Source organism: Triticum aestivum, chromosome 5B, assembly GCF_018294505.1.
Source record: "Triticum aestivum cultivar Chinese Spring chromosome 5B, IWGSC CS RefSeq v2.1, whole genome shotgun sequence".
NCBI lineage: Eukaryota > Viridiplantae > Streptophyta > Magnoliopsida > Poales > Poaceae > Triticum > Triticum aestivum.
The window spans coordinates 76,548,412-76,620,500 of NC_057807.1; the positions used below are offsets into that span (position 1 = coordinate 76,548,412).

General features: G+C 45.3%; 3 protein-coding genes and 1 long non-coding RNA gene across 5 annotated transcripts; 2 read left to right on the forward strand and 2 right to left on the reverse strand.

Annotated features, from left to right (window-relative positions):
* The first annotated feature begins 33,811 nt into the window (after positions 1–33,811).
* LOC123115721 (classical arabinogalactan protein 9) lies at positions 33,812–34,709 on the forward strand. Its single transcript, XM_044536823.1, has 2 exons — positions 33,812–34,258; positions 34,342–34,709. The coding sequence occupies exons 1-2, from the start codon at positions 33,835–33,837 to the stop codon at positions 34,350–34,352; spliced, it is 435 nt and encodes a 144-aa protein (XP_044392758.1). The 5' UTR covers positions 33,812–33,834; the 3' UTR covers positions 34,353–34,709.
* A 3,509-nt stretch (positions 34,710–38,218) lies between these two features.
* On the forward strand, positions 38,219–41,352 carry LOC123110505 (uncharacterized). 2 transcript variants are annotated; one of them, XR_006453441.1, is made up of 3 exons: positions 38,219–38,896; positions 38,994–39,166; positions 39,249–41,352. It is a non-coding gene; the product is annotated as an uncharacterized lncRNA (long non-coding RNA). The 2 variants fall into 2 exon arrangements; XR_006453440.1 differs by having other exon boundaries at positions 39,069–39,166.
* A 1,099-nt stretch (positions 41,353–42,451) lies between these two features.
* Positions 42,452–44,205, reverse strand: LOC123110503 (splicing factor U2af large subunit A). The gene is made up of 2 exons (XM_044531040.1): positions 44,113–44,205; positions 42,452–43,975 (listed from the first exon to the last, which is right to left on the reverse strand). The coding sequence occupies exons 1-2, from the start codon at positions 44,152–44,154 to the stop codon at positions 43,454–43,456; spliced, it is 564 nt and encodes a 187-aa protein (XP_044386975.1). The 5' UTR covers positions 44,155–44,205; the 3' UTR covers positions 42,452–43,453.
* A 4,715-nt stretch (positions 44,206–48,920) lies between these two features.
* On the reverse strand, positions 48,921–50,466 carry LOC123115722 (uncharacterized). Its single transcript, XM_044536824.1, has 5 exons — positions 50,115–50,466; positions 49,960–50,026; positions 49,505–49,730; positions 49,369–49,410; positions 48,921–49,255 (listed from the first exon to the last, which is right to left on the reverse strand). The coding sequence occupies exons 1-5, from the start codon at positions 50,165–50,167 to the stop codon at positions 49,095–49,097; spliced, it is 549 nt and encodes a 182-aa protein (XP_044392759.1). The 5' UTR covers positions 50,168–50,466; the 3' UTR covers positions 48,921–49,094.
* Between the last annotated feature and the right edge of the window lie 21,623 nt (positions 50,467–72,089).

Consider the following 72,089-nt stretch of genomic DNA (forward strand, 5'->3'; position numbering starts at 1 on the left):
ATAAAATTTTCCTATGGCCATTCACAAGGCCTCACAGGAGCGTCTCTTGGTGGTTCCTCGTCAGCATCACGTATTCCAAGCCTGGGACCTTGCTTCCTTGAAGGACCACCTTGGAACATCCTCCTAAGCATAATGTTTCCTCTGAAAAATTTCTGAAATTTTTAGTAACTTCAAATAAAAGTGAACCAACTTCAATAAAATTGATAGCAACAACTCCCATAAGTGCCTAGAGCCTATATAAAGCATTGGAACTACTTGGAACCATATAAATTTGACATGCAAGCTTAAGAACATGGTCACCTATGCAGCACAAATTTGCAATGAATAAAGCACTAGAACAAAAACTAATTGGACCAATGGAGGAGTCACATACCAAGGAACAATCTCCCCAAGCAGTTTTGCGAGAGGTGCTTTGAGCAAGGAGATCGAAAATCACAGCAACGATGGCTGGAACTCGTGCTTGAGTTGGTTTTTCGTGTTTGTGTGAGGCAGAGGAAGAAGATGGGTGCAGCGATAAGTGGAGGAGGGCCACCGTGGGCCCACGAGCCAGGGGGCGCGCCCAGGGGGTAGGGCGCACCCTCCACCCTCGTGGCCAGGTGGCAGCTCCCCCCGTGGTAATTTTTGCACAGTAAATTCTCAAATATTCCCGAAAAAATCGTATTAAATTGGCATGTCATTCTGAGGACTTTTATTTTCGGGATATTTTTATATTGCACGGATAAGTCAGGAGACAGACTGAAAAATATTATTTTACTTTATTTCTACTAAATAACAGAAAATATAAAAAGGGTACAGAAGATTGTGCTTCTAGTTTCATCCATCTCGTGATCCTCAAAATGAACCCACTAACAAGGTTGATCAAGTCTTGTTAACAAACTCATTCTGAATAATCACGGAACCGGAGAAATTTCGAATAACACTAAGTTACCTCAACGGGGATATGAAAATCCCCAACAATAGAATATCATACTTTTTCTTGACAGTAGGGAGAGGAAATTCAAAACCTCCAAATATAATCGATGGAATTTCTCCAATAGAGTTGATACTATAAACTTGAGGTGGTTTCCTCGGAAAATGTACCGTGTGCTCATTGCCATTAACATGAAAAGTGACATTGCCTTTGGTGCAATCAATAACAGCCCCTGCAGTATTAAGGAAAGGTCTACCAAGAATAATAGACATACTATCATCCTCGGGAATATCAAGAATAACAAAGTCCGTTAAAATAGTAACGTTTGCAACCACAACAGGCACATCTTCACAAATACCGACAGGTATAGCAGTTGATTTATCAACCATTTGCTAAGATATTTCAGTAGGTGTCAACTTATTCAAGTCAAGTCTATGATATAAAGAGAGAGGCATAACACTGACACCGGCTCCAAGATCACACAAAGCAGTTTTAACATAATTTCTTTTAATGGAGCATGGTATAGTAGGTACTCCTAGATCTCCAAGTTTCTTCGGTATTCCACCCTTAAAAGTATAATTAGCAAGCATGGTGGAAATTTCAGCTTCAGGTATCTTTCTTTTATTAGTAATGATATCCTTCATATACTTAGCATAAGGATTTGTTTTGAGCACATCAGTTAATCACATACGCAAAAAGATGGGTCTAATTATTTCAGCAAAGCGCTCAAAATACTCATCATCCTTTTTCTTGGATGGTTTCAGAGGAAAAGGCATAGGTTTCTGAACCCATGGTTCCCTTTCTTTACCATGTTTCCTAGCAACGAAGTCTCTTTTATCATAACGTTGATTCTTTGATTGTGGGTTATCAAGATGAACAACAGGTTCAACTTCTACATCATTATCATTACTAGGTTGAGCATAAACATGAACATTATCATTAACATTATCACTAGGTTCATGTTCATCACCTGATTGTGTTTCAGCATCAGAAATAGAGATATCATTTGGATTCTCAGGTGGTTCAGCAATAGGTCCACTAGAAGTTTGCGAAGTCCTATCATTTTTCTTTTTCTTCCTCTTAGAAGAACTAGGTACATTTATATTATTTCTCTGAGAATCTTGCTCGATTCTCTTAGGGTGGCCTTCAGGATACAAAGGTTCCTGAGTCATTCTACCAGTTCTAGTAGCCACTCTAACAGCATAATCATTTTTCTTACTATTCATTTCATCAAGCACTTCTTTCTGAGCTTTAAGTACTTGTTCTACTTGAGTGGTAACCATAGAAGCATGTTTGCTAACAAGTTTAAGTTCACCTCTAATATCTGCCATATAACCACCCAAGCATTTAATCATAAATGTATTCTGTTTTAATTGTCTACCAAAATAAGCATTACAGTCATCTTGCTTAAACATAAAGTCATCAAACTCATCCAAGCACTGACTAGCAATTTTAGTAGGAGGGACTTCAGCTTTATCATATCTATAGAGAGAATTTACCTTTACTACCTGTCATGGAATAGTCACGTCAGATGTCCTCGTGAAAGGACTTAGTTGTGGATCCATCGCAACTAGGAAGCTTGAAGGGGTTAAATCGGGACAAAGGACACGAGAGAGTTTATACTAGTTCGGCCCCTTATGGTGAAGGTAAGGCCTACGTCTAGTTGGGTTGGTATTGATGTTTCAATGACCAGGGAGCGAGATACGCTATGCCCGGCTCTGGATGGAGTTGTTTCTTGCCCTAAGCCGCCAGCAGGTCATCCCCTTATATACACGGGTTGACGCCATGTGGCGTACAGACTCCCGGCCGGCTTATAAACAGTGTCCGGCTCGGTGACTAGTCAAATCTACCTTATGTTACAAGTTATGCCATCATGGCGGTTTACTACAACGGGCCTTAAGCCGCCTGTGGGCCTTAAGCCTTTACCGAACCGCCATCTTCATGCTTGGTCTTGGTTCCTCTGATGAGTCCTCTTTGCGTAACCCGGCCCCTCCTGAGCGGCTTACACAAATAGTCATATCCCCGACATTAGGCCCCAGATTGATTTGAACCTGTTCATGTTAATCTTAAAATATACTTCTAAAGAATAAATCTTCAGTCTTCTGACTATACATAGGGCTTTCTTTTAACCCGCCGTGACGTCATCCTCTGGATCCACCTTAACTCGGCATGACATCATCCTTTCTTTAATTCATTTTCTATTCTGTCATATCCTTCAACGGATCTCTACCTTATTAAGTGTTCCGAAAATCAAGGCATCGGGGCCGCTGGATAGTAATTCTTATCTCCTCGTTTCCCGCACCGTCTCAGTTATCCTCTCCGTATAAATAGGTGTGACCCTAGGTCGTTCATTCTTCTCCTTCCAGTCGTCTACTTCCTCTCCTCTCTGCCACTCGAGCTCCGCCGCCGCCGCCATCGATCCCCTCGTCTGCATTGACTCAGGCCGCTGCATCGACTTGACTCTGACCAGAAAACGTCGGTGAATCTCTGCAGCTCGTCTTCATCCATGAGTTCCTCTTCTCCCCTTTCTCAGATCTGCATTGGAACTCCGCTGAGTTCGTCGGTGTTCATCACTGCCTGACACAAACCCTCACTAGTTCTCACCTTCAACACCCTGTTTAGGTCGTAAAACTATACAGAACTGCCGCGGTAGTTGTTTGTATTGATCTTGCATAAAAATAGATCTCCGTTTCCTTGCTTAGAAACCCTCTTCAACTGTATGAACTTCTCTGTTCTGTTTCTAGGTCGTAGAAAAATTTCCTTTCAGAGCAACAATTTGATGTATGATAATAGCTGTCGTTTGTGAAACTTGTTTATATCACCCGGAAAGTTTCTTCTGTAAAACTTGCTTCTATCACTACTGTCTAAGCGTCCGGTTTAAATAAGTGATACTGAACTGTGAACCTTGCCTTCTTCTCATGATCTTAAATTTTTTTGAATTGCTCTTGATACTGATAGCGGCTTAAACATTATTGTACAAGCACCCTTATATCATTAGGCCCCTTTCTTAAGCCGCCACTGTGAACAATTTAGATATGTCTCCGGATTAAAGTTGAACCGGAGCCTTCTTATTTTGTCATAGGTCAACTATTGTCATGGCTCCTAAGGCGGCCAAGGCCCCTGTGACTTGCAATTGGGTTCCATCCATAGTAACCAAAAGCAAACTCGCCAAGTTGTTAAAATCTAGCCATTTGCCAAAGAAGGAAGACATGTCTTATCGTGCCCCTCACCCGTCTGAGGAGATACCTCAACCCAAGGATGGGGAGGTAGTAGTTTTCGCAGATCATATGAGCCGGGGATCTGCTCCTCCTGGCTCAAAATTCTTCAGGGAAGTTTTGGATTTCTTTGACCTGAAGCCTCAAGACATTGGACCCAATTCCGTGTCAAATCTGTGTAATTTCCAAGTCTTCTGCGAGGTATACCTAGGAGAAGAGCCAAGTCTGCTGTTGTTCAGAGAACTTTTTTACTTGAACCGGCAGAATGAACATGCCAACGGGCCTAGTCTTGAGCTTGGCAGCATCTCAATCCAGCGGCGGAGAGATTGCCTTTTTCCTTACGCTGAGCTACCGAGTCACCCAAAAGACTGGAACCAGACATGGTTCTACTGTCAAGATACCTCTCCAGCTAATGAGAAGCCTCTGCCCAGCTTTCGTGCCCTGTGTCTTGAGTCCAACCATCATTTGGCAGACAAGTTGACTGCTATTGAGCGCCTGCCTCTTAATCCCACCATCAAGAAGATCAAAGCCCTTTTAGGCAACGGGTTAAGTGGCATTGATCTGGTCCGGGTCTGGGTCACCTGGCGGATACTACCATTAAGCTGCCGCTCCTGCTTAATGTGTACTTACACAGGCGAGAAAGAATACCCAATGCATCATAGCCCTGAGGACTTACCAGATGATGTGGTAGATGGTACAGTCCAGTCGCTATTGAAGGAGGGCACTGTAACCAGCAATACCTTCGGTTTACTTCCCTTCTGCAAGAAGAACCTGCCTCCTGCGGTAAGTTACTAATCTTCATCAATACTCTTTCATATGTTACCTTTTGTACTTATGATTCTTAATCTGTTTCCACAGGCCGGTGATAATTTCTGGAAGGTCAAGTATGACCATGAGGCTGCCAAACAAGCCAGGGCGGCCAAAAAAAACTGAAAGGAAAGCCGCCAAGACGGGCACCTCTAGGAAGAAGAAACCCAGCGCTTCCGATATGTTTAAACTGGATGACTCTTCTTTGGATGAAGAAGAGGTAATCTTTTTTGATTTTCTTTGAATCCTTTGTCATTACTTTACTGACATTTGATCCTTTCAGGAAGATACTGGGAACAGTCAAGCAGTTGGCGAAGAGGTAACTATAATTTCTTCCGACTCAGAGCCTTTGCCAACACAAAAAATCCGAAGGGTGACCCGGAAAGTAAGGTTTTCACACCCTCTAGCTTACCAAGATCCTCAATTTCTTTTGAAGCAACAACAACTTGAAAATCGGCGGCAGACTCGAGCCAACCAGGACGCAGAGCTCTCCTCCGGCTTACCCGACGTAACCAGGAAGCGTCGGACCGAGGTTATCTCCGATTTACGTTTTGTTTTAGATTTGGCGGGTTTGATTCGCCAACCTCTCAATTCATCTGATTCCAACTATCAGGATACCTCCCCTTCTTCTGATGAGTCGATGCAATCAAACATGCCGGCTTTCAAAACGGCTCCCGGGTAATATAACCTTTCTTACTTTAAGTTTTTCCATGCTTATACTTTGATGCTTATCCTTCCACTTTGATTGACAGCTTGCAAGTAAAGCCCAGCAAGAGGGCAAAGAAGGATAAGCCATCCCGAGACCCGGTGGTTACTGAACCGGTGCTTGACTCATCCGTTCCTGATAGCTCCACTCATCAGCCACCACCTGAACCGGTTTTTGACATTTCGGTGCCAACCTCTGACCCGCCTGCAGAAGACGTTATCCACAATCCGGATGACCCAGAAACTCCTAGCCCGGTCAAGACAACTGACCCGGAGGTTGAAATCATGAAGAGCCAATATGTTGAACCGGGCCGGCCTACAGCTCTTGCCCAATGCACTGCCAAGGAGGAGTTTGCCCAGCGTCGGAAAGCCAAACAGGACATCACTGATTATTCTCACCTCAGTATTGGTGATATAGTCTCGGGCTATCTGAACCAAGTGCACAATAGTCGTGACCTGGAAATTGACATGGTGAAGCAAATACAACATAAATCTGAGGTATAATTTATGCTTTTATTCTGAATCTTACTTACTATACTAGCCCCCAAGTCTATTGCTTATGAATGAATATGCTGTAGACTTAATAATGGACTTACTGTTAGTTTTGTCCGGTTTAAATTGAATATGTTTAACCCGGTGATAGCATGAAACTATGAATTTTGGGTTACACATTAGCCCCCAAGTGTCAAGTACCTTTACTTGTAGAGTGCTTGAGACTTAATATGTATGACTCGGTAAAATAGGTTAAAAAATTATTTAAGCATACATTAGCCCCCAAGTGCCAAGTATCTTTACTTGTAAAGTATTTGGGACTTGAATGTTATCTTACCATGATTCTTACCATAGCCTGATGTTGATGCAGGCCACCAAAAGTCAATTTGAGGCGGAGATTGCCGATCTGAAGAGTCAGTTGAAAACCCAAGAGCTCGGAGCTCAGAAAGCCAACTCCAAGTTTGAATTTAGTGTCTCCGAACAAGAGAATCTGAAGAAAATTTTTGAATCGGAGAAGAAAACTTGGGTTGATGAGAGGGCTTCACTGGTGACTCGGGCTGAAACAGCAGAGGCATCTCTTGCCGAGGCAACAAACGAGCTGTCCGACTTAAAACGGCAGATATCCCAAATGGTCTCAGCCATCTTTGGTAAGTCGCTCGTAAATATTGTAATCTTTTAAGAGTTATCGTAATAGTTACCTCCGGCTTACTGTTACACCTGTGAACATACAGGCCCCAGGAGTACCAATCTGAAGGTAAATATGCTGATCAAGCTTAAGGCGGTGTATACCTTAGTAGAGCAGCTGTACTCCGGGTCACAGCGTGCGTTGGCCGTTGTGGCCTTATCAAATACCACTCCTCGGCTCCTACAAGATGTGTTGAGGCATCTTTTAGTGCTACCTCAATGAATTCAGGACTTAAGGCGGGCATCTGCGAGAGCCAGAGCCGTGGCTGCATTAAGTCGGGCAAGAGCATGGGTGCCGGAACTTGACCTTGCTGATCTCTCTCTCTCGGATATCCAAGCCTTAAAGAGGACGGCACTACTTTTGACGACCAAGACTTCACTGCCTGTGTTAAAGCCGTACGTCCCCTGGCGACTCTCATTGGGAATGATACTAATCTTACTAAGTATTCGCCGGGTTACGATAGTGAGAACCGGAGAATCCCAAACGCCCCATATGACCAAGTCAGCCTGATCCCTCCAACGCGTAAGCATACCTTTGCCCCTGAAGTGGACCCGGCCAGTTTAATAGATAATGAGGCTGAATTTGAAGCCTTGAGCGGCATTGGCTGGGCCTCGTCCACCTTCCAGGACAAAACAGCCGAAGGAGAGGCGGGGAAGGATAACCCGGAGTCGTCAAGCCAGCCGGAAGAATGAGCCGCCAGCTGTGTTATAACTTTTGCAAAAACAATGCTTCACTTATTTTAGACTCAGGGAGTCTTGTATTAGGATAGGGAAAACTCCTTAATGCTTGTCATGCTTTATGGTACTGATTGCTTTTGTAAACCGCCTTCGCTGAATTCCTCTGGCTTATGTTAACCGTGTATTTCCTTGATGTTTGAACTTGCTCTGCTTTATCCTGCACATAAAAACAGGCAAGGTTTCCTGGGCGGTTCACTGCGCCAGGGGGTTATAGATTATTGATAACCCGGAACATGATCAAAAGACAACATGTATAAGCCGGTTCATGATTAGTTAGAATATAATCACAACAACATACCTGTGACCCTTTTAATATTCTCCCCGGCTCATATAAGGCTTTACCCGGCACTTTTAGAACCTAAAGGTAATCAATATAAAACCGGAAGGATCAAGAACCATCTCCTCAAGAAGGTTTCAATGAAAGTTAAAGTAATCATACTTATAAATAATGTTCACAGGCTCCTGATTCGAATACGATCAGAGAACCGTTCCAAAGGGGTTAAGCTAAGATTCGGATACGGTCATATAGCCCCCAGTGGCTTTTGCGATGCCGATCAAGTGGGTATCGACAGCTATGTTCTCTTTGGTTCAAATACGACCTATGTTTGAACAGGAAGCCCCCAAGTGAACATAAGAGTTGTTTAATGACGCTGATTCGAATACGACCCACGTCAGACCCAAAGGGGTTAAGCTATGATTCAAATATGATCAAGAAGCCCCAAGTGGGTTTGGAAGTATGCCGATCAAGTGGGTATCGACATCTATGTTCTCTTTGGTTCGAATACGACCTATGTTTGAACAGGAAGCTCCCAAGTGACCATGGCTAGATTTAGATATGATCATAAGCCGGACCAAAGGGAAAGCCAGATTCAGATATGATCCGTCCCCTATTGGCAGTGTCCATCACCTGATAAAGAAGACAAAACATTCTTTATGGGAAAAAAGGACAAAGGTCCTGCTTTATTGCTTTATATAATATGTACATGTAAAAGGTATCTTAAGAACTGGTAACTTAAGTATAGTAAGGCCAGAGATGAGCTATATTCCACGGCCGGCGGGTCTCCTCCTCCGATTTAAGTGAGTCCTTGTGCTCTCGAATATCGATGAGATAATATGACCCGTTGTGTAGATTCTTGCTGACCACAAAGGGCCCTTCCCAAGGCGGGGATAGCTTGTGCATGTTAGACTGATCCTGGATGAGCCGGAGCACCAAGTCGCCTTCCTGAAAGGTTCTGCTCCTAACCCGGCGGCTGTGATAGCAGCGTAGGTCTTGCTGGTAAATCGTCGAGCGGGCTATTGCCAAGTCTTGCTCCTCGTCCAACAAGTCAAGTGCATCCCGACGAGCCTTTTCGTTATCCGCCTCAACGTAAGCCGCCACACGGGGTGAGTCGTGCCGGATGTCACTTGGCAGGACCGCCTCTGCTCCATAAACCATGAAGAAAGGTGTGTATCTCGTAGATCTGTTAGGCGTAGTGTTGATGCTCCATAACACGGAGGGTAACTCCTGCACCCAACAACCCGGAGTCCGCTGTAAGGGGACTAAGAGCCGGGGTTTGATACCTTTCAGGATCTCTTGATTAGCTCTCTTTGCTTGACCATTGGATTGAGGATGAGCAATGGCCGAAACATCAAGCCGGATATGTTGTCTTTGACAGAACCCTTCCATGGCACCCTGAGAGAGATTAGTGCCATTATCAGTTATGATGCTATGCGGAAAACCAAAACGAAAAATCACCTTTTCATGAACTGAACTGCCGTGGCTGCATCACACTTACTGACCGGCTCTGCCTCAACCCACTTGATAAACTTGTCCACTGCCACCAGTAGATGTGTCTTTTTATATTTAGACCTTTTGAAAGGTCCAACCATGTCAAGCCCCCAGACTGCAAACTGCCAAGTTATTGGGATCATCCTCAATTCTTGAGCCGGCACATGAGCTCGTTGTGAGAACTTTTGACAACCATCACATTTACTGACCAGATCCTCCGCATCAGCATGAGCCGTCAGCCAATAGAAACCATGACGAAAAGCCTTGGCTACGAGAGATTTTGACCCAGCATGATGGCCACAATCTCCTTCATGGATCTCACGAAGTATTTCTTGGCCTTCTGTAGGTGACACACAGTGTTGAAACGCCCCCGTGACGCTTAGGTGATGTAATTCGCCGTTAACAATCGTCATGGATTTGGAGCGCCTGATAATTTGTCTCGCCAATGTCTCATCCTCCGGCAATTCACCCCGGGCCATATAAGCCAAATAAGGCACCGTCCAATCCGGGATAACGTGAAGAGCCGCCACCAGCTGTGCCTCCAGGTCTGGCACTGCTAGCTCTTCCTCGGTAGGCACCTTGACAGAAGGGTTATGTAACACATCGAGAAAGGTATTGGGCGGCATCGGTTTACGTTGGGATCCCAACCGGCTTAAAGCATCAGCCACCTCATTCTTCCTTCGATCGACGTGCTCCACTTGATAACCCGTGAAGTGACCAGCCACAGCATCTACCTCACGACGATAAGCCACCATAAGGGGGTCCTTGGAATCCCACTTGCCTGACACTTGTTGAGCCACAAGATCTGAGTCGCCCAAGCATCGTACCCGGCTTAAGTTCATCTCCTTAGCCATCCGGAGGCCATGGAGTAAGGCCTCATATTCAGCTGCATTGTTAGTACATGGAAACATAAGCCGGAGTACATAACAAAACTTGTCACCTCGAGGGGAAGTTAACACCACTCCAGCCCCCGAGCCTTCTAGCTGCCTGGATCCATCAAAGTGAATCGTCCAATATGTGTTATCCGGCTTCTCCTCAGGGGCCTGTAACTCTGTCCAATCATTGATAAAGTCCACCAAGGCCTGAGACTTAATAGCAGTATGTGGCATGTACTTCAAATCGTGAGGCCCAAGCTCAATGGCCCACTTGGCGACTCGTCCTGTGGCCTCCCTGTTCTGAATGATGTCTCTCAAAGGGGCAGAACTTACCACAGTTATAGGGTGGCTTTGAAAGTACTGCTTCAACTTCCGGTTGGCCATGAACACTCCATAAACAAGCTTCTGCCAATGCGGGTACCTTTGCTTGGATTCAATGAGCACCTCACTGATGTAGTAAACCGGCCTTTGAACTGGATGCTCCTTACCAGCTTCCTTACGCTCCACCATGATGGCAACGCTGACGGCTCGTGAATTGGCAGCCACATATAATAGCAAAGGCTCTTTATCAATCGGAGCCGCAAGAACCGGCGGCTCAGACAATTGTCTCTTTAAGTCTTCAAAAGCAGCATCAGCGGCCTCGCTCCATACAAAAGTGTCAGTTTTCTTCATCATCTGATACAATGGGAGGGCCTTCTCACCGAGCCGACTTATGAACCGACTTAAGGTGGCAACACGACCCGCCAGTCACTGAACATCATTGATGCACGCCGGTTTAGCCAGGGAGGTAATCGCCTTAATCTTCTCCGGGTTAGCTTCGATGGCTCTGTTGGACACCAGAAAGCCCAAGAGCTTGCCCGCAGGAACGCCAAACACACAATTGGCCGGGTTAAGCATCATCTTGTAAACCCGGAGATTATCAAAGGTCTCCTTTAAGTCAGATATCAAGGTCTCCTTTTCTCTGGACTCACTACAATGTCATCCACATAAGCATGAACATTACGCCCAATTTGATCGTGCAAACAGTTCTGCACACACCGCTGATAGGTCGCATGGGCACTCTTGAGCCCAAATGGCATAGATACATAGTAGAAGGCTCCAAACGGAGTGATGAAAGCCGTCTTCTCCTGGTCCTTAACTGCCATCTTAATCTGATGATAACCGGAGTAAGCATCCAAAAAACTCAAACACTCACAACTCGCCGTAGCATCAATGATTTTATCAATACGGGGAAGAGCAAAGGGATCAGCCAGACAAGCCTTGTTTAAGTCTGTGTAGTCCACACACATCCGCCAGGTGCCGTTCTTTTTGAGGACAAGCACCGGGTTAGCCAACCACTCCGGGTGAAAAACTTCAATGATAAACCCGGCCGCTAAGAGCCGGGCGACTTCTTCCCCAATAGCTTTCCGTCGCTCTTCGTTAAAACGCCGAAGAAACTGCCTGACCGGCTTATACTTTGGATCAATGTTGAGAGTGTGCTCAGCGAGTTCCCTCGGTACACCCGGCATGTCAGAAGGTTTCCATGCAAAGATGTCCCGGTTCTCACGGATGAACTCGATGAGCGTGCTTTCCTATTTGGGATCCAAGTTGCTGTTGATGCTGAACTGTTTAGAAGAGTCACCCGGGGTAAAATCAACAAGCTTTGTCTCAGCTGCCGACTTAAACTTCAACGCCGGGTCGTGCTCTGTAGTTGGCTTCTTCAGGGATGTCATATCCGTCGGGTCAACATTATCTTGATAAAATTTGAGTTCTTCTGCTGCACAGGCCGACTCAGCATAAGCCGCGTCACCTTCTTCACACTCCAATGCTACCTTCCGACTGCCATGTACAGTGATGGTGCCCTTGTGACCCGGCATCTTGAGCTGCAAATAAATATAACATGGCCAGGCCATAAACTTAGCATAAGCCGGCCGCCCAAACAGAGCGTGGTATGGGCTCCTGATTTTGACCACCTCAAACATCAACTTCTCAGCTCTGGAGTCATATTCGTCTCCATGGCCACCTCCAGCTCAATCCTACCAACTGGGTAAGCCGACTTACCAGCGACAACTCCATGGAAAACAGTGTTGGATGTTCTCAGATTTTTATCAGTTAATCCCATGCGTCGAAAGGTCTCATAGTAGAGGATATTGATGCTACTACCTCCGTCCATGAGCACTTTAGTGAACTTATACCCACCAACCTGAGGTGCCGCTACCAAGGCCAACTGACCCGGGTTATCGACCCGTGGAGGATGATCTTCCCTGCTCCATATGATGGGCTGCTCTGGCCACCTCAAATAACGAGGGATTGCCGGCTCAATAGAATTGACGGCCCTCTTATGCACCTTCTGGTCACGTTTGCATAAGCTAGTGGTAAATACGTGATACTGCCCACTATTCAATTGCTTCGGGTTGCTCTGATAACCCGACTGCTGCTGCTGCTGCTCTCCTTGACCAGACTGCTGTTGGTTATAGCCCCCTCATTGGCGTCCCTGAAAGCCGGATCCTGAGCCACCACCTGGGCCATGGAAGCCGCCAGCTCCTGAACCACCACCAGACCCATTATGGCCATCATAAGTGTTCGAATTCTTAAACGCCTTCATGATTGCACAATCCTTCCACAGGTGCGTGGCAGGCTGCTCCCCGGTGCCATGTCTCGGGTAGGGCTCATTAAGTAACTGTTCAAGAGATGGGCCTGACCCGCCGGATCGAGGCGGTTTACCCTTACATCTCGGATTGTTACCCTGCGCGTTGGCATTGGCTATGAACTCCGGGTTACCGTCCGCCTTACGCTTACTGCCGTTTTGATTCCCCGGGTTATGCTGTTGACCCTTTCCATTGCCGTTTCTTCTTCCCTTCCCTGTCTTCTCATCGTCAGACGCGGGATCCTTGGTACTATCAGAATCGGCATATTTGACTAAAGCCGCCATCAGCGTACCCATATCCTTGCAGTCACGTTTAAGGCGTCCCAGCTTCTGCCTCAGCGGCTCAAAGCTACAATTCTTCTCCAACATAAGGACTGCAGAGCCGACATCCATATTGTCAGATGAATTAATTATCTCCTTAACCCGGCGCACCCAATGGGTGGTGGATTTGCCCTCCCCCTGCTTACAATTGGTTAATTCCACAATTGACATAGATTGCTTGCAGGTGTCTTTGAAGTTCTGAATGAACCGGACCTTTAACTCTTCCCATGAGCTAATGGAATTGGGTGGCAACCCCTTCAGCCAAGACCAGACTATTCCATCTAACATCATGGTGAAATATTGAGCCATCGTTGTGTCACTGACCTCTAGCAGCTCCATGGCCATCTCATAACTCTCGATCCACGCCTCGGGCTGTAAGTTGGCTGTGTAATTCGGTATCTTTCGAGGTCCCTTGAAGTCCTTGGGCAGACGTACATTGCGCAGAGCCGGTACCAGGCAAGGAACACCGCCAGTTCTAGTGGCTACCCCCGCCTCAACAGACGTCGTCGGATACTCCGGGTGATCCTGATAAACCGCTGCCTGAGCCACTCGTTCGTTCTCCTGACGTATTCGGTCTTGTACTGGGTGATAGCCACCGGGATGGTTATGGCGTTGGGCGTTGCTTGACAAAGCTTCCGACTCCATGTGCCTGCTGTAACTCGGGCTCCGGTTCTGGCGGGGCGGTGCTAACCAAGGCGGGGGAGTTGAATTGATTCTGTCCCAGCTATAAGAATAGGTCTCCTGCTGAGCCAAGGCTGTCTGAAGAAGTTCTCTGACTCTCCGGGTCTCCACTGCCGCCGGGTCATCACCGTCCATGGGAAGAGCCGCCAAACGTGTTGAAGCTGCAATCAAGTTCTCCATAGGGTTGGAAAAGTGACCCGGGGGGATTGGCACATAATGTGGCGGCGGCATGCTCACGTGAGGCGGCACCGTCTCCCGGGGCTGAGTCGGCCCTCCTGTTCCGGCCGTCATAAGCTGATTGGTCTCTGGCGGGTTACTTGGGCCGGCCCCGGGTGTCGCGAAAAGAACCCGAGGATCGTAATTCGGAGGCAAACGGGACTGAGTTTTCTGATGTCTCCTCCTCATTACCTCATTAGACACATTTAGGCTTATTGTGAGCTGATAAGCTTCTGACTGCAAGCGCTGCGCCCGGGCGTCGAGAGCCGCCCGTTCTGTAGCTAGTGTAGTGTCCTCAGCTGCCAAGGCCTCCTTGACCTGAGCTATCTCCTCACGCACCTGTGCTACCGCTGCGTCATGCTCATCTTTATCTGCAGGAATAACTGTGGCGGTTAACAGGGCCGTAAGCTTGTCCATGAGGTCTATCAGCACCTGAGCCGGTGGGTGCACGGGGCCGCCTGCCCCGGCTGCTCCTAAACCGCACGTTGCCGCTGCCGTAGATGTAGAGTTTGAGCCGGGCTGAGTCCCAGCCATGAAGATTTTGGCCCATCTTGGCGGCTCAAAGGGGTCCGAAATACTAATGCCGTCGGAACAGCCCCCGAGCATGCCGTCTTGCACTTGGTACAACGAATCTGTTGAACCAGCGGACGAATCTCCGTCCGAGAGGACGGCCATCTCACCCCTATCTTCCGATCCTTCATAAAATTCTTCTCCGTGGATGCAGCCCACGAAGGCACGCCTCATGACTGACTGAGTCCGGGTCTTCCTCGCACGCTGAGCCGTCTCAATGAGGTCGGTGCAGTTGTCTGGCTCAGGGCCCGGCTCTCCGATCCGGCCGATGAAGACGTGGATTCCGCCGAAGGGGACCCGGTATCCGTACTCAAATGAGCCGGCGTCGGGACCCCAGCCTTCGTCGTCGATGTAGATCTTGCCGCGATGACTCTTGGTCATCCGGCCCACTACGTATCCCTTGAGCCCTTCGAAGTTGCCCTTCAAGAACTCAAATCCACCGTGCGCTGGCCCCACGGTGGGCGCCGACTATCGTGGAATAGTCACGTCAGATGTCCTTGTGAAAGGACTTAGTTGTGGAGCCATCGCGACTAGGAAGCTTGAAGGGGTTAAATCGGGACAAAGGACACGAGAGAGTTTATACTAGTTCGGCCCCTTACGGTGAAGGTAAGGCCTACGTCTAGTTGGGTTGGTATTGGTGTTTCGATGACCAGGGAGCGAGATACGCTATGCCCGGCTCTCGATGAGTTGTTTATTGCCCTAAGCTGCCAGCAGGTCGTCCCCTTATATACACGGGTTGACGCCCTGTGGCGTACAGAGTCCCGGCTGGCTTATAAACAGTGTCCGACTCGGTGACTAGTCAAATCTACCTTATGTTACAAGTTATGCCATCATGGCGGTTTACTACAACGGGCCTTAAGACGCCTGTGGGCCTTAAGCCTTTATCGAACCGCCGTCTTCATGCTTGGTCTTGGGCTTCCTCTGATGAGTCCTCTTTGCGTAACCCGGCCCCTCCTGGGCGGCTTACACAAATAGTCATATCCCCAACACTACCTGTGTCGGGATATCGGGAGGTTCTTCATTAAATAAGTAATTGAGATCATATACTTCTTCAACAGGCGGTAAATTAAGACCGTGTATTTCTTCAATAGGAGGTAAATTCTTAACATCTTCAGCTTTAATACCTTTTTCTTTCATAGATTTCTTTGCCTCTTGCATATCTTCGGGACTGAGAAATAGAACACCTCTCTTCTTCGGAGTTGGTTTAGGAGTAGGCTCAGTAATTGGCTCAGGAACTGGCTCAGGAACTGGCTCAGGAGGTGGCTCAGGAGGTGCCCAATTATTTTCATTTGCCAACATATTATTCAATAGAATTTCAGCGTCATCCGGTGTTCTTTCCCTGAAAAGAGAACCAGCACAACTATCCAGGTAATCTCTGGAAGCATCAATTAGTCCATTGTAGAAGATATCAAATATTTCAGGTTTCTTAAGAGGATGATCAGGCAAAGCATTAAGTAACTTGAGAAGCCTCCCCGGAGCTTGTGGGAGACTCTCTTCTTCAATTTGCACAAAGTTGTATATTTCCCTCAAAGCAGCTTGTTTCTTATGAGCAGGGAAATATTTAGCAGAGAAGTAATATATCATATCCTGGGGACTTTGCACACAACCAGGATCAAGAGAATTAAACCATATCTTAGCATCACCCTTTAATGAGAACGGAAATATTTTGAGTAAATAAAGGTAGCGCGATCTCTCATTATTAGTAAACAGGGCAGTTATATCATTTAACTTAGTAAGATGTGCCACAACAGGTCCAGATTCATAGCCATAAAAAGGATCAGATTCAACCAAAGTAATTATATCTGGATCAACAGAAAAATCATAATAATCCTGATCAGGAACACAGATAGGTGAAGTAGCAAAAGCAGGGTCGGGTTTCATTCTATCTCTAAAAGATTCTTTACTCCATTTAACTAGCAACCTCTTAAGTTCACGTCTATCCTGGCAAGCAAGAATAGCTGCAGAAGATCCAGCATCAAAAAGATAACCCTCAGGAATAGAAGGCATAGTTTCATCATCACTAACATCATCGTGTTCAGGTTCAATAATTTCTCTTTCTCTAGACCTAGCAATTTGCTCATCAAGAAATTCACCAAGGGGCACAGTAGTATCAAGCATAGAAGTAGTTTCATCATAAGTATCATGCATAGCAGAAGTGGCATCATCAATAACATGCGACATATCAGAGTTCATAGCAGTAGTAGGTTTAGGCGTCGCAAACTTACTCATAACAGAAGGAGAATCTAGTGCAAGGCTAGATGGCAGTCCCTTACCTCCCCTCGTAGTTGAGGGCAAAATAGTAGTTCGATCGTCTTTCAAGTTCTTCATAGTGTCCAGCAGATATAAATCCCAAGTGACTCAAAGAATAGAGCTATGCTCCCCAGCAACGGCGCCAGAAAAAGGTCTTGATAACCCACAAGTATAGGGGATCGCAACAGTTTTCGAGGGTAAAGTATTCAACCCAAATTTTTTGATTCGACACAAGGGGAGCCAAAGAATATTCTCAAGTATTAGCAGCTGAGTTGTCAATTCAACCACACCTGGGAACTTAGTATATGCAGCAAAGTGTTTAGTAGCAAAGTAATATGATAGTGATGGTAACGGTAACAAAAGTAAAGACAGCAAAAGTAATGTTTTTGGTATTTTGTAGTGATTGTAACAATAGCAACAGTAAAGTAAATAAGCGAGAACCAGTATATGGAAAACTCGTAGGCACCGGATTAGCGATGGATAATTATGCCGGATGCGGTTCGTCATGTAACAGTCATAACATAGGGTGACACAAAACTAGCTCCAGTTCATCAATGTAATGTAGGCATGTATTCCGTATATAGTCATACGTGCTTATGGAAAAGAACTTGCATGGCATCTTTTGTCCTACCCTCCCGTGGAAGCGGGGTCCTATTGGAAACTAAGGGATATTAAGGCTTCCTTTTAATAGAGAACCGGAACAAAGCATTAGCACATAGTGAATACATGAACTCCTCAAACTATGGTCATCACCGGGAGTGGTCCTGATTATTGTCACTTCGGGTTTGCTGGATCATAACACATAGTAGGTGACTATAGACTTGCAAGATAGGATCAAGAACACACATATATTCATGAAAACATAAGAGGTTCAGATCTGAAATCATGGCACTTGGGCCCTAGTGACAAGCATTAAGCATAGCAAAGTCATAGCAACATCAATCTCAGAACATAATGGATACTAGGGATCAAACCCTAACAAAACTAACTCGATTACATGATAAATCTCATCCAACCCATCACCGTCCAGCAAGCCTATGATGCAATTACTCACGCACGGCGGTGATCATCATGAAATTGGTGATGGAGGATGGTTGATGATGACAACGGCGACGAATCCCCCTCTCCGGAGCCCCAAACGGACTCCAGATCAGCCCTCCCGAGAGAGATTAGGGCTTGGCAGTGGCTCCGTATCGTAAAACGCGATGATTTCTTCTCTCTGATTTTTTTCTCCCCGAAAGCCAATATATGGAGTTGGAGTTGGCGTCGGAGGGCCACCAGGGGGCCCACGAGGTAGGGGGGCGCGCCCAGGGGGGCGCCCCGCACCCTCGTGGACAGGGTGTGGCCCCCTGGCCTTCATCTTTGGCGACGATTTTTCTTTATTTTTTTCTAAGGTGTTCCGTGGAGTTTCAGGTCATTCCGAGAATTTTTATTTTCTGCACAAAAAACAACACCATGGCAATTCTGCTAAAAACAGCGTCAGTCCGGGTTAGTTCCATTCAAATCATACAAGTTAGAGTCCAAAACAAGGGCAAAAGTGTTTGGAAAAGTAGATACAACGAAGACGTATCAGCCAGCCCCCGCGCCATGTCGCGAGAATGCTCCATCGAAGTGCATAACCCAGTCGTCCGGTGCCTCGCTTCTGGGGAAAGCGACCGATCTTCGCGTGCCTCGAGCCCTGGCGCCTCTGTCCACTCTGCCACAAAATCTGCAAGCGCGGCCCCTTTGACAACTCTTGTCGTGCTGAATTCCAACTGAAACGCTTGTAGCTCGATGTTCCATTCAGCGACCCTTCCAGCTGAGCTGGGACTCCTGAGCACCCTCTCCAATGGGTAGGCTGAGACGACCTTGATGGGGTGACCTTGGAAGTAGTGCCACAGCTTGCGCGAGGCCACCAACAGCGCGAGTAAGAGCTTCTGGGGCATGGGGTACCGCGCCCTTGCATCCTGCAGCACCGTGTTGATGAAATAGACAGGATGCTCGATGAGGGTGGGCGCGCCAATGGGGCCCACACCCTCCGGAGAGTTGAGCGCCTCCTGAGACGCTGGAGCCCCCGGCTCCTGGCTGCTTGATGAGGTCCCCTCAGCCCTGGGGGCGTCTTCCTGCCGGGGCTGGTCTCCATCTGCCGAGGCCGTGGCCTTCGCGAGGCCTTCCTGGTCTTGTGCTGCCGCGGTCAGGGCCGCGGCCAGTCACGACGCAGCCTTGACCTGGCGCTCCTCCCGAACCGCCACCAAAGCAGCGCTAGCGGAGTAGGGTGTGGCGGTGAGGTAGAGCACTAGGGGCTCCTGGGGGCGTGGTGCCACCATCGTCGGAGGGCTGGTCAGGTACTTCTTGAGATCTTGAAATGCTTCGTCGGCCTCTGGTGTCCACTCGAACGAGCCCTTCTTCTTCATTAGCTTGAAGAAGGGTAGGGCTCACTCTCCCAGCTTGGAGATGAAGCGCCCTAACGCAGTTACGCGTCCGGCGAGCTTCTGCATTTCCTTGAGGGTTTGTGGTGGACTCATGTCTTCAATTGTCTTGATCTTCTCTGGGTTGGCCTTGATCCCCCTGTGTGACACGAGGAAGCCCAGAAGCTTGCCAGAGGGAACACCAAATACGCACTTCTCCGGGTTGAGCCGCAGGTCCACTTCATGAAGGATCGCAGAGGTTTCTTCCAGGTCCTGTATCAGGGTCTTCGCCTCGCGGGACTTCACCACAATGTCGTTGACGTAGGCCTCAGCGTTTCTCCCGAGCTGCCGGCCCAAGGCGATACGCATTAGTCGCTGAAAGGTTGCGCCTGCGTTACGCAACCCGAATGGCATGCAAGTGTAGCAGTACACTCCGCACGGGGTCAGGAAGGCCGTCTTCTCCACGTCTTCTACCACCATCTTGATTTGGTGGTAGCCCAAGAAGGCATCCAGGAAGCACAACAGACTGCACTCAGCGGTGGAGTCGACAATTTGGTCGATATGGGGGAGCGGGAACGGATCCTGAGGGCACGCCTTGTTGAGGTTGGTGAAGTTGACGCACATGCGCTCCTTTCCTCCCTTCTTCGGCACAACAACAGGGTTTGCCAGCCATTCAGGATAGCAGCTTCCAGCTTGCGGGTCTCTTGGACGATGAAGGCCTGCTTCTCGGCGGACTGCTGCCTTGCTTTCTGCTTCACGGGGCGCACATTGGGGCACATGTTCAGGTGGTGCTCGATCACTTGCCTTGGGACCCCTGCTAGCTGGTTGGGTTCCCACACGAACACCTCCTTGTTCGCGCGCAGGAATTTAACCAGAGCCTCCTCCTGGTCAGGGTCGAGATTGGCGCCTATGGTAAAGGTGGTGCCGAAGGATCCGTCCTCATCAACTGGTACCTGCTTAGTCTACGCCTTGTCCTGAGTGAACATCTGCTTCTTCTTGGTTGGCGCAGCCCCCTTGGCGTTGGGGGTGTCGGCGCTGGTGGGCTGCACCGCTGCGACTGTCTTGAAGGCGAGTTTGAGTGCCTGCAGAGCATCTTTCGTATCTCCAGCTACAGTGAGGACGCCGCTGCTCCCGGGCATCTTCATGAGGTTGTAGGTCGGGTGAGTCGCTCCTGAACTGGGCCAGAGCAGGGTAGCCGAGGATGGCGTTGTACGGGAGGCCGATGCGGGCGATGTCAAAGTCGACCAACTCCGTGCGGAAGTTGTCGTGGGTGCCGAAGGTCACCGGAAGGCGGATCTGCCCCAGGGAGTCGGTTGAACTGGCTCCGACGCCCGAGAAGGGCTTGCTAGGCCAGAGTCGTTCCAGCGGCACGTGAAGGAGGCTGAAGGCCTCCACCGAGAGCACGTTGAGGCCAGCACCATCGTCGATGAGGGTCCTGGTGACGGCCACCTGGCAGATGGTCGTCCGAGCTGAAGGTCAGGTCGGCTTGGGTGCCGCCCAACCCAGAGGAGCCCCAGGTCGCGTAAGGGTGGCGCCGATCTAGCGGACGAATGGCTTGACGTGGCGGCCCGAGGGTGCCTGCGAGCTGCCTAGGAGAGCTGCGACGACCGGGGGCACTGGCGCAGCGTGATGGGCGAGCAAGAGGTCGCGCAGCTCCTCCCAGGAGGCCACATAAGCTGTTGGCAGGTGGAGCAGCCACATGCGCGGAACGCCGGTAAGGGCCATGGGAAACCAGTTTGCCATGACCCTGTCGTCGCCCCCGGCCTTGAGGACGGCCTCCTCATACGCCAGCAGGAAAGCTAGTGGATCCGCCGCGTCGTCGTAACGTGACGACATCTCTGGCTTGAACTTGCGCGACCACTGCACCTGTCGCAAGGCGGGGGCCAAGGCTCAGAGCCCCCTGGCCCCAGTGCTGGCGTCGGTCGCTGGAGCGAGCGGTGCGCCGTCGGCCATGAGAGCGAAGCGTAGTGTTGATGGAGAGCGGGTCGACGGAAGGGAGAGCTCCGGCACACCCCTACCTGGCGCGCCAAATGTCGGATATCGGGTTCCGGCCAAACCCTTAAGGTTCGAACTCTGGGGTGCGCGCGAAGATCTTTCCCCTACCGATCCACGTCCCAACGCCTCGCTGTGAATCTAAGCTACACGATGAACAGCACAAGGGACACAAGGTTTATACTTGTTCGGGCCACCGTTGTGGTGTAATACCCTACTCTAGTTTGTGGTGTGGTGGATTGCCTCAGGGGCTGATGATGAACAGTACAAAGGAAAAACAGCCTCGCGAGAGGTGTTCTTGGGCTGGTGTTCTACTTGGGTGAGAACTCGATGCCCTCGACTGTGGTGGCTATCTCTATATATAGAGGCCCTGGTCCTCTCCCCAAATATTGAGCGGGAAGGGAGCCAACAACGGCCATTTTGAAGGCGAACATCTAGTACAAGTTATCCTGACTAAAGTTGGTCTTCGGCTGCCAAAGGCACTGGCGATGACACCGTCTTGGGTTCCACGGTGACCTCCATCCTGCTGCTCAGCTGGTCTTGGTCTCGTTGCACTGAAATGGTAGCTTTTGCTTGATCCCTCGGTACTCCGCGCCTGCGCTTGCCCCCTTTGCACCAAAGAGGAAATGAGGACATTGCGCAGGCTGGCGCCCGCCTAGCGCCTGCCTGGTCTTGATCATCATGGCTTGCGTCACGAGCACCTCGTGAGGTACCCCTGCCTTGATCTCTCCGCCTCCTCGTGAGCCTGCCTAGTGAGGCCGCCCCCGAGGAAGCCTTGCGTCGTCCGCCCCGCGAGGCTTGGCCCCTCGTGAGGGTCTTGAGCTTGTGTTGATGAAGACGGGCCGTACTAGGCCACTACTTGAGCCACGCTGCAGGCCGCAGGCAGGCAAGTCTATGGACCCCCATTCCCAGAACGCTGACACGAACAACTCGATCTGAACAGATGTAGGTGGTTTTAAGGTCAGCGTTGGAGACGCCCTAAGACACAAGCGAGACAAAAGAAATCACAAACAAACATAACACACACACACACACACAAACACACACACACACACACACACACATGTATGTATGTAGACCATTCACAGAGGGTTGTCTTCATCCTTATTTGCCAACAGATGAATCTAGTGACCATGTGTGCAATATGTGCCAATCGAAGAAAGAATGCACGAGTATATGCCTACCTGCTTCATTATAACTTGGCAGCGCTCATATTCATAGGTTAGTAAAAAAATCATAGTCTATTTGGCACTCGACACAAAAGTAATTGGGCTTCAACCAAATTTTGTTAAAAATAGAGAGATGGCATGTGTTTTTCCTTTTTTTCCTAGGGATGAAATTAGTTGGACCATTCAAAGAAAAGAGAACTACAACTTGGCCCTAGCCTTTTTATGGAGGACCCCAACAGAGGAACTAAATTACAATCGGGTCTAAAAACTACCTGAACGCAAAACCAGCGCATTGACACCGGAGGCAAACCACTTGGTTCAATGTAATCATCATTGCCTTCTAAGGAGTAGCTCATCCGAGAAGGACGCCATGGACTCTAGATCAAAGGATAACTACCTCCCTTTTGGCAATTATGGCTGCGGTGAAGACCCGAGCGATAGCTTCAACGCAAAACCGGCGGTGACAAAGGGCTGCCTAAACACTACACTTCAGTAATCCATGCCTCCCCCTCTATCCTTCCACCACCACGATGAAGAGAAGAGAGGAGGAGGACAGGCTGAAGCTCCTCCAGATCAGGGGCGAATAGGGCCTCTGGCTTGACCATCTCCCCAAGTCGATCAACTTTTCCTCTGACCAACATGGTTGCGATAAAGACCGGAGTGGTAGCTTCAACGCAAACACCAGCGGTGATGAACTGCTGCCCAAACAATACACTCTGGTAATCCACCCCCTATCTTCCCACCACGACGACAAGAAGAGAGGAGGAGGAGAGGCTAAAGCTCCTCCAGATTAGGGATGACTCCCTGATGTGAACTGGGGCCCGATCTTTCGATGAGAGGGAGATAACTATGATTTTGGGTGGGACTTGACCCTCACAATCCGGCTACCAACCGTACAGGGAGAACCGTACACGACTGATATCCACGGCAATCGCTGAACCACCTCCACGGCGTTATCAACCGAGCCAACGGCACGATCGACCTATCCACGAAGGATTTTCCTGCAAGCAAATCGAAGAACATGCAAGAAAATAATAGCCAAGCAATCTCAAAATTGCGAATATGCTAGATGGGATTAATCTCACAAGATGGGGTTCCGATAGATGTCTTGACGGTCGCACTAGCCGCTACGAGCGAAGACAAAATAAAAGTAGCAATATAGCTAAACTTCTCTAAACAAAAACCCCAGTCTAAACCCTAATTTAACTAGCTATTTATTAAGAGGAGCGGACGCCTTGTGTCCTGGTTTACGGAACGCAGGACGTACGGAGTCCAACTTCAGCATGCCTCAGCCGGAATCGATGTTTCCTTCGGTTGACAAGATGTGTGGCCCCAACGTGATGTACATGGGCATCGTAGCATGCCAGGCTGGCTCCTCCTTGCACCTTTCTCACGCATGCATGTACAGGAGCAGTCCCTTGGCTGCATGTGCATGGGTGCACTTGTATGGCCCGTGTAAACATCAAGTGCAGAATCTCTCATCTTGATATTTATTTTACAAATGCCTTCAATAATCCTACGAAAGAAATAATTTGGTGTAGTATTTTTGTCCCTGGTAATAAAATACAATATCATATAATGATCAATAGAAATTACCTGAAAAATGTGTCGTGTAATATTTGTAGACGTATCTATGCCCACATCATCCTCCCTTTCTTGAAAACAAAGCCGTCCTCGGCTTTCATTTATCTGAAACACATCATGGAGCAACGCAAAAATAGATGCAGCGTATATTGGCCGTTCCGAAGGCATTAGCTCATGAGGATGAAATAAATTTGTTATAGCACCATTAGGAATATCATGAAAAGTTTGATCCCACACAAAGTCTATGTATGAATTATGGGGATGCAAACTAACTATATGGGTACAATGTATATCCGGATCACAAGTTGGAACACTAAACGGAAACATTTCAGAATTGATAGCAAGCATAGTGTGCATAGTACGATCCGTTGATTTAGCTTTCCCATCATTTACTATTTCATCAGGAGTCATAGGAAGCAAGTTGATGGTTTTTCCTTCGAACACAAGAGTATATGAATTTGTTCTACCATGATGAGTAACACTATTATCATATTGCCAAGGTCGACCTAACAATAAAGAACAAGCTTGCATAGGTACAACATCACAGTCAACATAATCATGATATGAACCAAGTGTAAATTGTACTCGCACACGACGTGTTACCTTCAACTTACCACAGTCGTTGAACCATTGGATGTAATATGGATGGGGATGTCTCATAGTGGTGAGGGAAAGCTTCTCTACCATCTCCATACTCGCCAAATTATTGGAGCTTCCACCATCAATAATCACACGAATGGAATGCCCTTTGACAACAAACTTAGTTTGAAAAAGATTATGGCGTTGAGGCATCTCAGTATGCCCCACCTGGGCACTAAGTACTCGCATGGTTACAAGACATGGGTATTGATCGGCCATCTCAGCATTAATATGTATCTCCTCTGTGTCATGCTCCTTAATGTCACCTGCATTATTAGTGGCAAGCATAGCGCGTGTATCTTCATCCAAATCACTAGCAGAGGAGTACTCACCGTCTTCCCGCACAATGAATGTTCGTTTATTTGGGCAGTCCTTCATCAAGTGCCCGCCACCTTTGCATATATGACACTTCATGTCCCTTGTGCGTCCAGACGAAGTGGTGGGTGCTAGAGAAATTGCTTTTGAAGTCTCGGATGATTGTGGAGCTGATTTTGAACTTGATGGGTGTGCACCATTGTTCAAGATAGGTGGTGTTGACTCAATAGTGGACGGAACTGTAGGAGAGGGTGCCCATGATGAGCGGCGACCTGCAGAAAAATTACCTTGTCCCTTGTTGTGTCGTCCATGTACTTCCCTTTCAGCTTTACAAGCAAAATGAAACAAACGAGTAATAGAATTGTACTCCTTATAGTCCAATATATCCTGAATATCACGATTCAAACCACCTAAAAATCTAGCCATCATAGCATCTTCGGTTTCAACTAATCCACATCGCACTAAGCCAATTTGCAATTCTTGATAATAATCCTCTACAGAACTACTACCTTGTTTTAAACGTTGCAATTCATTTAGATTATCATGAGCATAATATGAAGGAACATAACGCTGTCGCATAGCTCGTTTTAAAGCATCCCAAGTAGTAGGTATATTATCTGCATTAATACGACAATATTCACTCCACCACATGGAAGCAAAGTTTGTAAATTCACTAGTGGCTGCCCTAACTCTTTGGTTCTCAGGAATATCATGACATGCAAATTTTTGTTCAACTGAAAGTTCCCAATCAAGATAAACGTCTGGATTATATTTACCATTGAAAGCAGGCATAGCAAATTTAATTTTGGCACTAGAGTGTTCATAATCTCTAACAGCATACCTGGGTTGACCTCGTGCCATACCGTGACGGTTGAAACGTAGTTGTCGATGAGCACGGTCATTGTGGTGGTTGACCATTTGGTCGTCTTCGGTGTCACCAGAATAATCCTCGTAGTTGTCCCCATGTTGCTCGACGGCGGGAGGAATTTGTTGGTGCTGGTTTATGGTGGCGGCATCAGTGGCAGTAGCTGGGTGTTGTGGATGACCCATGGGCACACGCCGAGCTCGCGAAATAGCGCCGCCACCCGTGGAGTTGCGAGGATCAACATTGTTGTTTATGGGGGGTGCAGTCCGCAACTCGTCAAGACGTGACAAGATGTCCTTTAGCTGTGTGTTTGCAACACCTTGTGCATCCTCTATGGCCTTGAGCCTTTCTTCGGTCGCAATCTGAGCACCCTCAAGTTGGGCAAGACGCTCGCTGGTGACTTTCACATCCGCGGTGAGACCCTCAAGTGTGGGTTGATCCTGTGTCATTGTTAGCGAAAGAGAAAAAACACAATTTATAATCCCTATCGACTAACAGGATGTGGTGGACAAAATTTCTCTCACACTCAAGCTTAGTATCAAATTCTTACTCGTTCTTACCAATGCAGCAGGTGGTGATCGGCGCGTTGGTGTTGGCCTCAAACGACCGATGAAAATTGGATGGAGCGATAACCAGGAATTAGTAGTTCCGGAACCTGTACTTATTGGTAGAAAAAGTGTAGCTTGGCAAAGGCTTCTCAACTCACAATATCAGTGGCACAATTTAGAAAAAAGCAATGCAAGTTGAATAATTGCTCAAACTTCTAACTAGTGCTGGCAGTCGACTAGCAAGAGAGAAAAACAATCTAAGCCCAGATACTGAATTAAATGAGTCGATGCGGATGGAAGATGATAGCTCTAAGTAGCTAGATATAAGTGAGGTATAAACGGCAGTGTAGGGTAGCCAAGGGCAGAAAATGTTCAGCAAATACCACGTATCGGATCAAAGTAAAGTTTCTGGACAGATATTCCAAAAGGTGGTAACTGGCTGTAACTTTTTTTTTCTTTCCTTTTCTTCTCTGTTTTTTTTGTACTTTTTCCTCTTTTTTTTCTGTAGCTTTTTTTTCTCTCACCTTTTTTCCTTTTTCTCCTTTTTTTCTGATTACTATCAAAAGTCACGTACACAGATGTAACACTAACAGTTACTACAAAGGAATAGTCGTGGAACTTTGTGCAAATAGATAAAACAAAGAACAACCCGTGTGAGGATGCTCCCTGTTTATTGAATGATGATGATGCCTACTTTACAGACGTGACCAGAGAGAATATAAGAACGATGTAGGAGGCAAAGAAAAAGTAAACAGGGGAACGTGCGGTGATGTGATGGCACAGTAGATCGATGACTTGCGCGGTGCGCGGCGGCAGATAGATTAGGGAAAGTAGACAAAAACAGATTGATCTAGTAGATGATTTTCTCCCAAATTAATCTAAACCAGCACTAATTCTAGGATGAATGCAACCAAATATTCAACAAAGCAAATACTAGATGCAAATTGCTAAAGGCTAAAAAGATAGGTGCAGCGGATGAACTAATCTATCTTTTGGCTTTTTTGTGGGTTGTAGGACTGAAAACAATCTAATCTTATAAAACTGTAAATCTCTCACCGATTAACCTGAAAACTGATACCACTTGATGTGAACTGGGGCCCGATCTTTCGATGAGAGGGAGATAACTACGATTTTGGGTGGGACTTGACCCTCACGATCCGGCTACCAACCGTACAGGGAGAACCGTACACGACTGATATCCACGGCAATCGCTGAACCAACTCCACGGCGTTATCAACCGAGCCAACGGCGCGATCGACCTATCCACGAAGGATTTTCCTGCAAGCAAATCGAAGAACATGCAAGAAAATAATAGCCAAGCAATCTCAAAATTGCGAATATGCTAGATGGGATTAATCTCACAAGATGGGGTTCCGATAGATGTCTTGACGGTCGCACTAGCCGCTACGAGCGAAGACAAAATAAAAGTAGCAATATAGCTAAACTTCTCTAAACAAAAACCCCAGTCTAAACCCTAATTTAACTAGCTATCTATTAAGAGGAGCGGTCGCCTTGTGTCCTGGTTTACGTAACGCAGGACGTACGGAGTCCAACTTCTGCATGCCTCAGCCGGCTCGATGTTTCCTTCGGTTGACAAGATGTGTGGCCCCAACGTGATGTACATGGGCATCGTAGCATGCCAGGCTGGCTCCTCCTTGCACCTTTCTCACGCATGCATGTACAGGAGCAGTCCCTTGGCTGCATGTGCATGGGTGCACTTGTATGGCCCGTGTAAACATCAAGTGCAGAATCTCTCATCTTGATATTTATTTTACAAATGCCTTCAATAATCCTACGAAAGAAATAATTTGGTGTAGTATTTTTGTCCCTGGTAATAAAATACAATATCATATAATGATCAATAGAAATTACCTGAAAAATGTGTCGTGTAATATTTGTAGACGTATCTATGCCCACATCATCCTCCCTTTCTTGAAAACAAAGCCGTCCTCGGCTTTCATTTATCTGAAACACATCATGGAGCAACGCAAAAATAGATGCAGCGTATATTGGCCGTTCCGAAGGCATTAGCTCATGAGGATGAAATAAATTTGTTATAGCACCATTAGGAATATCATGAAAAGTTTGATCCCACACAAAGTCTATGTATGAATTATGGGGATGCAAACTAACTATATGGGTACAATGTATATCCGGATCACAAGTTGGAACACTAAACGGAAACATTTCAGAATTGATAGCAAGCATAGTGTGCATAGTACGATCCGTTGATTTAGCTTTCCCATCATTTATTATTTCATCAGGAGTCATAGGAAGCAAGTTGATGGTTTTTCCTTCGAACACAAGAGTATATGAATTTGTTCTACCATGATGAGTAACACTATTATCATATTGCCAAGGTCGACCTAACAATAAAGAACACGCTTGCATAGGTACAACATCACAGTCAACATAATCATGATATGAACCAAGTGTAAATTGTACTCGCACACGACGTGTTACCTTCAACTTACCACAGTCGTTGAACCATTGGATGTAATATGGATGGGGATGTCTCATAGTGGTGAGGGAAAGCTTCTCTACCATCTCCATACTCGCCAAATTATTGGAGCTTCCACCATCAATAATCACACGAATGGAATGCCCTTTGACAACAAACTTAGTTTGAAAAAGATTATGGCGTTGAGGCATCTCAGTATGCCCCACCTGGGCACTAAGTACTCGCATGGTTACAAGACATGGGTACTGATCGGCCATCTCAGCATTAATATGTATCTCCTCTGTGTCATGCTCCTTAATGTCACATGCATTATTAGTGGCAAGCATAGCGCGTGTATCTTCATCCAAATCACTAGCAGAGGAGTACTCACCGTCTTCCCGCACAATGAATGTTCGTTTATTTGGGCAGTCCTTCATCAAGTGCCCGCCACCTTTGCATATATGACACTTCATGTCCCTTGTGCGTCCAGACGAAGTGGTGGGTGCTAGAGAAATTGCTTTTGAAGTCTCGGATGATTGTGGAGCTGATTTTGAACTTGATGGGTGTGCACCATTGTTCAAGATAGGTGGTGTTCACTCAATAGTGGACGGAACTGTAGGAGAGGGTGCCCATGATGAGCGGCGACCTGCAGAAAAATTACCTCGTCCCTTGATGTGTCGTCCCTGTACTTCCCTTTCAGCTTTACAAGCAAAATGAAACAAACGAGTAATAGAATTGTACTCCTTATAGTCCAATATATCCTGAATATCACGATTCAAACTACCTAAAAATCTAGCCATCATAGCATCTTCGGTTTCAACTAATCCACATCGCACTAAGCCAATTTGCAATTCTTGATAATAATTCTTTACAAAACTACTAACTTGTTTTAAACGTTGCAATTCATTTAGCTTATCACCACCGTCGTCTTCTTCTTCCTCCTCGCCGTCGTCTTCGAGAGGTACGCAACGCAGGCGCGCGTGTGATCGATCGATGGTAATATGGTATTACTATGGTGCAACATTTAATTTGCACGCACGCATGCACGTACGGCGTACGATGCGTGTTCGCCGCGTTCGCGGCGTGCGATGTGACGGTATTTTTTCGATGCATCATTCATGACCTGTCTTTTGTTGCAGTACACCAGTAGTTCTTTTTTTTTGCGAGGAGCAGTAGTTCTTTATTAATAATTAATTTCCTATGCTATGCTTGAGACGCCGGCCATCAGCGAAGGGAGTAGCTAGCTAGCTCGATGGACATATTGGACCCGCGCCGGCCGATTAGCTGCCTTGTTAATATGATGGATGGACATATATCATTAACGCATAGTTTATATTTGATTAGCAATACACTACACGCATAATGTAACTCTGTCCATCAATTTGTGCTGATCGATGGATCGACAAGTGACACGGTAGCTGCACTAATTAATGTACTCTGCCCCGATTTGGAAAATGCATGCACTAACCCTGCTACTCCTTAGTTGTGTGTGTGCGCGCGCGTTCGTTTTGGTCCTCCTCGATCGATTGCCTACCGCAATCTCTTTTGTGCACGGCTAGCAGGAAAGCATTTGACAGAACTGGAAAGTTGGGACAAGGATCACTTCACTTGGTCTGTGTTTTACTTTTAGTACGGGGCAGTGTCAGTTTGCTCACAGCTAGCTAGCGCTAGACACGCCAACTGCTTAATCGACCGAGATCGCACATCAGCACTAATTAATGTACTATGCTACTGCTACTCTGTGTCCCTGTCCATTTGGAAAGTCACACCTACTCCTGTGAATATAGCCTCTTCAGGTGAGAGCACAACACGTTAGTGCTAATTAACTGGGATGCTATTTTTTTTTTGCTGTTGAGAACAACTGAGGTAACGTACGTCTCTTCCCATCGATGCATGCATGCAGTATATGGGAAGGAGTTCCTTACAAACTACTCCCTCTTTTCAACTGTGGGAATAGTTTTCCTTTTTGCACTGATTAGTAAGTTCCTGCTTAATTGTTTTTCGATAGTAATTAATTAAATAAGTTATTGCAGGGACGTGAGTGCTGAGAAGGTGGTGAACTCGCGAGTGATGGGCTGGATTTCCCTGAACGCAATGTTCGGGTTAGCATCCATCGCACTTAAACTCCTAATCTACTCTTACAACTAGTAGCGTGTGTATTTTATGCAGCCAGCAGTTCTATCTTTAGAAATGCATGTGTGATTTGCCCGTTTGCAAACTTCTGCCAAACCTCAGTTATAATTAATGAAACAGCAAATCTGAAGAAAAAAACATGATTTTTCAAGGAAAGCTTATAATCTTACCGAGTAGAAGAAAAGCAGCATGATCCAAAAAAAAAGCAGTATATATAGTTGGAATAGAGATGTGCAGATGCAGATTAATTCCGTAATACAATATATATTATGCATAAACTAATTCTTAGTTATTTTCGATTTTACATTATATTATTCCTCTCACGCAAGTATATGGTTGTATGTAGAGTACTGCTGGCTCCGGGGCTGTACTACTGCGGCCTGCGTGCCACCGGCGCCGCCTACGCCGTCAACTTCCTCAACCTCATCCCCGTCGCCACCTTCATCATCGCTGCCGCGCTCCGGGTCGAGCAGATCTCCCTCGCCGCCTGGCCCAGTGGGATGAAGCTCCTCGGAGCGGTGGTGGGCGTCGTCGGCACCATGGTCGCCAGCCTCTGCAAGGGCACCCCTCTGCTGCTGCCGCACCTCGGGATGTCCGCCCACGCCAACCCCCACCTCGCCGCGCCCCACGGCGACGGCGACATGTTCGTCAGCACGCTGTTCCTGTGCGGGAGCTGCGTCAGCTACGCGCTCTGGTTCGTCGTGCAGGCTAAGGTCGCCAAGGTGTTCCCGTACCGGTACTCGGCCACGGCGCTCACGTGCCTCGTGGGCTGCCTGCAGTCCACCCTGCCCGTCTCCGTGGCGATCATCCTCGCCCCCGCCGGCGACCTATATGGATGGGCGCCCATGTGGACGCTGCGCTGGGACCTGCAGCTGGCCACGGTGCTCTACTCCGGCGTGTTCAACACGGGCGTCACGTTCGTGCTCGTGTCCTGGGCGGTGGAGCGCCGGGGGCCGGTGTACCCGGCCATGTTCAACTCCCTGTCGCTCGTCGCCACCACCGCCGTCGACGCCGTCGTGTTCGGCACCGACGCCTACCTCGGTGGCGTGCTGGGGGCGGCGCTCGTCGTCATCGGACTCTGCGCGTTCCTGTGGGGCAAAAGCAAGGAGCTCGCGGCTGCCAAGGTGGTCAATGCCGAGCAGTAGCTGCGGCATGCATGAGACGCCGACGTGGCGATTTATCCAACCTAGGTACAGATGGGATTACTCAACCGTAGTAGTAACCTGAGATCATATCGCACACTGTTATGTGCTAGTTCGTCACGATCGGTATGATTCAGACACAAGCACAGACAGAAATAATCACAGACAGACGTTCAGCACATATGTATAGAGCATTCACAGAGGGTTGTTTTCATCCTTATATGCCTACTGAATCCAGTGGCACCATGTGCGCAGTATGTGCCAACGGAAAGAAGAATGCACAAGTAGTAGTATATGCATGCATGCTTCATTATAACTTGTTAACGATCATATTCATAGGATAGTAAAAAAAATGGAGTGTCTATTTAGTAGTCGACGCGCCTCAGTCAAACTGTGTGACAAATAGGGAGATGACATGCGTTTTTCCTTTTTACCTACGGACGAAATTAATTGTACCATTCAAAGGTAGTACAGTACCATTTTCTTACTAGAGGTAGAGGGTGGGTCCTTTGTGGACGGAGAGCACATGCTCTCACACAAGAACTCAAAGGAAAGAGCAACTTGCCCCTGACCTTTTCATGAAGGAACCCAACAGAGAAACTAGATTACAATTGGGTCTGGAAACTACCCCCAACGCAAAACCAATTGCACCGACGCCGAAGATGAACCACTTGGTTCAATGCAATCATCATTGCCTTCGAAGCAGATGCAAAGCTCGTTGGAAAAGGACACCATGGACTCTGGATCGAAGTGATACTACCTTCCTTTTGACAATCTTGGCCGGGATGAAGACCGGAGCGCTAGCTTCAATGCAAGCACCGATGGTAATGAACTGCTGTCCGAACATTAAACTCCAGTAATCCACAGACCCCCCCCCCCCCCGGTCCTTGCACCACCGAGATGACGAGAAGAGAGGAGGGGGAGAGACAACTGAAGCTCTTCCAGATCAAGGTCGCTTAGGGCCTCCAGCCTGACCATCTCCCCGACTCGTCAGAGTAGTGAGGGCGATGCCGGCAGTAACGGCTCGTCCTCACGTATCTGGCTAAGAGGTGCTAGCATAGGAGTGTAATAAGCCTCTCTGGCCCTCTATCTCGCCTACATCACCATGAATGAGAGGGAAAGGAGGTTGAGGAAAAATCAGGGTGGATCTAGATCTGACCACCTCTTTGTTTGACAGGAAAAGCAGATTAAAGTAAAACCTACTATTACACATGGGCACACCCTCTTCCTCCCCATCCGGTCGACAACATCGGCGGATGAGGGAGGAATAATGGCGGCCGGAGTCCATGGCATGAGGCCGAATTCACTCGTAGTCTACATTGATGAGAGAGGGGAAGATTCTCATTGGTGAACACTGCATGAACTTATAAATCCCTTCTTCTTTTGCAGGTTCAATAGTTTATTTCATAATAATTGAATTACAATCTAGTGGCAAGACCTCCTCAATACATGGGGGACGACTTTCGAGCCACTATTGTGGCCTGCTCTGAACGACTATACCTTGGAGCAAATAGCCAAAATACCACTAGTGAAAACCGAACATGCCAAAATGCCACTAGTGAAAACCAACTTGCCAAAATAACACTACTCACTCAATTTTTGAGGCCAAAATGACAATGCCGTTAGATGTCAAAGAAATTCTGTGAGTCAACCCGTTAGTGACTTGTCAGTTTTTTTGTTATTCCAATCTTGCCCCTGCTTCCCTAACTCAACCTCTCCTCTCCCAATCTCTCCCGCACGCACAGGAGAAGCCAAACAAACCATGGCGGCGCGCGGAAGCAGCCCACGCCGGCGCCTCCCTGCCGCTCCCCCTCCCCATCTGACCTTGCTCCGCCGCCCGTTGACCTTGCTCCGCCGCGCTCCGCCTGTCTCCCTCCTCCGTCCGCCCGTCTCCCTCCTCCGCCCGGCCACCCGCCCGTCGCCCTACTCCGCCCGCCCGGTCGCCCGACCGTCTCCCTCCTCCGCCCGGCGCCGCCCGTCCGACCCTCTCCCTCCTCCGTCCGCCAAGGCCAGGAGCGTCGCTTCCGGACCGGCTCTTCCCCGCATCCCCTGCAGTGAACCGGACCGGCTCTTCCCCGCATCCCCTGCAGTGAACCGGACCGGCTCGTCCCGGCGCCTCCAGTTCTCACCGACGCCAGACCGGCTTGCCCACATTGACCTCGACCTCGACAGGCTCTTCAACAAAAGTATGAATTTTTTCAACCAATTTCTCTAGTATCTGTCATTGCAAGTGCAGCAAATTTTAGAATTTGTTGTCTTTGTGTTTCAGAGTTGATTTGATGGACGAATTCAGAGTAGAAGTAGATGTTCAAAATGACTTGAAATGAAGTCAGAATGCCTGCTGAAATGTAGCCCAATTGTGCTGAAATGATGTATATTTTGCTGTCAAAGTGTGCTGAAATGTTTTGGAAATCTGTTGGTTTGTTGTGGAAGTGTGTTGAAATGCTGTCAAAATATGCTGAAATGCTGATAAGTGTGCTCATATGCTCATAAAGTGTGCTGAAATGTTGTCCAAGTGTGTTGAAATGCTGTCCAAATGTGCTGAATTATTGTCATACTTGCTACTAAGTTGTAAGTGTAACACGTGAAGAGGTAAGGGCACATATGTCCTTTTTGGATGATGTTAGACCCAGTTAACAACTAGTGGCATTTTGGCTACAAAAAACTGTATTGAGTGTTATTTTGGCAAGTTGGTTTTCACTAGTGGCATTTTGGCATGTTCGGTTTTCACTAGTGGTATTTTGGCTATTTGCTCTATACCTTGCCAGACATTCTGCAATTCTGTTTTGAGTTCTATTTAGCTTATGTGGAATAAACTCTCTACCGATCATTAAAGACTTAATCTGAGCAACTAAATGACCATAAGCCGAACGATCCGAACTTGACCCAGAGAGACAGGAGAGGCAGTCGAAGAGTCAGACTACACCAGAACAAATCCCTTCTTGCTTCGATGGTCTAATAATATAGAGTATGTAATTAATTTGCTATCAAACTACAACTCTATTTAGAGTCCAGTACTTCGGATGATTGCTTTTGTAACCGTACACAGTTTCCAACATAATTCTTGATCCATGGCATGATCTTTTTATGTCAAATATCTTTTAGTGTTATGTCCATGATGATATGCTTAATCTCTACCTAATAATAAAGCAAATTGGGTTTCGGCCGTCCGTCACGCACTTTTGCAGAAAACCCTTATGTTTTTTATGAATTAACTCGCAGTACACACTTAAGTCAAACCGAACCGTTATTTTACATTTTTACGGAAACCCCCCTGACGTATTAGATAATTCACCCGCCGATCATATATAAGTCAAACACATGTTTTTTCTAAATTATCCATATCTTTTAAACCGTAACTCCGATTTTAACATGTTATATATGAAAATTGATTAGAAAAATGTGTAGAATCTGAATATGATGTTATTTTGTTTGTTAAATATTTTTAAAACATTTTTGGAAGATATTTAAGTCAAACAAATATTTTTCTTAATTATCCATATCTATTAAACCGTAACTCTGATTTTAACATGTTATATATGAAATTTGAATAGAAAAATATGTAGAATTTGAATATGATGTTATTTTTACCTATTAAATATTTTAAAATATTATTTTAAAAGCAAACTTGTAACCTATAGGGCACGTCCGTTTTTCTTTCATACCGCGACGATCTGGATTGCAAATAAACAACCACTAAAATCATAAAGAGATGAAAGAAAACATCGATAACCACACATGAGCACCTCTGAACAAACTAGCAGGGGAAAAACAACATTCAAATACACTTTGGTTTGTGTGAACACTGAGGCCACTGAAGGTGAGAAGGAGGATAAGCGGCAACACAAAAATGATGCCTCGCTAAAATAAAGGGCATGGACATATTATGGTTATTGGGTTAAGAGTGTGTGTTATTTTTTTCTCTCATTGCAACGCACGGGCTCTTTTGCTAGTAAACATGTAAAGTAAACAAAGTGATCAGCAAAAGCTATGACTTCAAAAGTTATAGTTTGAGTGTTCCCACCTCAACTTGTTACTCACTTTTGTGCTAACGTTATACCAAAATTTAATTTTCAATAGCTAAGCCAGGCTAAAATATTCTAGGATATAGAACTGAGAAATCTGAACTACACAACAAATAGCACTAGTGCTATGGAATAGCCATAATCAACAGAAACTAACAAGTAAAGGAGAACTTGACCTAATTCGTACATCTAATAGCATTTTTTTTGCAAAAAAGGCTGAAGGCCATATATTAGATAAAACGAGCCCGTATAAGAAGCACCTTACAGAAATAAGAAATAAAAAGCAAGTCCTTGAAGAAAGAAACATCATCTTCCTTCTGCATCCACCGGCGGCGCGCCGTGAGCAAAACTCGTTGCCACTTCTAGGTATCCATCTGAGCGTAGCAACTTTGTGGAAAGCTAGGTGCTTGGAGAAGTAGTGGCCGAGAAGTCGTCGATGTAGACCAGAAGACACCGATATGATCTGGAAAGATCGCCATCCCGGAGAAGCTGGCGCTAAGAAGGACCAGAAGATTATCCCAACTCCGACAAGACAGAGGAGGGGGATAGAAACCTCACAAAAGTTCCCCACTTCCAGCCCATCTTGCTGAGCCTTCATTGGGACCCAAGTAAAAAGACACGCTGCGATATCACCCCTATTGTCGATCACCTACACAAAACAAAGACATAAACGAGGTCCAATATCTGTCCCTGGCTGAAACTCCACACGCCCTCCGCCAATGCCAAACAACATCGCCGGAACATAGATAGGACGGGGATAATTTATTCCTGGCCGTCGATGACACCATCGTATCACCACTAGCGAGATACATGAACTTGACCCTAACTGAAGTTAGGGTGACCGAAGACTACAACTGGGCCCCCCCTCCTCCATGGTGCCGAAGGCACCTGGAGGCGACAGGAACCGGTGGCTGTCAGAGGAACCATAGTAGCATGTTTTTCGAAGAGGCCTTGTACAACTAGAGTGCCACATCCTCTTGAATCCTAGTATAAGATTAATCCTGGTTTAAAGAGTATTTCATAGCATAGAGAAAACAAAGGAATTCTGAAAACAGTTTTGAGTTGATAGAATGTTTTTTTTCCTGGGATGCAAATGAATTGTAAGAAAATGTTCCTAAGGATTACAATGATGCGAATCAAATGAGAAATGTTTTGGGGAAAATTACTAAGAATTCAAATCCCCCACAAATGATAAAATTCTTTTGAATCAAGGCATCCTTAGAGATAACATTAGTGTGACCTATCACGGATGGAAACTCAAGTTCTGCCAGCGAAAAACAAGATTTTATTGTAAACAGATAATCTGCCACAAGTTATTTTTTAACTTGCACCGTGAATCTGCCAAGCTAACCTGAAAATAATCATATAATATCATTCAATTTCTTCTTGTTCTTCTTCTTCTTCTTCGAACTTCCTAGTTTGAATTACATATAACACACGGAACATTCGTACAATGTGCTTTCAGATCAAGATGTTGAAAATAACATAGCATGAGTATGTTTTGTCTACCCTCTAATTCCTCCACCAAGTCCGTGGTGCGGCTCACAATGCGTATATGAGGTTAGAGGGTAGGGACATATTTATACTCAGTTTCCTGAAAATTCAAATATGTATCTAGATATAATTCAGTTAGACTCCTAATCGAATTAAGCAACCACGATCATAACCGACTAGTTTCCGAGTGAAATTCCTTCTTATCCCTTCGCACGTATGTGTGAGTCATACGCCATGTTTAAACTGTATCAATACATATTTAAACATGTAGGCTTTTTCAATATGTAGAGCTGGATCCTACACATAGCCCAGCTTCCCCAGTTTATACAGTTCCCGGGAATATTCTAACATGTATAACAGTATAAGAACATGATTTGTTCCAGTATAACTGTGACCAGCACCATGAGTTTAATTTAATTCCTCAAGTACAACGAATAAATGCAAACCTTTGATCAATTCCAATCTTCCCTACTAATAAAGTAGTTAATGCTTCTGGTCGTACGTCGTCAGCAATTTTGCTAAAAAACCCTCTATTTATGAGAATTCAACCCGCCGTCCCTATGTAAGTGGATCTGAAAAAACGATTCATTTTTATAAAAAAAAAGCCCTACATTTCCAAGAATTCAGCCCGCGACCCTGTCTTCTATCTTATCCCTTTTCCAGCACGGCGGGGCGGCGGTGGGCTCGCGGGAGACGGCGCTCGGGGAGGCGGCGGTGCGCTCGGGCGCCGCATCAGGCGGCGGCAGCGAGGTGGGGAGGCGGCGCTGCGCTCCAGGGATGCAGCAGCGAGGCGTCGAGGCGGCGGTGCCCTCGGGCGCCGCATCAGGCGGCGACATCGAAGCGGGGAGGCGGCGCTGCGCTCCGAGGATGCAGCAGCGAGGCGTCGAGGCGTCGAGGCGGACCTGTGCTCGGGCTCCGCATCAGGCGGCGGCAGCGAGGCAGGAGGCGCACGGGGAGATGAAGGAGGAGAAAATGGAGAGTCGGCCAGGGCACGGACCACAGCGGCGCAAGCTTGCAGGGGGCGATGGAGGGAGGCGGCGCTGCGCTCGGGCGCCGCATGCCTCCTCTGCGTCTCCTTTCTTTCTTCCACAACTTCTTCTCTCTTGCACGTCACCGTCTTGCTGGCCACGCAGTAAAGAGATCGAGGAAGAGGCGGGAGTCGGGTCAATCGATCTGTCGCACGACAGATGCGGCACTCCCTGTTCCATCTAGCAACGGGCAGCAGAGGGAGGTGGAAGAGGAGCCACGACCTCGGAGCAGGATGCTGCCGCCTAACACGCATCTGACCATGAGCTGGAGGATAAGGTATTCACCTCTAAAATCACACTTCTGTTTCCCCGTTTTCATCTCAGATATGGGTTACCAATATACCACTCTCACTTGGATTTGCACATGAAAGCAGTACAAATACTTGCACCGAACTGTATGATTTGTTGGCCCAAGTGTTGAGTCTGAGATGGCATCTTTATGCTTTCAGAGAAGCGCATCTCTGAAATTCACAGTTTTAAACCCAAAGAGATACATCTAGACAATGCTCGCATGAGTGGTTCCAGTGTCATATACGCCAACATGGCAGTAAGCATGTCTTCTTGTTTGATTTTAACTTAGTTGTAGAAGTATCCTATGCTACTATTTGTTGACCAGAATTGGCTACCAGGTTGGAGATTTGGGATCGGATGCTGCTCCAAGAACGAGGGACCAAGGTGCTGAACTAACAGCAGGGGGAGGATGATTCTTCAGGTAACAACATAGCCCGTCGACTAGAGAATTAAGTTAACTGTTTGCTTTACTTGAAGCTCCAAATTGTAGTAATTTTATTCGTTCACTAATTTGGTATAATCTTAATCTAGGAGGATTAGCACTGTATGATATGAGATACTGACGTTTAGCAATGATAAAAGTCTGATGTTGAATGGTTCTTTTCGGAGTACAGTTGTAAGATCTATGATTCTAGCTTCGACCTTTAACTGGACAGTACTAATTGGACATATAATTGATGATTTATGCACAGCAAGATATTCTGTTGTTTTTAGTTCTTCAATCAGATTCATCTAGCCCTTTGTTGACTTTCTAATTGTTACCCTCTACCTCTGAAACTCAGAAATCAGAGAAAGGTCATTGGCAATTTGGCATATCCCTGTCACTGGCGAAGATTTGCTAGAGAGGAAGAGCACCAGATTTTTTTTCTATTGTTGGGGGCATACATAATACATATAGATAAATTTGGACCATTTTTAACAGAGAGATTTCTTGCCAAAAATATTAACTCTGTCCAGCAGTGGGCATTGTCAAGGTAATAAAAGGAATTTGCTGAACCTAATTGAATGAAAGAGGGATGGCTAATCCGATTGAGAACCTTCTGTAACTGAATAGACTTACGAACGATCAACAATACTAAATAGTTCCAAATTAACAGACATTGCTTGATTAAAATACTGATTTAAGAATTTGGCGAATCTATAATTCTCTACATAATCACTTAGTGTATTTTTGATCACCGGGTTATCCTAGACCACTTGGGGACAGTATCATCAATTTCTTGCATACTGCAATGCAAGTTTTAAAAGCCAATTTCTTATGTTTCTTATTATCTTTATGTTCACCTAACTGCCAAGAATCATAAAAGGATGCACCTAAGGAGGTAGATTTTGTTTTATGCATATTTTAAGTGTACGTATGCTGCAACTGATTAACAAAACATTGTTCAACCTTCTATGAGTCTGCCTAGGGAGCTGCACAGATTTGGAACAACTTCCAGAACAAGCACCAAGCATTTTGGTCAGGTACCACTAAGCTGCCAGAGCAAGATAGCTGGGATGTCAAGTCCCTAGGGCAATGGTAAATCTCAAATTGCCTGATGTTCGATGGGAAGCATCAGACAATACCAATGTCCAGTAGTAAGATCTGATTGTGCAGGTGGTCAAGCCAAGATAAGTGTGCGTGCATCACCGTTTAGTCGAGATTTAGAAAAAGATGATGTCTGCTATGATAGTTTCCAGAATAGTTTGGCCCTTGAGACACTTCCACTGTATGCATGTGTGTTCCTTTTTTCCAGAGATATGCATGTCTATTGATTATTATTGGAATTGGTTCAACAAACAGTGTATATGTGACAAAATTACTAATATACTGACCGAGCCTGATAATCTGACTAATCCATACAGTGGATATGCACCAATGCTCAAATTTTAAAAATGAAGGATTCAACTTTTTTTGGATTATTATTATTTGTGAAGTCGTGAGTATGCCTAGCAACCGTAAAAAATATATAGTTCGACTTAGTGGTAGGTTCTGCAGTAGTCTTGCCTTGAAGGTTTCGTCATAGTAAAAATTGATATGTCTTTATGAAGTAATCTGAGCATTTTGTTGGTTGCAGGTTAACTTTGTTCTCCAATATAGGTGGCGTATGTTTGTGCAAAATGATTATGAAAGGACTTCTGGTAACTTTATCTTTTGTCAAGGTTGTTTACTTGGTGGAGCAAACTTCCATTTCCTCTGAACAGGTGAACATGACATGTGTGATGGCTGTCAGCCCTAATGAGCTTTAGACATGTATCTGAGGTTTCGTTGGCTGTAAACAAGTAGGGTCAACGAGTCGAGCAGATCCTGGACCATCACATGAACACATGAAATAGGTTGAGACCGGCAGCTTTTGGTAACCAGTCTAAGCTCTAGCACCTTGATGCAAGCCAGAATAGCCTCACTGGATCAACATTCCCGGGAATAACAGAATTGGTGAACCAGTTGACACTTGATCTTAACTAATCAGTTAATTAAACCCTGAATTTGAATGAAGGGCTCCTTGATTAATTTGTTCACAAGTAGTCCAATGATTCGGGGTTTAGACTTTAGTGTTTTTGGATTATTACAGGGCAGCAACCCTGCTTTTGAGCACACCCAAACAAATTGAATCAGGGTCTCTGCTTTTGGTTGTTCAAGTTTGTGGTAAATCATTATGAACAGTTGTGTTTCCGGTGGCACCTAAATACATTGGTAGATCTGCACTGTACTCTGCTCCTATTGATTGATGATCACAAGTCACAACCCAATTTTAGATCTATTTGATTTGTTTCGTTTAGTGTTGGATGGTGCAAATTAAAGAAAGTGTACTGTCATTCATCAATTTACTAAATCTGGCCTGAATGCGCCGTTGCCTCGATTTCTAAATCTTAACCAATTATCTGGTCACCATTCCCTTAGCTGTTTGACTAGAGCACATTCTCTCGATTGAGGAGATGAATCTAACTAAACCTTCTTAGCTTAGAAACAAAAGTCGTTCTCTCGATGAACCGATAACTATTGCGGTTAATTTGTCAGCCATTGTGTTCCTTCTGTACTTTAATTCTTGGTCTGTGTTGAGTTGGGGGGCTTTTTACAGTCTGACAACAAGAATCTCAGACAGTCTGAAATTAGTTGTTTTTTGGATTATCAAGTGATAGAAACATGGTCCTTCAGTTGCTGTACCAATGTATGTTAGGGTTTAGTGAGATTTTCTTCCTGTACGGTGCGGTTCTTGGGGATAGATTAAATACCAGTCACATTCAATTTGTTGTGAAGTATACCATTTTAGTTCAAATGCCACCTTACCAAAAACAGAGAACAATTTTGCCACTGAAGTAGGATAACAAACATGAAACCAGTTAATCTGTGTATCATAGATGATTGCTTATTTCTAAAGCACCAGGGCGCTCTCCCTGCAACGGGACTACTTGGGCGTCTCCGACGGCAGCATGCTTACTGAGGCTGAAGACTAGCACGGTTGATGAGCTAAAGTGGCGGGTGGAGCTGGACCGCAAGTCCATGGCGCTCGTGTGGAAGGAGCTGGAGGAGGAGCGGATCACGTTGGCGGTGGCGGCCGCCCAGGCCATGGCCATGATCACCAATCTGCAGGAGGAGAAGGTGGTGATGCGGACGGAGGCGGCGCAATATCGATTTGTCATGGAGGAGCAGAGTGCGTATGATTGTGACGAGGCTGAGTGTCTGGCTGCTGAGAAGTGCTTTGTTTTGGGCAAGCCAAAATACTTGAAAAAAAAGAGAGAAAATACTCTTCCCAACCAAACAACCAGCTATTTGTAAAATTCCCTAAAAATGCTCTAAAAAAACTATCTGCAAAAAAACCTAACACAGTATATATAGTTTAAAAATGTTCACAGTTTTACATATGTTCACACTATTTTTGTTTGAAAAAAATATGTTTGCACTTTTTAAAAAAGATTCAAAATTCCCTAAAAAATTCCATTTTTACTAAAAACATTTCCATTTAGAAATGTACAACAAAAACAAAATGTGTTCAAAAGAATGTTATTTTTTGAGAAATGTTTGAATTTCATAAAACATAACTATTCAAAAAAGTGTTCCAATTTTAATGAAAAATTTAACTTTTATTAATAGTAAGAAAGTTTTCATGTTTAACCTTATCATCGGTGTTTATTAAAATTGGATGTAAAGATGGTCCACAATGGCACATGAAGCAGGTTGTGCTCCCTTTTTTGCCCGGTGCAACGCACGGGCATTTGTACTAGTCAAACACAATTTCCATAATGAGGTATTAATAAAACTGTAGTATAATGTTTGAAAGACACATAAATTGCTACACAAGATCCATGCTTGCACTAGAAATAAGAGATTAATTTTTTGAAAGACACATAAATTGCTTCACAAGATCCGACACACTCACATGTGTTGTCATCACCATCTTCTACTTGTCCATCTTCAGAACAGATTGAGGTACCAACCTTGGCAGGTTCCTCCGCCATCGACGCCACCATGACGCCAAATAACGACCACCACCTATGCCAGTCCATCTCCAAGCCGAAGGAGCGCTACCACTAGAAATAAGAGATTAATTAACTACCAAATACATTATCCATCATCTTCGGGGCAGTCTACGTCACAGCCGTAGTCTCCAGCAGCAAACATGTCCTCAGGGTAGAACCCAGCAGCAATTCGCCTCCGAGCAAACCACCTACGATCCATACTCCTCCTGCAATGGGACGAGCTGTCGAGGCACGCGTACTCCAGAAACGCCTTCCCGACTCCAGCAACCGCCGGATTACTGCCGGAGCTGGGCCGCGGGATCACGACCTTCACAAGGTTACTGAATTTGCGCGCTTCTTCTCTGGCATCCTCCACCAGGTCTTCGAACTCGTCGTCTAGGCGATCGTCCGGCGAGAGCATCTTGGTCAGGCGTACCACCTTGGTCGCTTCGGCTTCGGGAGGCACCCAAGGCCGGTCGGTGGTGGTGGTGGTGGTGGTGTTTGTTCGGTGTTGTTGATGAGCATTAGTTCTTGGACGATTTGGCCTGCAGTGAAGATGAAGTTGGAGCGGAGTACCGTCTGGTTTCCCGATGTGTTTACACTCTAAAACGACCGGAGTCCACTCATGCTGCAACCCAGCCACAGCCAAGATTAAGTTAGAATGGACGTTCATATCAAAACATGCTTGTGGGTTCGCAGCCGTGCGTCCGCGCGTGGACCAGAACAGAAAAAAGATTAAGAGAGGGACGGGAGATGCATGGGAACCTGGTCGGACTGGCCATCGGCCGGCGGAAAGGAGTTGGCCATGCGATACGGCAAGGCCGGCAAGGCGGCGGCGGAGGATTCCGTCTGTGGGATCGGATGGATCAATCGTTCTGTTGGAGACGAGGCGCTCGGGCCGTTCATATAAGGCCGGCTGGACCGTGGGGCATAACGTTTCAGATAGGAGTCGGTGTCCGAATTCAGGGGCGTTTGCTGCTTTTTAATAACGAAATGATATCGGAAAAAGTCCATTTTAAACCCTGAATTTGGATGGGTTCGGCCAAACGAATTGAAATCCCGGTCGATTGCACCCTGAACCATGCAATCCCGGTCTAAATCGAACCTTCGGGTCATTTGGATGGCCGGGATTGGAACATTTCGCAGAGGGTGCACACCAGCTCCCTGCTGGGCCAGCCCGCTTTAATTTTTTTTCTGTTAAGAAACAAAAATTCACCAAGGGCGCTACACCCTGCTCCCTGCTGGGCTGTCCCGTATAATTTTTTTCGTTAAAAAACAAAAAAGTTAGCGCCCAGCCTGCTGGTGCTGTTTGATCGAAAAAACCAGTGGCCATCTTAGTAGGAAATGACAAATGAAAAAAAAGAAACTTGTGAACTAGAATTTCAAAAATAAAAACTGGTATAACACACAATTGTTGAATACTTATTCGGAAAATGTTCAGCATATACTACAAAAATGTTCATCTATTCATATTTTTTTCAAAAATAGTATCATATATTTTCCGCGAGTTCGAATTATTTTCCACGCACCTCTTTCATTTTTTCATTAATTTGTGAAGTTGCATATTTGCAAAAAATAAGCGCACAAATAAGAACCGTGAACCAGATTTTCAAAATAATATAAAGTTGTTCATGAACCAGATTAAAATATTGTTCAGAATGTTTTTGTCCCATATTATTGACAAATTTTTAAAGAAATGTTTGTGATTTTAAAAATTGGTTCCGTTTCAAAAATTCTTCACAAATTTTAAAAATGTTTGTGTGTTCTAATTTTGTTCTGGAGTTTCAAAAAATATTCCTGTATTTCATAAAATTTTATAAATGTTTGTGTTTTCAATAAAAAATCAGGAGTTTGAAAAATGTTTCTGTTTCAAAATTGTTTGTGAATTTTAAAAAACTTTCATGTGCACACATGTGTGGTTGTTCTGTGCACTTTGGCCCCACTTTCCTCCTCTTTTTGCATTTAAACATCACTCTTTGGAACGCACGTCAGCTGATTTCGTGTGATTCCCTTCCTCTGTTCCGAAGGGCAACTCTGCATGCACGTACATTAATTTTCTTTCCGATGTTTTGTACCTCCTTCCCTTTTTCGTTCCTACACTTTCCTTTCCCTTGAACCGAGCAGGCCCTTATTGTTTTGGGTTGCCATATGAACGCATTCGGTCGCTCGCTCAGCTGGTTGTACCAGCGCATTTGTTGTTGCAAATACTGAGTTAACGTTTTACGCCTGTGCGTGCAACAGAAAAATAAAGACACTTTTTTTAGCAAAAAAAAAAATGGGCTGGCCCAGCGCGAAGGACCGGCGCACACACAGTGGTCAACATGCCGCTCCTTCGTCCAATAGCTAGACAAATCCCGGTTGACTTTTGCTAGGGTTTGATTTAGACCGGGATTGCATAGTTCAGGGTGCAATTGACCGGGATTTTGACTTGAGGGTTCGTTTCGCCGAACCCCTACGAATTCAAGGTTTAAAATGGACTTTTTCCAATGATATTTGGCGAATGTTCGCCGTGAGGCAGACTCCAGCGGCCGATGCCACGTAGATTTTCGGGACCTGTAATGGCGCGCTTCCTACACTCCATTCTTATTCTCTCCAAAACATATATATCAGCAAGGTGCACCAGAGGGGACTCAAACTCGCGACCTCCATGGATGTTCTTACCACTCGGGCTGAAGCGGTCTTTGTGAACACTTTGTGATAAACTCCTATATTCAGTTGAAGCTAAAAAAAATTAAAATTTGTTTTTTCATTTGAAAATTCATCCGAAAAAAATCCCCCAGAAATTTTGTAAGAACAGAAATCCCTATTTGTTTTGCAACGTGCCAATGCAACCAAAAGTTGCCAAGTTATAGAGATATTTTTTTTAAAACTTGCCATGTTTTTGAGAGGAGATTTTTTTAACTTGCCATGTGCAATTTTATTTTAGGTAGCATGGCAATTTTATTTGTTTAGACCATGTCATTTCTCCAATTGGTCCATGATTTTTTTATTAATTACACCATGGCTGTTTTTGTAGGTACCATGGCAATTTCATTATTTAGACCATAGTACTTGTTTGTAGGTAGCATGTTATTTTTATTATTATTAACATGACATGTTTGTTATTAAGAGGGTGACAATTTTATTATTATGAGGATGGCATTTTTATAATTGAGAGGATAGCAATTTTATTTTTTTAATTATATGCTAATTTTATTATTATTGGCATGACAATTTTATTAATTAGACCTTGGTAGTTTTAGTGTAGGTAGCTTGGTAGTTTAGTGTAGATCGCATGTCATATTTATTTTATAGACTATGACATTTTAATTATTTAAACGATGGCAATTCTATTATTAAGACCATGATAGTTTTAGTAGGTAGCATGTCATTTTTAATACTTACACGATGGCAGTTTTAAAATTTAACGATGGAAAATTTCTTATTTAGATCTTGGCATTTTTGTTATTTAGACTATTGAAATTTTCTTGCCATACATAGAAATATTTTATTTGTCACGACAAATCACTATCTTTAGTTGCCATGGTCTGAGACGTAAGGGTTTATTACTTTTTGCATTTGCATATGCATGTCAAAAAATTAATACTCCCTCTGTAAACTAATATAGGACTTTTTAGATCAGATCTAAAAGGTCTTATATTAGTTTACAGAGGAGTACAAATCATGGCTAATTACTTAGATTTGTATTGTTTACATGTCAAGTGTAAACCCTAGCCTAGAAAACCATGTCTAATTATTCAGAGCATGGCAGTTGTAACTTATGTTTTCTTTGCATTTTCTTGTATGAGAAGATATTTTTTATTTTTTATTAATGGGTGTTCTTTTTGTGAAAAACTGCTATTTGGGCCTATCCTGCGTGCTTCACAATTTTCTGGGTCAACTGAGTGTCGTGCAGAAACAAGATCTTTCGTTCAATCGTCCACCTCCCCAGCTGACGAAAATGTTGGATGGTCGATCCACCCCTAGAGAATGGATCGATCAATGGGAGCCTCCTCCATGACAACGTCAGTCTGATATTGGCGGCCTTTATTAAATATAGTGTGAGGCTTATCTGCAGCATACACCATGGATGGTTACAAATACGTGGATTGCAGACTACTCCCAAATTAACTCCCGATCGTAGCAATCCTCCTAGAATGATCCTAGTGTTTGTCGATCCTTCAAACTCTAACATGCAACACTCATAGTCATAGGATAGTCAAAGAATATCATAATTGCTGTGAACATTAATGAATTTTAATTTATGTGTGTCTTCCAGAACATACCAGCACATTGATATCATGCCCATGTTACAAGAAAAATGATGACATGCCACCAAGGATGATGTCAAGGGGGCACGGTACCAAACTGTCTCAAGTGAATGTGTTAAATATTTGAGGAATTTCTTATTAAGTTTAATCCAGTAAAAGAGTAGATAAAACATGGTTAACATAGTAGCGGTGATAACATACCAACACATTGATATCATGCTCATGTTAAAACAAAAATGATACCATGCCACCAAGGATGATATGAAGGGGCCATAATACCAAACTGTCTCTAAGTGAATGTGTTCAATATTTGAGGAATTTCTCATTAAATTTAATCCAAAAAGAGAGTAGATAAAACTTGGTTAAGATAGTAGCGGTGATGATCGAACCATGCAACAGATTGATGAAGCTAGTCATGCAATCAAGATCATGAGAAACAAGCATCATATCCATATCTATTACTACTATCAGTAAACCAAACGCTAACCCTCACTGAGGGGATAAGATGACATATGGAGCAGCGGAAGGAGATGAGGGTGTGTCGTTCGTCATGTCGCTAAGGAGGTGGTCGATGTCGGGGATGAAATTGTCATTAAAGAACTCGTCATTGGGAATGTCGACGTTCGACAATGGGGAAGAGAAACAAACGCGAAGAGAAAATCATCTGAGTCCATTCAGGGCCTGTTTGGTTCCAAATAAGTCACCAACTTATAAGTCAGGTGACTTAAAACCAGTGACTTATAAGTCACGCCTGTTTGGTTGTCACCTGACTTATAAGTCACCTGACCACACATTCCCACACCAATCCATATCATGTAGGTGGTGGGACCCACGCAAAAGGGGGTGACTTATAAGTTTTAAGTTGGGATGGAGCAACTTATGACTTATAAGTTGGGTCCTTTTGGCAAAATAAGTCACTTTTTTCACTTTTCGACTTATAAGTTGGTGACTTATTTGGAACCAAACAGGCCCTCAGATTCGTCTCCCACTAGTAGATCAAACGTTTCAACTTCTTTCTTGCGTCACAAAAATGAAGCAACACATACATGTGGCATAGGTACTAGCGCGGTGCGGCAACGAAACACGATACACGCGCGAGGCGGGCGGCGGAGGAGGAGCGCATATGTATGTGCTTTCTTCTCAAACTCTTAGTTGTATGTGGAATAACTTCTCTTCTAAGTTGGTCACAGCCATTCTTCACTAACGTGATGGGACTAAATTTTCCACACCCTCTTGTCATGCATTAACGGACCACATGGGCCTCTTGGGTTTACTAGAAATTATTGAAAAAAAAATCTGAATTAATAAATGGGCTAGAACCAATAATTCCAACAAAACGTTATTTTATCATCGGAATATTTACTAGCGTATGAATAGAAGCACTAAAGAGGGACAAAATTACAAAGTTTGAATGTGATCACGGTATTTTTTTTGGTTGCTAATGATACATCGACACGTTAGTACAGGTGCTTTGGATGGATTGAAGATCATGGTTAGCTAGGCTGTACATGTGAATGGCTTCTCAAGCATATTGTTCAACCGGATAAACTCCTTCTCGTGTCCTTCTTCCTTTCCGCAAATGAATTTCCCCTTTTTGGAATGAATGATCTCAAAGCTACGGGGGCAAAGTATACACACACTCCTGCGAGGTTTCTTTTCTGTTAAAAGAAAAAGAGATAAGTTAGTATTCATGTTATGAAATCACCCACATGCAGTATTCAAATAACTGTACAAGGATATATAGCCGCTCCAAAAGAATGTACACACATACTCTTGCGGGTGGGTGGCTGCGTCTGAAATGTAGATATCTTATCTGTGTAAGTATGAGAATGAAGCAAAAAGTCAGTTAATCATGGTTACGCAACCAAGTACCAAAAGAGATTAGTGAGGATCGGAGGAGGACTTACTGACGATAGCGCATGTCTCGACAACCACTCGGCAGCCCTGTATTTCGACAGCCTTGTCATCATCGCCACAGATGTACTTGTAGCGCAGCTCCCCGAAGAATTGCCGCACGGGGGTCTCAGGCGGAGCGCCCCTCCTGCGAGCCCAAAAGCTGACGTGGTGCCATGTCTCGCCTCTGAATATGACGGCCATGTTCATCAAAGGTTTGACAAGGTCGAATTCAGCACCCTGAAAATTAGTTGCCAGAACGGAGACAGTTGGGTTAACCAGAAAACAATAAAATTGTGGGTATTTGGGTTTTCCCTCTACTAGTTAACTTACTGTCTCTTGACAATGAAAAGTTAAATGTTTTTCCCGCAATAGAATAGAAAATTACTACTCGATTTCAACAATAGATGTGATAAGCATTTTTCAGTGATTTTTGATTGTTCAGATAATGATCGGATCAGTTATGTACCGGGTTCTTGGAGTTGTAGTGGAGGAGGGCACAACGAGCATGGTGAATGACGGAGGCATCTCGCTCTCTGCAATTGCAATTAACGCATATACATAAGAAACATATTACGCGAGGCCAGGGATACCAATCCGGAATTGTAGAAGAATTTAACTTACTCTTCTGATCGCTCTCTGTTCTCTGCGGCAACGGAAGAGAATACAGATCCCATCTATGTCTTGAGAATCTGCCTTGACTTTCCCCTCTTTGATTACCAGCCTTGCCCCTTGGCTTCCTCACTCTTGGCTTGTTTGATTCGAGGGCTTCATATGAGATCGCTGCAACTATATGGAGCGGCCGCCGGGGCGACGAAAAATTCTCCCAATCCGATCCGAGTCGAATTTGTAGGTTTGGCTGTAACTCTGCAGGATACCGCCGCAAACGGGAGCAGGAGATAACCGACAGGTGCACCGCCAAAAAAAGAAAGAAAAAAGAAAAAAGAAAAAAGAAAAAAAGACTGCGTTTCGTGCAAACCCCGTCGATCTGCAGCAAAGAGGTGAAGAAACCGATCGCCCGACGGTGACGCTGCTTTCCCCCGCCCCATTTCCTGAATAGAAATACTACTCCCGTTTAGATTTTTTTTATAACCCAAAAGAAACAAGACATGGCAATTCCCATCATACATACAAAAATTAAATTGCCATGGCAAATTCACAGTAAAAATTGCCATGTTATTTTTAATTAAGTTTCCATATAATGTATGCGAAAATTGCCATGTGTGAAAAAAATACAAAAGGTTGGAATTAAAAAATGAACAAAGAAAAGATCTATGTTATTTTAAATAAAGTTGTCATGTTTGTGTGTGAGGAATTTGCCATGTATGTGAAGTAGGCAAGTAGCACAAATTATGAACATAATTGCCATGGCAAAAAAAAATGCAAGTTAAAATTTGCCATGGTGTTTTAATTATAAGTGTCATGCTCTGAATAATAAAATTTGCCATGGGACATGGAAACATTGTTGGAAAATGATCCATAGACTACAAAATATGCCATGATCCATACACTACAATTTCCTTGATGCATGACAATATTTACCATTGGCCATGGCAAACTTTGTTGGATAAGTTCTATATCTTACCATACATAGACTAAAAAATGCCATGATTGACAATATATTACCTGTGATCACCTCTAATACAGACTATCTAGGGCGAAGAAGCACCACCACCTTCTCCACTGCAACCACATTTGGGACAACAATTGTGGGTTCAGACTTATCTAATTCAGCAGTTCAAGCTGGATTATTCCCTGGTGGCTGGAACTCTAACATGTGTAAATGCCTCTCCAATGCAGTTACAGCCTCTGATGCATGTACACCATGCATAACTACATGTCATATTTGCCATGGCACTTAAATATGAATTGCCATGCAAATATATACACCATGCAGAAGAATGTATGGCATGATGTGCTATTGGAGAATGATGTTGAACATCTAATAGTTTCTGTTTGGACTAATATTTGCCATGGCACCAACATGTTGTAAAAAACCCAAAAAGCTTGTGAACAAAAAAGTGGCACTGCAAATGAAATTTGAAAAAAATCTGGGCGACCCATCTTAAGATTAATTTCTCCATGAGGATTTGGTATGACTTATTCCACAAGTTGTTCCTTATGGATTTTTGTGCTCCCAAAGTCCGACCTTTACTTGATGGCGATGTTGATGTTTTAAGCATAACCGTGGTAGCTAGAACATCAAGGAGAACATTAGAAGAGGAATGCTAAATGTTTCTCGGTCGATCATCCAGATTTTCTTTCCTTGGCGTAAGGTGAAACCTGAGAAAGTGTTGTCTTCCTTTGCATCTGCATCCTCCATCTCTAATCATCATGCTAGTATGAGGTGTCACCCAAGATCTTTGGCATGGATGTTGGTAAAACCCTAATGAATATGGAAATGCTCAGTTCTTGAAAGCACGCTCGGGCACTAGGTTACATCCTCGGTATCAATTGGAATGTGCCTTCCATTTGCCGAATTGTCCTATAGCCATAGTATCGTCTCCAATCTGAGTATGCCATTTCTTCGAACTCCTTCAAACGATCATTTGTGAATTGCCTTAGGCTGGTATGAAGAGTTTCAGTGATCTATGTATCAAAAGTAATTCTTTTGTCAGGACCCTGATCCTATGCCACACCGATCTGGCATGTAACACCTCATATCACTTTGCGGCCTCACGCACGGTATTCACATGGGTGTCGCCTTGCCAGGCCCGGGACCGTTTGCGCCTTTTGGCACACGTATATGATAGTGTTGCTAGCATCCATATGACAAAGAACCCGGGCTGACATGGCTAGTCGTGAACCCAAAGAGGCACTAACTTACAGGGACAAGCATACATGACCCAGCAACAAACGTGTCGATCAACAGCGAGTGAATCCCAAGTCGTAGCAAGCTACAAGGACTTAAAGGATCACCGCATGATATTTTGCCGAAGGGACAGACACAAGAACAAAGAAGGACACATGCCGGCTAGCCTAAGTGTTCCGGACCAGTAGCAAGCTACCATGGCTCAGTGGAAGCACCAGGAGACATTTCCCGGTAAGAGAGGCTACCAAGGATAAACAACTAAATAGTCAGATCCCACACATACCAAGCATTTCAATCGTACACACAATATGCTCGATATGTGCAAATACAACATGGCATCACAACAAAACTCTACAACTCAAGTACTTTATTTAAAGGCTCCAGAGAGCCATACATATCATTCATACAGATAGGGGTCACACGACCCAGTATTCAAGTCATACAATCATACAAGCCATAAGCGGAAGCAACATGCCTGGGTACAGACATGTAGAAAGTAAAAAGGCTTGAGGAAGCCTATCTATCCTACAAGGGCCCACCATGTGCTCAAGATCAACACCTGGGCCTCAGGCTACTCGTCGACATCAAGGTCTATGTAGAACCCATCAGAAGGGGTTGCAGCATCTTCTGCAAACGTAAATAAGCAAACATGAGTACAAAGGTACTCAGCAAGACTTACATCAGGTCCTACATACATGCACATTATCAAAGAAGGGCGGTGGGGTTATTGCAGCAAGCCAGCTTTGACTCTTGGCTAAACTATCTTACGATACTCCAACTTGTAATTGTTTTGCGCACTCGAGTCCACTACACACCACATCAATACACTACCGAGGATCCACCTCCGTCATCCTACGGAAGGGCCATCCACGACACTCACACTTGTCTTGAGGCTTTTAGTAGTTTCCATTTACTTGTCTATGAACTGTATAGGCAACCAAGTAGTCCTTTACTACGGACGCGGCTATTCGAATAGATGATGTTAACCCTGCAGGGGTGTACTTCTTCACACACACTTCCGCCACTTATCGCTGTTTACACGACATGTACTCGGCAACCTTCAAGGGAAGCCCAATGAGGGCGTCGGCCATGGCCTGCCTAAACACTTAAGTCTCTAGTCCAGGTTTATCGCCTATCCAGGTTCCATCTGCAGGGAGTCCGGCCGAGGTTTCCACATACGGCCCCGAACGATGTGTGCAGGGTTCCCGAGACACCAAACGGGCATCCGATACAGCGTGCCACGTACCTATCGCATCACAGCCCACCCCGAGGGTTAGCGCTGCCCACGGCCTCCAGTATACTACAAACACCAGAAACTACTTGCAACTCCTGGACAGAGGACTAGGGTGGTTAAGAAGCCGAGAGGGTCAATTAAGGATTACAATGCATGGTAGTAGCTGATTCTTAAATCACACATACAGATCTTAGTTCTTAAGGCCAGTTCAATGAAACAACCCACCATGTACTCCTACATGGCCTCTCATCGATACCTTTACCAAATCGTGTTCAACACATCACTCTCATTACCGACATGATCATTTCACTCTAGTCCATCACCTAGATGAACCAGACCTGACATGACTCTAAGCATAGCAGGCATAGCAAGGTAGGAAAACACAAACATGGCTCAATCAACTCCTACACATTGTAGTGGGTTTCATCTAGTTACTGCGGCAATGACAGGTCATGCAGAGGAAATGTGTTCAACTACCGTAGCACACAACAGTTTGAAACGCGGTTGTCTTAAATGTAGTAAATGAGAGCAGGAGCGAGAACATGGGATTTTATCGATATGATCAAATGGGTGGTTGCTTGCCTGGCAGGTCCGTAGTCTGATACTGTTCTTCGTCCGGGTACTCACGGTATTCTTCCGGGGCAGAACCTACCGCAGAGAGCACCGATACACAATCAATATCAAACAATATGCAACAATATGAAGCATGCAAGTGACATGGCAAAATGAGTGTGTTGGGCTAATGCAACTATGACCAGATGGGTTTGAGCTATTTTGAACCAAAGATTCAAAGTTCAAACTCATTTGTGATCTTAAATAGTGCCTTATCATGTTTTTCACTAAACAATAAGTTAACTTGTTCAAACATGCACGAAACTAGTACAGATGGATAGATTGGATTTTTCTGATCATTTTTCATATATAACACTTTGCATTTGGAGTTACAGATTAATTTCTATGAATTTTTGAAGTTAGCACTATTTTCAGAAATTTCCTGAATAAGAATAAATCTAGAAAATGAGTTACTGCGTCAGCAGTTCAACTGGGGCGGTCCAGGTCAAACCTGACCTGTGGGGCCCACTGGTCAGTGTCACTGTTAGTTAACTAACCTAATTAGGATTAGATTAACCCTAAGCTAGGTTTGACTAATGGGCAGGCCCCACAAGTTAGTGACCCAGGGGGGTCAAATCCCTGGTCAACTGGGCTGACTCGCCGGTGTTTAGCCGCCGTCGACGTCCAGAAGTGGCGGAGGCTGCGGGTTTCACCCTCCGGCGGCCAAATGGACGGTGGAGGCCACCTACGTGTAGCTGGGAGCGAGCCGCGTCGAGGGGTGGTGGTGGTTGAGCTCAAGGTCGCCGGAAATGACGCCGACGACGAGCTTTACGGCTGCCGGAGTTCGGGCGAGGACGAAATCGTCGGTGCAGTGGTTCTGGAGGCACGAGGCCAGCTCGTACGTGGCCTACACAGTGTGGTGAGGTCAGTGGACAAGGTGGCGTGGCCGTTGGGTGGCCGGAGCTACGTCGGCGACGAGCTCAGGCGGCGGCGCATGCGGTGAAGCTTGTTGCAGTCACTGCAGGGGATGGCAGCGAGAATGGGGAGGATAGAGAGGCGGGAGCTCACGGTGGTCTTGGTGAGCTAGACAGCGAGGTCGGGGACGAGCTGTAGCAGTGGTGACGGCGAAGGGGATCTCCGGCGACGGCGGGGTCGGGCGAGGCTGTTGCGGTGGCTCCGGGGCGAACGAGCGCTCGAGGCTTCGGTCTGCTCGATGGAGAGGAGGGTGGCGGAGCTCTTGGACACGGCAAGATGGCGTGGAGTCGACGATGGCCGCGGCTACGATGGCGGTGCGGCTGCGGCTGTGTCGGCCATGGTGGGAGAGAGCGAGGGAGAGGCGCTGGGGAAGAAGTGAGGTGTCCAGGGGCCCGGGCGACGACGTGGAGGTCGTCCAGGGGGTCGACAGCGTGGGCGGCAAGCAGCTGGCGCCGTGGCGAGCTCACGCGCGCCGGCGTCACGTCCCTGCCTGCCTGGCGGGGAAGAAGCAGCTGGGTGGCGCGGGCCAGCACCGTGCTGGGCCGCCAGGTGTGCCGGCTGGTTGGTTTGCCAGGTAAGTTGGTTTTTCCTTTTTATTTCTGTTTTCTTTTCTTTCTACAAGTTTGTGGCTTTTCTAAAAATACCTAAGCACTTTCAAAAATCATGAAATTGCACATGCCCGCTGTATAGAATATATCCAATAGGAAACATTTTAGTTTATGATTATTTGTACATTTAAAATATTTTATAGCATTTAAATGCCCAAATGCAAGTAACATATGATTTAATCCAGTGACCTTAGGATGTCCTAGAAAATTGTGCACCATTTTTGTCAGAGGTTTAAGACCAAGGCAAAGATGATGAACATTTTAGAAGGGCATTTCAGGTTCATTGAAAATGATTTTAGTAAACCCTAGTTGGATTAAGGGGGGTGCTGGGGGTTCTGTCATCCCCATTCCCAAGTTTCTGATCAAAGTAGACATGATGCAAACACTCTAATGCATGAACTAGCTTGGGTGTGACAACTCACCCCCACTCTGAAAAATCTCGTCCAGAGATTTAGGATCCTTCGGGAAGAAGGTGGGGTACTCAAGTCGAAGACGATCCTCTCTTTCCCAAATGGATTCTTTCTCGGAATGGTGTGACCACTGAACCTTGAGAAACTTGATGTTATGACGTCGAGTGGTACGCTCGGCTTGATCAAGGATACGAAGGGGATATTCTCGATATGTGAGATTATCTTGGAGATCAAGCGTTTCGTGGTCCACTCCACGGATAGGATCCGAGAAGCAACGCCTGAGTTGAGATACATGGAAGACATCATGGACTCTGGAGAGGTGCGGGGGTAGTTCCAATTGGTAGGCAACTTCTCCTTGTTTGGCAAGAATGCGAAAAGGTCCAATGTAGCGAGGAGCCAATTTGCCTTTGATACCGAAGCGATGGGTTCCCTTCAGAGGAGTAACCCGAAGGTAAGCCTTCTCGTCAACTTCAAAAGTCATAGCCTTATGTTTACGATCATATTGGCTCTTTTGACGAGATTGGGATGTTTTCATTTTTTCATGAACGATGCGAACTTGCTCTTCTGCTTCCTGGATCATATCCGGACCAAAGAATTGTCTTTCCCCGGTTTCTGACCAGTTAAGAGGCGTTCGACACCTTCCTCCATAGAGAACTTCAAAAGGAGCTTTGCCCAAGCTAGATCAATAGCTATTGTTATAAGAAAATTCGGCAAATGGAAGGCATTTCTCACAATCCATTCCGAATGAGATAATAGAAGCTCGGAGCATATCCTCCAGAATTTGATTGACGCGTTCTATTTGACCGCTTGATTGAGGGTGGAAGGCGATGCTAAAGGAAAGACGGCTTCCCATAGCATTTTGGAAACTTTCCCAAAATCGAGAGGTGAAGAGACTTCCACGATCCGAGTTAATTTCCAATGGAACACCATGGAGAGACACTATTCGGGAGATATACAGATCTGCTAGCTAACTAGTGGTTATATTCTCACGAACAGGCAAGAAGTGGGCTACTTTGGGAAGACGATCGATGACAACAAAGATAGCATTATTCCTTCTCTTGGTCCTGGGAAAACCGGTGATGAAATCCATACCAATTTTATCCCATTTCCATTCAGGAATAGCTAAAGGTTGAAGGGTGCCAGCAGGCCATTGATGCTCTGCTTTAACACGACGACAGACATTGCAGTTAGCAATGTATTGAGCAATTTCTCTCTTCATCCTAGTCCACCAGAACCTCTGGCGTAGGTCCTGATACATCTTAGTACTACCGGGATGAATGGTCAGAGGAGATTCATGAGCCTCCTTAAGGATCAATTGACGTAGTTGCCACTTCTTGGGAACCACCAAACGGTTTCCAAAGTACACAACACCTTGATCATTTCAAGAGAAACATTTAGCAGCTCCACTAGCAATGTTCTCGTTGATCCGAGATATCCCCTTGTCATACCGCTGAGCGGTTATGATATGATCCTTAAGGGTAGGTTTCGCCACCAAGATGGAAAGGAATCCTTGAGGACCAATGTGAAGGTTAATCTTGCAAAATTCCTCATGGAGAAGTGGTTGAGTTTGTTGTAACATCAGATTGTTACAATAAGATTTACGACTTAGTGCTTCAGCCATGACATTGGCCTTTCCTGGGGTGTAAGTTATCCCTAAGTCATAATTTGAGATCAACTCGACCCAACGTCTTTGCCTGAGATTCAAATCCGGTTGGGTGAATATGTATTTCAGACTTTGGTGATCGGTGAAGATTTCGCAATGATTACCGAGAAGGTAATGTCGCCAGGTTTTGAGTGCATGGACTACAGCTGCAAGCTCTAGATCATGTGTAGGATAATTTTCCTCATGTGGATGTAATTGTCGTGAGGCATATGCAATTACATGACGATCTTGCATGAGTATGCAACCTAGTCCTTGCCGCGAGGCGTCGCAATAGATAACAAAGTCCTTGGAGAAATCTGGTGGTACCAGTACGGGAGCAGATGCGAGGCGTCTTTTCAGTTCCTGAAAACTATGCTCGCACTATGGGGTCAACTCAAACTTTTTATCTTTCTTGAGGAGTTTAGTTAGAGGTTTAGCTACTTTGGAGAAGTTCTCGACAAAGCGGCGACAATAGCTCGCTTCTAAGAGCTCTCACGAAGAGGGCCGACTCCTAGCAGCTGGCGGCCTTGTTTGCACCCTTAGAGTTTGCACCCACATAGCGGCGATGAGACGGGGCATGGCTACATCAAGGCCTGCCACCCCCGAATCACGGAGCAAGCGTGGCCACAGTATGCCGTATGGGGCGGCCACACCCCGTCCGGCGCGGCACTATTGCCATGTTGGCCATGACATCACCCACGACAAACTGTCAGTACGGCCCGCAGGCGGCGGGCCCTTCCTGCCAGAGAGATACCAGAAGGCGCCCGAGCTGCACCAATCGACCTGGGGGGAGGCCGGTGCTACGTCTTGAGCTTGCGTTGGTTTTCCTTGAAGAGGAAAGGGTGGTGCAGCAATAGTAGCGTAAGTATTTCCCTCAGTTTTTGAGAACCAATGTATCAATCCAGTAGGAGGCTCCTCAAAAGTCCCACGCACCTACACAAACAAACAAAGAACTTGCAGCCAAAGCAATAAAGGGGTTGTCAATCCCTTCACGGCCACTTGCGAAAGTGAGATCTAATAGAGATAGTATGATAAGATAAATATATTTTTGGTATTTTATAATATAGATGCAAAAAGTAAAGATGCAAATAAAAGTAGATTGGAAGCAAATATGATAAGAGATAGACCCGAGGGCCATAGGTTTCACTAGAGGCTTCTCTCAAGATAGCATAAGTATTACGGTGGGTGGTGAACAAATTACTGTCGAGCAATTGATAGAAAAGTGAATAATTATGAGATTATCTAGGCATGATCATGTATATAGGCATCATGTCCGCAACAAGTAGACCGACTCCTGCCTGCATCTACTACTATTACTCCACACATCGACCGACTCCTGCCTGCATCTAGAGTATTAAGTTCATAAAGAACAGAGTAACGCATTAAGCAAGATGACATGATGTAGAGGGATAAACTCATGCAATATGATATAAACCCCATCTTTTTATCCTCGATGGCAACAATACAATACGTGCCTTGCAACCCTTTCTGTCACTGGGTAAGGACACCGCAAGATTGAACCCAAAGCTAAGCAATTCTCCCATGGCAAGAAAGATCAATCTAGTAGGCCAAACCAAACTGATAATTCGAAGAGACTTGCAAAGATAACTCAATCATACATTAAAGAATTCAGAGGAGATTCAAATACTTCTCATAGATAAACTTGATCATAAATCCACAATTCATCCGATCTCGACAAACACACCACAAAAAGAGTTTACATCGAATAGATCTCCACAAGAGAGGGGGAGAACATTGTATTGAGATCCAAAAAGAGAGAAGAAGCCATCTAGCTAATAACTATGGACCCGAAGGTCTGTGGTGAACTACTCACAACTCATCGGAGGGGCTATGGTATTGATGTAGAAGCCCTCCATGGTCGATTCCCCCTCCGGCGGAGCGCCGGTGAAGGCTCCAAGATGGGATCTCGCGGATACAGAAGGTTACGACGGTGGAAATTGTGTTTCGTTGGCTCCCTGGATGTTTTCGGGGTACGTAGGCTTATATATATAGGAGGAAGAAGTACGTCGGTGGCCGCCCGAGGGGCCCACGAGATAGGGGGGCGCGCCCTATAGGGGGGGGGGGGGGCGCCCTACCCTCTCGTGGCCGCCTCAGCTGCTTCTTGACTTGCACTTTGAGTCCTCTGGATCATGTTCATTCCAAAAATCACGCTCCCGAAGGTTTCATTCCGTTTGGACTCCGTTTGATATTCCTTTTCTTCGAAATACTGAAATAGGCAAAAAAACAGCAATACGGGCTGGGCCTCCGGTTAGTAGGTTAGTCCCAAAAATGATATAAATGTGTAAAATAAAGCCCATAAACATCCAAGAGGGGTAATATAATAGCATGGAACAATAAAAAATTATAGATATGTTGAAGACGTATCAGCCGGCTCCCAACAGTCGGCTCACCCCCACCCTGGAAGTTTGTGCACCATTAAGTAGATAAGATGGGGCAAGGCTACAGTGCAAGTCCGCCGGGCGGCGGCACTGTAGCCATGCTTACCCCGACAAAGCCATCGTCACCAGGAGCAAGGCTCCAGTAACCAGCAGCCGACAAGACCCCCAGGCGGTGGGCCCAGCCTGTCGGCCAAGAGGCCAGCAGCCTGCAGGACCCACCAGTCGGCGGGCCCCAGCGGCCGGCAGAGAAGCCGGCGACTACAGACACTGAGGACCTAGACCCACCTCCAGCCGGATTACCATTGTACCCCTGGGGGGTAGGCCTATATAAACCCCCCAGGGCACCCATGCAAAGGGTTGATCTCTAAGAGTTTTAGACACCATATAGAGGGAAGAGGAGAGCTAGCCTTGCCCTTCTTCCTCTAGCCAAACAACTCAAGGAGCCTCTCGTAGCTACTTGTTTTGATCTAGTGATCATGCGGAGACCCCGTAGAGCAGGACTAGGGGTATTATCTCCTAGGAGAGCCCCGAACCTGGGTAAGATTCGCCAGTGTGCATGTCTTCTCCTTATCCTGTTTCCAGGCACCGACGATGTATTACTGGCTCCCATAATGACAAGCCACCCGTTGGCATATGTCGCACCTACCACCCGACATTTGGCGCCCACCGTGGGGCTAGGTGCACGGTCATCCGGAGACCTACTCTGGACGGGAACTCTTTTCCTCCCCAGCGAGCGTAGGCAGCCCGGCACGCCCGATGGCGCTTGCCCCGACGTGCTGCATGGCGTCGACGACGCCTGTGCAGCAAACTGCCTCGTCGATCTCCTCGGCGAGGTCCGCATCCTCGACGAGCCTGCGTCCGACGCGGGCACAGACTGCCCCGAGAGCCGCCTCGTCAGCCTCCTCGACCAGCTCCACGTTGCCAGCGAGCCTACTGTAGACTTGGAGTCGGTCGGCTCCACCGACCCGATGCTTGTCGACTCCTACACGGCATCACTTGACGCCTTCCCCACCAACGTGGTGGTCATCGACGACCCTCTTCCTCAAGCCGACAGCAACAGCAGCACTGTCACTGAGGTGCTGGTCATCAGTCATGGCGCCACCTCCAGCGAAAACGTCCATGACACCCTGCAGACGGTGCTGCATGACCTGTCCGCCCCCATCCCGGCCGACACCGACGCCGACATGCTGGAGGCCCGCCGCCTTGCCCTCATCGATAACGGCAAGAATATAGCCTCCATGAGATGCCTCACCGAGGCTTACCAGCGAGAGGTCGATCGTGCCGGCTCTGGCATGCCGCTTGCTGGCGGACCCAGCCGGATTGGCGCTATCAAGAAGCGCGGCGCGGACATCGCCAACATGCTGGGTGCTGACCGCCCAGTCTACGGCACGCCGCTCGAGAACCTACGTGCCGCCCAGGCGGCCGTAGACGAGCTGGACGGGCTGGAGGGCGACAAGCTTCACTGCATGACCAGACGCGTCCAGCAGCTGATCGACGCGGCCACAGAGCGGCATGAAGCCGGCGCCCCCGCCGAAAGTCCTCCGCCACACCGAGAGCATGGCGCAACAACCCGGACGCCGACTGCGGGCGGCACCCGCGAGCTAAAAGATAAGGGGCCGACTGCTAGCCGCAGTCGGACTCGCCTCACCATCGAGCGTGACGCAGAACGCCGCCCCCAAGCCATGGAGCGACGAGGCAACCCGCCTCCTCCTCCTCCTCGCGGGGAGAGATATCCCACCCCGCCACCTGTCACGCACCCGATGCTCAGTGGCCGACTGGGCCACCGCGAAGGAATCGGCGAGAATGATGCCCGCCATCGGATTGACCGCCTGGCATGATCCCTGGCGCTAGAAGAAGAAGATGATGTCGGCCCGCCCTGTTTCGGCCCCCGCATCCGCGACGAGCCCTTCCCCAAAGGGTTCTCGCTCCCAAGAGACACGCCGAAATACAACGGCCCGGTGAAGCCCGAAGACTGGTTGATCGACTACTCCACTGCAGTCAGCATAGCAAATGGCAACAGACGTGTTTCCATGAAGTACGCCCCCTCATGCTTCATGGCACAACACGCACCTGGCTGAACAACCTCAAGCCCTACAGCGTCAACAACTGGCTAGATTTCACGAAAGTCTTCATTCGCAACTTCACCAGCATGTATGATGACCCACAAGTGTAGGGGATCTATCGTAGTCCTTTCGATAAGTAAGAGTGTCGAACCCAACGAGGAGGAGAAGGAAATGATAAGCGGTTTTCAGTAAGGTTTTCTCTGCAAGCACTGAAATTGTAGGTAGTAGATAGTTTTGTGATAAGATAAATAGTAACAAGCAAAAAGAAAATAAAGTAAATAAAGTGCAGCAAGGTGGCCCAATCCTTTATGTAGCAAAGGATAAGCCTGGACAAATTCTAATAAAGAAGAAGGAGCTCCTGAGGACACATTGAGAATTATCGTCAAGCTAGTTTTCATCATGTTCATAAGATTCGCGTTCGGTACTTTGATAATTTGATATGTGGGTGGACCGGTACTTGGGTACTGCCCTAACTTAGACAAGCATCCCACTTATGATTAACCCCTATTGCAAGCATCCACAACTACAAAAAGGAGTATTAAGGTAAACCTAACCACAACATTAAACATATGGGTCCATATCAACCCCTAACGAAGCAACACATAAACTAGGGTTTAAGCTTCTGTCACTGTAGCAACCCATCATCTACTTATTACTTCCCCATGCCTTCCTCTAGGCCCAAATAATGGTGAAGTGTCATGTAGTCGACGTTCACATAACACCACTAGAGGAAAGACAACATACATCTCATCAAAATATCGAACGAATACCAAATTCACATGACTACTAATAGCAAGACTTCACCCATGTCCTCAGGAACAAACGTAACTACTCACAAAGCATATTCATGTTCATAATCAGAGGAGTAATAATATGCATAAAGGATCTGAACATATGATCTTCCACCAAGTAAACCAATTAGCATCAACTACAAGGAGTAATCAACACTACTAGCAACCCACAGGTACCAATTTGTGGTTTTGATACAAGATTGGATACAAGAGATGAACTAGGGTTTTGAGAGGAGATGGTGCTGGTGAAGATGTTGATGGAGATTGACCCCCTCCCGATGAGAGGATCGTTGGTGATGACGTTGGTGATGATTTCCCCCTCCCGGAGGGAAGTGTCCCCGGCAGAACAGCTCCGCCAGAGCCCTAGATTGATTCCGCCAAGGTTCCGCCTCGTGGCGGCGGAGTTTCGTCCCGTAAGCTTGCCCACGATTTTTTCCAGGGTAAAAGTGATGATATAGCAGAAGATGGACGCCGGAGGCCCACCAGGGGGCCCAGGAGATAGGGGCGCGCCCTATAGGGGGGGCGCCCCCTGTCTCCTGGACAGGGTGTGGGCCCCCTGGCCTATTTCTTTCGCTCATAAATTCTTATTAAATCCAAAAAGTTGTTTCGTGGAGTTTCAGGACTTTTGGAGTTGTGCAGAATAGGTTTCCAACGTTTGCTCCTTTTCCAGCCAGAATTCCAGCTGCCGGCATTCCCCCTCTTCATGGTAAACCTTGTAAAATAAGAGAGAATAGCCATAAGTATTGAGATATAATGTGTAATAACAGCCCATAATGCAATAAATATTGATATAAAAGCATGATGCAAAATGGACGTATCAACTCCCCCAAGCTTAGACCTCGCTTGTCCTCAAGCGGAAGCCGAAATCGAAAAATATGTCCACATGTTTAGAGATAGAGGTGTCGATAAAAATAAAATACGGACATGAGGGCATCATGATCATTCTAATAACAGCAACATATATAGATTTTGTCATATGATTTCCTATGCTCAAGTAACAAGCAATTCACAATGTCAAGTATGGTTCAAAAACTTCATTGGGAACTAACAAACTATAATCTCAGTCATTGAAGCAATTGCAATTTATCGTAACATCAGAAAGAGTCAATAATAGAGCTTTTCAGCAAGCTCACATACTCAACTATCTCGTAGTCTCCTATAATTGCTAACACTCACGCAATACTTGTGGTTATAGAGTTTCAGCCGGACACTGAGAAAGATAGGGGCTTATTGTGTTGCCTCCCAACGTATTCACCTTTAGGTGATGTCAACAATAATAGCCTATGCCAACTTACATCCAATTGGATATATATATCATGATCTTTCAAACACGAGGAGCTTGCCAAAGGATAAAATGAAAAAGGGAAAGGTGAGGATCACCTTGACTCAAGCATAAAGTAAAAACATAAAGTAAAAGATAGGCCCTTCGCAGAGGGAAGCAGAGGTTGTCATGCGCGTTTAGGGTTGATGCACGAAATCTTAATGCAAAAGAACGTCACTTTATATTGCCCCTTGTATGTGGACCTTTATTATGCAGTCCGTCGCTTTTATTACTTCCACAACAAGTTCGTACAAAGCTTATTTTCTCTGCACTAATAAGTCATACATATTTAGAGAGCAATTTTTATTGCTTGCACCGATGACAACTTACTTGAAGGATCTTACTCAATCCATAGGTAGGTATGGTGGACTCTCATGGCAAAACTGGGTTTAAGGATATTTGGAAGCACAAGTAGTATCTCTACTTGGTGCAAGGAATTTGGCTAGCATGAGGGGGAAAGGCAAGCTCAACATGTTTGGAAGGTCAATGACAATATACTTTAACTGAGATGTCGGAAAACATAAACCATTACGTTGTCTTCCTTGTCCAACATCAACTCTTTTAGCATGTCATACTTAATGAGTGCTTCACAATCATAAAAGATGTCCAAGATAATATATTTATATGTGAACCCCTCTTTCCTTATCACTTCCTATTAATTGCAACGATGACCAAGGCTACGTTCATCAACTCTCAACAATTTTTATGCCTCATACTTTCTATGTGTGAAGTTATCACTATCCATAAGATCAATATGAACTCTTTTGTTCTTTCTACTTTCTCAAGATCATAGCAACATAGCAAAGCCCTTGACTCAACACTAATCTTTATTATAGATAGCACACGGACTCGATTACATAAAGAGATCACAATGCAAAACTCAAAACTACTTGATATCAAAACTTCAAACTACTAGATCAAGATACTACAAAAGGATCGAACTAAATAAAGCGGTAAAGATAGGAGTGTGATGGTGATACGATACCGGGGCACCTCCCCCAAGCTTGGCAGTTGCCAAGGGGAGTGCCCATACCCATGTGATTATGTCCTCGGAGGCGATGGAGGTGGTGATGATGACGATGGATAATCGCACATCGAGCGTAAAAGCTCCTCCAACTTGCGGATAATGCCCTTGAGCCCAGCAATATGATCCTTCAACAGAATATTCTCCTGTGTGAGATACTTGTTCTGTATGCGAGCTAACTCAATCATCTTGAAAGCTTCAATCTCTGTTGGAGTGAAAAGGTTAGGTAAAGGTTGAGGGATGTCTTCTTCTTTCACCACCGGAGCTTGAACCTCCATGGCCTTCTTGATCCCTTCATCCTTGTTGATCTCTTCTGGTTCCTCTCTTTTCAGCTCTATCTTCAATAGCCAAGCATCCTTGTCTTCTTTGTTGGAGGAGGGAGAAGTCACGGTGCTCTAAATCTGTAACGGAAACAACTCGAAACGAAAACAGAGGATATTTGCGTGATACGGTGGTCAAAACCTTCGGGAGTATATATAATGAATTTTTACCGACCAAAATACGTAACATACAAGAAAACGGAGTCCGGGAGGCACACGAGGTGCCCACGAGACAGGGGGCGCGCCCTCCACTCTCGTGGGGGCCTCGTGTCCCTTTCGGACTACTCTTTCTTCCTAAAATTCTTAAATAATCCAAAACTGATAAAAATTGCCATTAGAGTTGTTTTGGAGTCGGTTTACTTACCGTACCACATACCTATGCCTTTTCGGAGTCTGGAACGTTCTGGAAAGTGTCCCTTATGTATTCCTCGGGGGTTACGGTTTCAATAATATTAGTTTCAACATTGATAGGATTACCTGAAATATAATGTTTAATTCTTTGACCGTTTACCACCCTCGGATTTGTGCCTTCGAAGTTGTTGATTTTTATAGCACCAGAACGATAGACCTCCTCGATAACGTAGGGACCTTCCCATTTTGAGAGAAGTTTTCCTGCAAAAAATATTAAACTAGAGTTGAATAATAACACATAATCTCCTATGTTAAACTCACGCTTTTGTATCCTCTTATCATGCCAGCGTTTGAATTTTTCCTTGAAAAGCTTGGCATTCTCATAGGCTTGGGTTCTCCATTCATCAAGTGAGCTAATATCAAACAACCTCTTCTCACCGGGAAGTTTGAAGTCATAATTGAGCTCTTTAATAGCCCAATATGCTTTATGTTCAAGTTCAAGAGGTAAATGACATGCTTTTCCATAAACCATCTTATATGGAGACATACCCATAGGATTTTTGTATGCAGTTCTATAGGCCCATAATGGATCATCAAGTTTTTTGGACCAATTCTTTCTAGATCTATTCACAGTCTTTTGCAAAATTAATTTGAGCTCTCTATTGCTCAACTCTACTTGACCACTAGACTGCGGGTGATAAGGAGATGCTATTCTATGATTGACATCATACTTAGCAAGCATCTTACGGAAAGCACCATGAATAAAATGTGAACCACCATCAGTCATAAGATATCTAGGGACTCCAAACCTCGGAAAAATAACTTCTTTAAGCATTTTAATAGAAGTGTTATGATCAGCACTACTAGTTGGAATAGCTTCTACCCACTTAGTAACGTAATCAACAGCAACTAAAATATGTGTATAACCATTAGAGGCAGGAAAAGGTCCCATATAATCAAAGCCCCAAACATCAAACGGTTCAATAACAAGAGAATAATTCATAGGCATTTCTTGACGTCTACTAATGTTACCTATTCTTTGACATTCATCACAAGATAAGACAAACTTACGAGCATCTTTGAAGAGAGTAGGCCAATAAAAACCAGATTGTAGTACCTTGTGTGCAGTTCTATCTCCAGCGTGGTGTCCTCCATAAGATTCAGAGTGACACTTGCGTAGATCTGTTCCTGTTCATGCTCAGGCACACAACGTCTAATAACACCATCTACTCCTTCTTTATAAAGGTGTGGATCATCCCAGAAGTAATGTCTTAAATCATAAAAGAACTTTTTCTTTTGCTGGTATGTGAAACTAGGCGGTATATATTTAGCAACAATGTAATTAGCATAATCAGCATACCAAGGAGCAGTACGAGAAGCATTGACGACCGCTAATTGTTCATCAGGAAAGCTATCATTAATAGGCAGTGGGTCATCAAGAACATTCTCTAACCTAGACAAGTTGTCTGCAACGGGGTTCTCAGCTCCCTTTCTATCAATAATATGCAAGTCAAATTCTTGGAGCAAGAGAACCCATCTAATGAGTCTAGGCTTAGCATCTTTCTTTTCCATAAGATATTTAATAGCAGCATGATCAGTGTGAATAGTAACTTTGGAATCAACAATATAAGGTCTAAACTTATCACATGCAAACACAACTGCTAAGAACTCTTTTTCAGTAGTAGCATAATTTCTCTGGGCAGTATCAAGAGTCTTACTAGCATACTGGATAACATTCAATTTCTTATCGACTCTTTGCCCTAAAACAGCACCTACAGCATAATCACTAGCATCGCACATAATTTCAAAAGGTAAATTCCAATCTGGTGGCTGAACAATAGGTGCAATGATCAAAGCTTTCTTAAGTGTTTCAAATGCTTCAACACAATCATCATCAAAGACAAAAGGAATATCTTTTTGTAATAAATTAGTCAGAGGCCTAGATATTTTAGAAAAGTCCTTAATGAACCTCCTATAAAAGCCAGCGTGACCAAGGAAACTTCTTATACCTTTTATGTCCTTGGGACATGGCATCTTTTCAATAGCATCAACTTTGGCTTTATCAACTTCAATACCTCTCTCGGAGATCTTGTGCCCCAAGACAATGCCTTCATTAACCATAAAGTGACACTTCTCCCAATTCAGGACGAGACTAGTGTCTTCGCACCTCTGCAAAACTCGATCAAGGTTGCTCAAACAATCATCAAAAGAATACCTCACAAATCATCCATGAATACCTCACAAATCTTTTCACAAAAATCAGAAAATATAGCCATCATGCATCTTTGAAAGGTAGCAGGTGCATTACATAAACCAAAAGGCATACGTCTATAAGCAAAAGTACCAAAAGGGCAAGTAAAAGTAGTTTTAGATTGATCCTTCGTTGACACAGGTATCTGAGAGAAACCAGAATAACCATCTAGAAAGCAGAAATGAGTGTGTTTGGATAGCCTTTCTAGCATTTGATCAATAAAAGGTAAAGGGTAATGTTCTTTCTTAGTAGCTTTATTTAACTTACGGAAATCAATTACCATCCTATAAACTGTGATAATTCTTGTGGGATCAATTCATCTTTATCATTAGGAACTATGGTAATACCTCCCTTTTTAGGGACACAATGGACAGGGCTTACCCATTCACTGTCAGCAACGGGATAAATAATACCTGCCTCAAGGAGCTTTAGTATCTCCTTTCTTACCACTTCCTTCATCTTGGGGTTTAATCGTCTTTGAGGATCTCTACCTGGTTTGGCATCTTTCTCTACTGAAATTTTGTGTTGACATAATGTGGGACTAATGCCCTTAAGATCGTCCAGAGTATATCCAATAGCGGCTCGGTGCTTCTTTAGAGTTCTCAATAATCTTTCTTCTTCTTGCTCTGAAAGGTTAGCACTAATAATAACAAGATATACTTTCTTTTCATCAAGATAAGCATACTTAAGACTATCAAGTAACGGTTTGAGTTCAAACACGGGATCACCCTTGGGTGGAGGGGGATCCCCAAGAATTTCAACGGGAAGGTTATGTCTTAGCATAGGTTCCTATTTAAGGAACACTTCATCTATTTCTTCCCTTTCTTTCATAAACATATCGTTTCCATGGTCTAGCAAATATTGTTCTAACGGATCAGTTGGAGGAACATCAACGGAAGCAAGACCTATAATTTCATCCTTACTAGGTGGTTCCCTTTCACGAGGTTGTCTACTAAACTTAGCAAAATTGAACTCATGAGACATACCATCTATGCGAACGGTGACAATATTCTTTTCACAATTAATCTTAGCACTAGCAGTATTCAAGAAGGGTCTACCAAAAATAATGGGACAAAAATCATCTTGTGGGGAACCAAGAACAAGAAAATCAGCAGGGTATTTAACCTTCCCACACAAGACTTCAACATCTCTAACAATCCCAATAGGTTTAATGGTATCCCTATTAGCAAGCTTAATAGTAACATCAATGCCTTCTAATTCAAAGGGTGCAATGTCATGCATAATTTCTTTATAAAGATCATAAGGTATCGCACTAGCACTAGCACCCATATCACATAAGCCATGATAACAATGATCTCCTATTTTAACAGAAATAACAGGCATGCCTACAACAGGTCTACGTGTCTTAGTATCAGGTCTAGCAATATTAGCAGTCTCACCCAAGAAAGAAATAACATGCCCATCTAAATCCTCATCCAAGAGATCTTTAACCATAGCAATACTAGGTTCAACACTAATTTGCTCAGGAGGTGTATAGGTCCTAGTATTACTCTTACGAACAACAGTCGAAGCTTTAGCATGATCTTTTATCCTAACAGGAAAAGGAGGCTTTTCAACATAAGCAGTAGGAACAATAGGATCACTGTATGTAATAGTCTTTCTTCGACTGTAATAGGTGCATCTACTTTCACTTCAATAGGAGGATTATATTTAAACCACCTCTCTTTAGGGAGATCAACGTGAGTAGCAAAAGATTCACAAAAAGTAGCTACTATCTCAGAGTCAAGTCCATACTTAGAGCTAAATCCATGGAAAGCATCGGTATCCATAGAAGATTTAACACAATCGAACTTAGGTGTCATACCTGACTCCTTACCATCGTCGGAACCCCAATCTTCAGAGTTGCGTTTAATTCTTTCCAATAAGTCCCATTTGAAATCAATAGTCTTCAGCATATAAGAACCAGCACAGGAAGTATCGAGAAGGTTGCGATTATCGAGAGAAAGCCGAGCATAAAAATTCTGAATAATCATTTCACGAGAGAGCTCATGATTGGGGCATGAATACAACATTGACTTAAGCCTCCCCCAAGCTTGAGCGATGCTTTCCCCTTCGCGAGGCCAGAAATTATATATGTAATTATGGTCACGATGAACAAGATGCACAGGATAAAACTTCTGGTGAAATTCCATCTTCAATCGCTTATAATTCCAAGATCTCGTATCATCACATAGCCTATACCATGTCATTGCATCTCCCTTCAAAGATAAAGGGAAGACCTTCCTTTTGACAACATCATCGAGAATACCTGCAAGCTTAAATAATCCACAAACTTCATCCACAAAGATAAGGTGTAAATCGCGATGCAATGTTCCGTCTCCTGCAAAAGGATTAGCTAACAATTTTTCTTTCATACCCGAAGGAATCTCAAAGTGAATATTTTCATAAAGTTCAGTAGGTTGAGGGGCATATCTTTGCTCTTCTGGTTGGGGTGAAGATACCCCAAACAAGCCCCTCAAAGGATTAGTTTCCATAGTGACAAGTAACAGAAAATTTCAGCATACTATATAAATGTTTCCTTACTAAGTTCCACTCATCAAAAGCGCTACACTCCCCGGCAACAGCGCCAGAAAAGAGTCTTGATGACCCACAAGTGTAGGGGATCTATCTTAGTCCTTTCGATAAGTAAGAGTGTCGAACCCAACGAGGAGTAGAAGGAAATGATAAGCGGTTTTCAGTAAGGTTTTCTCTGCAAGCACTAAAATTGTAGGTGATAGATAGTTTTGCGATAAGTAAATAGTAACAAGCAAAAAGTAAATAAAGTAAATAAAGTGCAGCAAGGTGGACCAATCCTTTATGTAGCAAAGGATAAGCCTGGACAAATTCTAATAATGAAGAAGGAGCTCCCGAGGACACATTGGGAATTATCGTCAAGCTAGTTTTCATCACGTTCATAAGATTCACGTTCGGTACTTTGATAATTTGATATGTGGGTGGACCGGTACTTGGGTACTGCCCTAACTTAGACAAGCATCCCACTTATGATTAACCCCTATTGCAAGCATCCGCAACTACAAAAAGGAGTATTAAGGTAAACCTAACCACAACATTAAACATATGGGTCCATATCAACCCCTAACGAAGCAACGCATAAACTAGGGTTTAAGCTTCTGTCACTCTAGCAACCCATCATCTACTTATTACTTCCCCATGCCTTCCTCTAGGCCCAAATAATGGTGAAGTGTCATGTAGTTGACGTTCACATAACACCACTAGAGGAAAGACAACATACATCTCATCAAAATATCGAACGAATACCAAATTCACATGACTACTAATAGCAAGACTTCACCCATGTCCTCAGGAACAAACGTAACTATTCACAAAGCATATTCATGTTCATGAACAGAGGAGTAATAATATGCATAAATGATCTGAACATATGATCTTCCACCAAGTAAACCAATTAGCATCAACTACAAGGAGTAATCAACACTACTAGCAACCCACAAGTACCAATTTGTGGTTTTGATACAAGATTGGATACAAGAGATGAACTAGGGTTTTGAGAGGAGATGGTGCTGGTGAAGATGTTGATGGAGATTGACCCCCTCCCGATGAGAGGATCGTTGGTGATGACGTTGGTGATGATTTCCCCCTCCCGGAGGGAAGTGTCCCCGGCAGAACAGCTCCACCAGAGCCCTAGATTGATTCCGCCAAGGTTCCGCCTCGTGGCGGCGGAGTTTCGTCCCGTAAGCTTGCCCACGGATTTTTCTAGGGTAAAAGTGATGATATAGCAGAAGATGGATGCCAGGGGCCCACCAGGGGGCCCAGGAGATAGGGGGCCACGCCCTATGGGGGGGGGTGCGTCCCCCTGTCTCTTGG

Coding starts and splice junctions, on each gene's coding strand:
- LOC123115721 (XM_044536823.1), top strand. CDS start 33,835: ATGGCGGCGCGCGGAAGCAGCCCACGCCGGCGCCTCCCTGCCGCTCCC.
- LOC123110503 (XM_044531040.1), bottom strand. CDS start 44,154: ATGGCCAACTCCTTTCCGCCGGCCGATGGCCAGTCCGACCAG. Junction 43,976..44,112: donor CCGATGGCCAGTCCGACCAG/GTTCCCATGCAT, acceptor GCTGGGTTGCAG/CATGAGTGGACTCCGGTCGT.
- LOC123115722 (XM_044536824.1), bottom strand. CDS start 50,167: ATGGGATCTGTATTCTCTTCCGTTGCCGCAGAGAACAGAGAGCGATCA. Junction 50,027..50,114: donor AACAGAGAGCGATCAGAAGA/GTAAGTTAAATT, acceptor TTGCAATTGCAG/AGAGCGAGATGCCTCCGTCA. Junction 49,731..49,959: donor ACTACAACTCCAAGAACCCG/GTACATAACTGA, acceptor ACTAATTTTCAG/GGTGCTGAATTCGACCTTGT.